This window comes from Protomyctophum parallelum (genome assembly GCF_964188405.1).
Source record: "Protomyctophum parallelum genome assembly, chromosome: 17".
NCBI classification, from domain to species: domain Eukaryota; kingdom Metazoa; phylum Chordata; class Actinopteri; order Myctophiformes; family Myctophidae; genus Protomyctophum; species Protomyctophum parallelum.
In genome coordinates this window covers 22,845,149-22,916,600 of record NC_139719.1, presented here as the reverse complement: position 1 = coordinate 22,916,600, position 71,452 = coordinate 22,845,149, and the positions used below count along the sequence as shown (strand labels likewise).

At 41.8% G+C, this 71,452-nt stretch overlaps 5 protein-coding genes across 6 annotated transcripts in view; 2 read left to right on the top strand and 3 right to left on the bottom strand.

Moving 5' to 3' along the window:
* The window catches only part of LOC310874655 (interferon a3-like), a gene marked incomplete at both ends in the record, with an annotated part of 3,141 nt that extends 764 nt beyond the window's left edge, over positions 1-2,377 (bottom strand). The window contains 3 exons of the mRNA XM_083787516.1: positions 476-553; positions 1,282-1,431; positions 2,321-2,377. Of these exons, the coding sequence (XP_083643642.1) occupies positions 476-553; positions 1,282-1,431; positions 2,321-2,377 (285 nt within the window). The remainder of the gene's footprint in view (positions 1-475; positions 554-1,281; positions 1,432-2,320) is intronic.
* A 1,406-nt stretch (positions 2,378-3,783) lies between these two features.
* Positions 3,784-15,381, bottom strand: LOC310874388 (protein regulator of cytokinesis 1-like). The gene is made up of 14 exons (XM_083787165.1): positions 15,281-15,381; positions 12,484-12,616; positions 12,273-12,395; positions 11,939-12,172; positions 11,227-11,397; positions 9,856-10,005; positions 9,578-9,725; positions 8,530-8,666; positions 8,325-8,420; positions 7,499-7,645; positions 7,285-7,416; positions 7,022-7,129; positions 4,920-5,039; positions 3,784-4,274 (listed from the first exon to the last, which is right to left on the bottom strand). Exons 1-14 carry the CDS (start codon positions 15,295-15,297, stop codon positions 4,221-4,223), a joined length of 1,770 nt encoding a protein of 589 aa, XP_083643291.1. The 5' UTR covers positions 15,298-15,381; the 3' UTR covers positions 3,784-4,220.
* Positions 15,382-28,260: 12,879 nt separating this feature from the next.
* On the top strand, positions 28,261-45,278 carry plekhm1 (pleckstrin homology domain containing, family M (with RUN domain) member 1). Its single transcript, XM_083788242.1, has 12 exons — positions 28,261-28,458; positions 30,650-30,738; positions 32,324-32,568; positions 33,172-33,816; positions 34,158-34,668; positions 35,475-35,637; positions 37,479-38,471; positions 40,250-40,395; positions 41,143-41,336; positions 42,759-42,822; positions 43,250-43,407; positions 43,660-45,278. The coding sequence occupies exons 2-12, from the start codon at positions 30,685-30,687 to the stop codon at positions 43,763-43,765; spliced, it is 3,279 nt and encodes a 1,092-aa protein (XP_083644368.1). The 5' UTR covers positions 28,261-28,458; positions 30,650-30,684; the 3' UTR covers positions 43,766-45,278.
* A 1,169-nt stretch (positions 45,279-46,447) lies between these two features.
* Positions 46,448-56,151, top strand: LOC310874238 (kelch domain-containing protein 1-like). Of its 2 annotated transcripts, none has more exons than XM_083786963.1 (14): positions 46,448-46,582; positions 47,365-47,435; positions 47,670-47,787; positions 49,425-49,537; positions 50,048-50,138; positions 50,695-50,793; positions 51,395-51,469; positions 51,618-51,676; positions 51,830-51,942; positions 52,019-52,091; positions 52,838-52,922; positions 53,790-53,869; positions 55,019-55,778; positions 55,899-56,151. In XM_083786963.1, the coding sequence occupies exons 1-13, from the start codon at positions 46,478-46,480 to the stop codon at positions 55,152-55,154; spliced, it is 1,218 nt and encodes a 405-aa protein (XP_083643089.1). In that variant the 5' UTR covers positions 46,448-46,477; the 3' UTR covers positions 55,155-55,778; positions 55,899-56,151. The 2 variants fall into 2 exon arrangements, with proteins under 2 accessions (XP_083643089.1, XP_083643088.1); XM_083786962.1 differs by having other exon boundaries at positions 52,007-52,091.
* A 732-nt stretch (positions 56,152-56,883) lies between these two features.
* LOC310875056 (LIM and SH3 domain protein 1-like) lies at positions 56,884-69,513 on the bottom strand. The gene is made up of 7 exons (XM_083788097.1): positions 69,363-69,513; positions 68,290-68,384; positions 64,941-65,025; positions 61,830-61,937; positions 59,265-59,334; positions 58,849-58,940; positions 56,884-57,522 (listed from the first exon to the last, which is right to left on the bottom strand). The coding sequence occupies exons 1-7, from the start codon at positions 69,429-69,431 to the stop codon at positions 57,349-57,351; spliced, it is 693 nt and encodes a 230-aa protein (XP_083644223.1). The 5' UTR covers positions 69,432-69,513; the 3' UTR covers positions 56,884-57,348.
* Between the last annotated feature and the right edge of the window lie 1,939 nt (positions 69,514-71,452).

Here is a 71,452-nt window from a genome sequence, read left to right as displayed (position 1 = left end):
TAAGTGACTATGTGTGTGGGTGGGTAGGTGTGTGGGTGGGTGCGTCTGAGCACGAAAACAGCATGGTTGTTTTTCACCACCTTACGCAACATAAAACACACACACACACACACACACACACAAACACACACGCACATATTAACTGTATATATGGTGATTTTGGGTGTGACAGTACAGTACAGTGACAGTACAGTACAGTAGAGGGACCCCCACACGGTAACTGTCATTTCTCAAACGTTTCGGACGCGGGGCGGCTCGCCGGAATCGGGCCGGCACCCTGGGTGCGTTCCACCCCCCGGGACCCCCACACGGAGTTGCACCACTTCCTTCACATGGGTGTGATTTTTTTATATAAAGTAAATAAAGTTTTTGGGGAGCTTTCAAAACAGTGTGCAGACTTATTCTTTCTTTTGCAAGGCCTATGTGAAACCTCAATAAAGAGCCCAAATGGAGGTTATTCTTAGATTATTCTCACCATCTGCTCCAGGACATGGTGTGACAGCCTCTTGAAGTACAAGTGCACCTTCCTGCTCTTTTTCATCCGATTCACCATCTACAACAGAATACCATAATTGGTTATCGCATTAATCCAACCAACGTGTAATTAGATATTCAGTTCATTCAAATAATAATACACTTAAGGACTGAGTTATTGGCATGATGTAGTCTTTGGCAGGAAGTCAGAGGCTATATATATATATATATATATATATAAAGAGAAAAACCTTCCAAGGAAGGGACTGCACACTCCAGGGAACAGAGACGGACAACTTACTGCATCAAACTTATTTATTAGCACTAAAAGTGCTAATAAATTCTCGATTCAAAATACTATTTAAGCATATCCTTTTGGCTAAATACAGTGTATCATAGAATGATTTGTATATGATATATATAGTATATAATATAATATGTGGTATGTAATATATAGTATAATATGATATAACATATTTGACCTATGAGAATGATGATTGGTATTTAATTTATAGGGATCCTGGTGGATCTCTATGGTGACACGGGGGTGGGTGGAGTATCGGGTTGGTTCTCGCCAATTGGTTGTGAATCTTCTTGATGATATTAAATTGTTTGTATTGTTTATTGTAAAAAGAATATTTTGATGTTTGTAGGATAGGCATTTATAAGCTTTCAGCTTCAGCCTATTCCTTTTGATCACCTCCAGTTCCTTTTTTGTTATTTAACCGTGTGTTAACAAATAAACTGTGAAGATGATCAAATAAACTTAACTAAACTAAAGTATAAAACAGGTCAAATAATGCTTACACAGGAGCGTAGGCCCTCGCCCTGCTGGACTAAGACATTAACAAAGTCCTCCACCCTGCTGTCGTCCCAAGACACAGAGTCCAGGTCCTCCTCAAATAGCTCAGCCATCTCCTCTATAGTCTGCACAATGAAGGCAAGCTTGTCCTCACGCTGTGAACAGAAAGAAACTGCTGATAAACCACTACAGTAGAAGTAGGCCTATGTTATTACATTATGCATACTGAGAACATAACAATATTTTGTCTTCAGGTTCTATAGCAGGTGACAATGCAGTTGCAGTGGCAACATAACACTTACTTTGTAGATTTTATTTATTAAATGATAAACATAGCCTAACGCCTACTATACTGGTTTCATTTATCAATTTATTTAGTAGTGGTGAGTTATTCATAGGTGATAGCACTATTAACTAATAAATATATAATGAATACAGACAGAGAAATAATAACTATGTACTTTATAACATTTACTACTGAACTATAGCCTACATCAGCATACTGTATACGGTAGGTCTTAGGCATTTAGGCAGCCCCAGAAGAATAATTGTTCATCCAATCAATAATTAAATGGATCTAAATGACAACATACCTCCTCAGCAGGTATGTTGTCATTTAGATCAGTAAACCTTGAATGTGAGGTTGATGCTTTATAATGGTATAGCAGTTATGCCGGCCAAATTGATAAGCTACTGTAGTAGTAGCCTACTAATTAATTAAAGTACTAATTAAAACTGCTGCTGCTGTCCATTATAAAAGTGTTATCAACCTTACATAGCCATAGTCTCAGAATGAAAAGGATGGAGATTATATAGGTTACCCCACGTTTCCCATGTTTAAGAATTTAAGACATTTTATGACTCAGAACTTACTGATGCTTTAAATGCATGAGTGTACAGGCCATGTGGGAAGGGAACTGCAGCAGAATCCTCCTCTGTAAAAGCTCCACCCTACGTTTGACACAAACATTAGCATATTAGACAACTAGTGCAAGATGTCAAGATAGTTTTCAGTCATCCTGTGAGTAACCAAAGGCCACTTACCAGTTTAGCCAGCAAAAGCAACGAGTTTTCACTGTACTGCCTGAATTTATGATCCATCCATCTGCAACTTAGCGACATCCCATGGCTGCATAAATTTAAACACAAGCAAAAAAATAATATCTTGGTGAACATTTTGAATGTTATGTTTATCCTTTTCAATAAACAAATAAATGTGGTTTTCGAAGACCAGTTTACCATTAGCCATGTCTCTCAGTTCCATTTATACTTGAACAAATCGAATAAGGCTCACCTGTTTCACTTTCCGGACTTGACAGGTTATAAACTGTTCAGAAAGCGGTCCACTGGTCTTGGAAAGTACAGTTGATAATTCTTATTTCGATGACCCTTACCAAATTAGTTATCTAAATGGAGAATTAACTTAGCTGTCAAACTCTGTTCTCCATGTGCCGCAACAAACTTTCAAGTGAGCTTCATAGAGACATTTCCCAAGTTTGTAGCCTACCAGTTGTTTGCTTTAGTAAAGATTAGCCTACTCAGTGCCCTAATGGGCTGTGCCAATGATTAAACTTCAGATATGCCCATGTTGTAAAACAGGTGGTCAACATTTCAGGCCCTTTAGCTGAGACAAGGGACCCTTAATACATGAAATTGTGTTGCAGATTAAACCTTTTCATAATAGACTTGACACAAGTTGAGAGCACGATCAGTGTTGTGTAAATCAAGGGTTCCAAAACTTCAGGACAAGATCCCTTAAAGAACTTTGAACTGGGTACCCCCACCCTGACAAGCACTTGTAGGCATTATATTTAGTTTTGACTGTTCCTCACTGCTCACACCGCCTCGCAGTGAGACGACGCCCCCCCCCCCCCAAACTACACCAAAGCTGGCCGATCTACAAGCTCACAGCACTGCAGCAAGCCTGTAGATCTATTTTGTCTATTCGAATTTGGCAGACCACCTGTTGAAGACCGTTGTAAACCACAGAACACAGGCTGCTTGAGTGTGTTGTTAGTGTTTATATAAATACAGTACTTTTTGATCTGTGAAATTTTAGCAGTTTAACTCACATTGAGCTACAGTAATGATAGCAAGTGCCAATAATCTGGCAATACCATTCACTATCAGTAAACTCCTTAAACTCAGATGATGAAACCCGTGTGTGAATGTAGACTTCAGACCCAATGACATAATTTCAAATCAAGTGAAAACGAAAAGTAGCTACGCAGTATGAGCAGCACATATAGGCTGCAGTACGTGGGAAATAAATGACAACCAAACACCGATATAGAAAAGGACATTGTTCTGCTTTCAACTGAGGACCATAGTTTTAAATGTGGAGTTCAGGGTAAGAAAAATACGATTCATGCATTCTTTAAAATAGACACAAAGTACACGTGTGAAAATATAACATTTTATTTCAAATTCTATTTAAAACAAATTATACAACAACAGTCTAAAACTTTTAATCAAACCACCCTCAAACATTCCTCCTAACTGTCCATATCCATAACCTCATCAGATATACCTAACTGCATGTAAAAAAAAAACATTCTGGATATCTATAATTGATTTAGTACTTAGAGAAAATACAATTCTTACAAGGACAAACTAGTAAACTACCATTTCAGATATACTAAATTACATTTGCACTAGTCATAATATGAATTGTGGATATCCATAATTAGATTTCTACTAGTCACAATGCATTTATGGATGTACAAAATGAAATTATGGATGCAAGGAATGTTTTTTTATTTTGAATATCTGAAATGGTAGTTTCCCCAAGTAAGACTTGCATTGTAGATATATTTAATGGTAGTTTCTCCTAAGTAAGAATATTGTTGATATGCAGAATGTGGATTTTAGATATTCAGGTCTGGATATTATGGATATCTGAAACTAAAAGCCTAATACTGCAATTAGATGCTCCTGGTTGCAGTTACTGGTGATGCGAGACTGTTGAGTTCAACCGCCCTTCCATGGTTAATTCTCGCTGCAAGGAAAGGAAAAGCATCATTCCAGCAACTGTTCACATACAAGAGGCACTGCTAGTCTTTAGACTAGGCATTTCTGTAAATTAAAAATGTCAAGATTTGAATACTGATACAAACAATATACATTTAACCTGTGAAATAACCAGAGAAACATGATGGCCAATACTAAGGTACCTCTGAAGGACGTTATGGCATGCAAACCAGCATACAAACCAGTCATATACTGTATATTACAGAGAAGATAAAACACCCAACATGTTGCTCTTCTAAGAGGAAATTCCTTCTGATGTTTTGAGTTCAACCAAAGAAAATCCATCTGTAGTTTGGAGGTGGTCTCCTCATTCCATTGAGGCATTTTTAACTATGGTCTTGTGTAGAAAGTTTAAGCTGACAGTGGAGAGTCAGACATAAACCTGTACAATGTCTGTCAACAAACTAACATTAAGCATCACATCTGAAATGATGAAACTCATTACAAATGAAACTACTACATATCCAAAGACAACCCACCAATTCAGGTTGGTCATGTGCCATAGACCATGTAAGATTCCACATTTGAGCAGACGCTTACTTTTGCAGGATATTCTGAGGCCTGGTCAATTAACAGCCGTGTAGACCGGGAGGGTGTACAGTCAAAGACTTACCGCAAATTCTGAGTAGCTTCTGACAGATAAGCTTGGGCTTAAGGAGCCTTGGGGGTTGCTGTTCTCATTGGTTTTTTCCAGTGCACGCGGAGGCTTCCCCAGTCCAGGGGTTCTCTCGCCCTGGGGAACCAAGAGTTACCATTTGCTTTCAAATAAAACTGAGCTAGGTGTGATGATATTTATGGCCCAATGATTAATGTAAGCACTGAGAAAACTGTTGCGCCTTTCTTCGTCCTTAACTACGGTAGCGGTGGTCTCAAAAACATAAGGAAAACTTTGACTGGAAAAGACTCGCTCACCGTATAGAAAAAGAAGTAAAACTCCTTAGACTGAGAAAAATATATTTTCTTTTATTTTATCATGCTGTGCTCATGGTGCTCTGTGCTCATGGTGCAATTAAAAAGCAAACGTTTCGGTCCTCAGACCTTCGTCAGTGCTATGGTTTGTCACAGACAAAGAACTTACTTTTACACAACTCCAAAACAATACAGCTCAGGTGCTGAGAATTACTAATTGGTGACATCACCTGATTGTGGGCGTGGACATTACAGAAAGGATATACAAAATCACAGTTATATAGGAAACAAGAATATTACATACATCACATGTTGACAGACTTATATAATCACTTTTTGAATATAACTTTTTACTTTATAGGTAGCACTGGAGGGAGAGATCTTCATTTAAGCCACCTGGATTGACAGACTTTAAATAAAAAAATCCAGATTCAGTTTGGAGGAGTTTAGTGTCTAAATCACCCCCTCTTCTAGATTTCTTAATTTGATCAATGACTGTAAAACAGATCTGCTGTGGAGTGACCGGCTTCCATGAAGTGTCTGGCGACAGGAGATTTGATGTCCTTGATGTACACACATCATAGAACACATGAGTGCCATCAGACGCAAGGACATCAAATCTCCTGTCGCCAGACACTTCATGGAAGCCGGACACTAAACTCCTCCAAACTGAATCTAGATGGATTTTTTATTTAAAGTCTGTCAATCCAGGTGGCTTAAATGAAGATCTCTCCCTCCAGTGCTACCTATAAAGTAAAAAGTTATATTCAAAAAGTGATTATATAAGTCTGTCAACATGTGATGTATGTAATATTCTTGTTTCCTATATAACTGTGATTTTGTATATCTTTTCTGTAATGTCCACGCCCACAATCAGGTGATGTCACCAATTAGTAATTCTCAGCACCTGAGCTGTATTGTTTTGGAGTTGTGTAAAAGTTAGTTCTTTGTCTGTGAAAAACCATAGAACTGACGAAGGTCTGAGGACCGAAACGTTTGCTTTTTAATTGCACCATGAGCACAGCATGATAAAATAAAATAAAATATATTTTTCTAAGTCTCAGTCTAAGGAGTTTTACTTCTTTTTCTATACGGTGAGAGAGTCTTTTCCAGTCAAAGTTTTCCCAATGATTAATGTACCCATAATGTTTAAACCTCCTTAAAAGAACAATTCAACCTTTTCTATATAGGGGACCTCACCAATACTAATACAGGATGGTCTGTCGATACTCAGGTGGACTTACTTGCGGTTTGCATTTCTAAACACCCAGGTTAAAACGTTTATATATAGTAGTGTAAATATTTCCCAACATGTCATGACTTCATTTTTTTAAGTGTGTTGCCCAGTGACTACAGTGATGTCATTGTAGTTTATTTTCCTTGGGACTTTGCTCGCCTGAATGTAGGTTAATTGTACCACTATGAACTACTCTCAGTCTGAACTGATGAGGAAAGAAAAGAGCCTTATACTGCATCCACACTGCCAGTGATGAAATCTCATTGAATACATGTTTTTCAACTTTCCTGACGAGCGTGCCTGACGAAGCTCACGGCAAAACACGTCGTGCAAAAAAAAAAGTTGATGATGCAGTAAGTTGCCAGTCTCTATTCCCTGGAGTGTGCAGTCCCTTCCTTGGAAGGTTTATTTCTCTTTTTCATATATATTCCACATGCAGATATAAGGGGGCCGGGCCGGTTTCTCATACAGGCACGCAGGCACCCACCCAGCCACCCACATAACTCCGTAAGGGAGTGGTTGCACCACTCAAAAAGGCAAACCATGGCAGGAGATTAGTGTGAACATACCTGGCTAGAAGACAGTATAGTCTTGTGGAGTGCCATCTTAGAGCTAGCTGTTCCAAAGCCTGAAGTGTGGGCAGCGTTGGATGTGGAGAGTGTTGGGGAGCTGGTGGACTGGAATGAAGGTAGTGTACCGTGCAGAATGATTTTATAATGAACTAGGGCAACAATTTTCTTAATTATTATAACATATACATTTAAATGGGTTAGATTTTTTTTTGTATTAATTCAATTGCTATGAACCACAACAACTCTTCACAGCATCTTACCTTTGACATTTTGGCAGGCGTGGAGCCGACCTTTGGCAAGGTGGGAGTGGCTACCAGCCGCCTCTTGGCTGGGGTCAGTCTTGGAGTGCCGAAGCGGATCTCCTCTTCCTTTAGCTTGAGCTTCTTCTGTTGCTGTTAAAAAGAACATGTTTTGAAAAAAACTTTCACAAATGAGAGGACTTGATTTATTGATTATTAGTACAGTGTGGTTTACCCTCTCCATCTTTTCCAGCTCCTTCTCTGCCTGGAGGTTGTTCCACTTCGTTGCCATGTAGTTGATAAACTGCTGACCGTTAACAAAGAACTCCTTGTCGTGCACTTGTTGCCACGCCTCAACCTGTGCCTTGAGGGTCTTCTCTAGCTGGAGACGCAACAGGACATTGACACCAAACCGGGTCATTTTTTTTTAAACACTGAGGATTTTGCTGTGTGCTGTAAAAGTTAAAAGCACCATCAATGCTGTAAAAGTAACACATGCATGTAAACAAATATTTAAAAAATAAAGTACCCGATACTGATCACTTTTGTCTCATCAAAATGTCTGTTATTGAAATGACTCATCCCTGTATTTAGTTAAGACAAAATGGTCAATCTACAAGCTCACAATTGGTTAGATGAGCTTTTAAACTGCCATTTGTCATCTAAAATGACATGCTCTAAATAGAGTTGCCAGGGTTAAGCTTGCAGTTCAACTGCAAGCCATGACCATATGCATTGGCCTGTTGAACTAAGATCATACAGTACATGCTTAAAGAGCACCACCTACTGGCCAGTGTTGACTATGCACCAACCATGCAGTAAGCAGTAACTTCCCAAACCTTCCGTTTGTTGTGGGAGAGGCAGGGCAGGGAGTTTCTTTTTTGGCTTGTCTAGGGCTCTAGCATAATCGACACATGCAATTACAATTACAAAACCAAAACAAGTGGGCCTCTATGGGTAGCATTTGAACAGTTATCGGTGATTATTTTGTCAACAGGCAAGCGTGCAGACAAATGTATCTTGTGCTTATAGTCATAGAAACCATTTAAAGATCTGCTCACCTTGGACAGACCTTTCTGTATATCAGACCTGTGCTTCTGTTCTTTAAGAAGGTTCCCTCCTCGATTGTTAAATCTGGAGGGATCATTGGCCTTTTTCTGAGGTGGAAGAATATGCATACAATGAGTTGTTACTAAAAGTAAAAGATAACACCCACCTGGCCTAAATACAGGCATAAGATGTGCACACAATCATCCGAGTACTCACATCAAGCTCCACAAAGAGTTCCCAGTTTTCTTGCCACCGTGTGACTCCCTCAAACAGTACTCTGTGGTCCTCATAGTACTTGTTGAGAATCACCACCTCCTGTTCGTGCAGGCTGAGAAGCTCCTCTGTGAAGTTGTCTTGAGAAAGATGCAATCATGTACACATTTGTGGAAAAGGCTGAATTGTGGATATTACAGAGCATGCGCCTTTGTCCAACAATTTCATTAACCATGTGAACGATTAACATTTGGTGAACACAGCAGATCTACAAGCTTATAGATCTGCCATTTTCAACTAAGCTTTTCTGAAGAGGAAAATAGGAGTTGGTTTAAGTGGTTGATGTATGCACAGATCAGTCATAGCAAACAACTCCAATTTAGGCATTTAGCAGACGCCCTTTATCCAGCGACTTGCATTAAGCAAGATAAACACACGCATAGTACCTCAGTCATCTAGGATTATATAGGTAAACCAAGAACCTAGCATCAATCTATTCTAAACAGTATGATATAAAAATTGGACATTTAAACCCCAGGTCAACAAATGAGCCTGGCAGCCGTCTAAATACCATGCCATCAGATCTAAATTACATACTAACCTCTGCATTAATACTGTATGGTCGTTTAGGTTAGGGCAGAAATTTAGGAGCGAGTCTGCAGTTCTAAATGTAATGGGGAGTTTGCCCAACCTTTTATTCTACTAAAGCAAAAGCATTTGTACATATTTTATACAAGGATTTCCTAGAGAGCCATGAATATTGATGAATTTAAGAGGGACCAATTGTCTGATTATCAATTATGCATATAGGGGTGATCAGGTACAGATGCCGGGCAAAGGCATCTGGACAACCGTGGGTCCGACCGACTCGACACCGGGCACTGCACTCCCTGTTGGGGTGAAACGCATGTGTTGAATTTGAAGTCGGTGGGGCGAACGGTTCTCGAGTTACGTACACACACACAGACTGTTTTTTTACAGAGAGATTTTCTTTATAATAGATTTATAATAGCATTACCAAATTAGATCGGGTGTCAGGTCAGCCACTCACCATCGTAATAGGCAGTGAAGGCTTGTCGCAGCTCCTGGCTATAGAAACACTTGTCCCACAACAGTACAACCTCAGCTCTGATGACCTCAGTGAAAGATTTCATGTTCCTCAACTTCTGCACCTCCATGCGCTGGAGCTCATCTTGGAGCTGGTCAGACAGAACACACACACACACACACAGCCAATGACGTTTCAATTTCTCTCAATTTGCAGTACACCTTGTTAGCGATCTTGATCAGTATACTGACAATGAGAAATGGTCAACAACAATGTCTTACCGCCTCTCGATTCCTCTTCTTGGAATTGAGCATGTGGTCAGACATGACCTCCCTCTCCTCCTGAGGAATGTGCAGTCTCTCCCACAGGTCCAGGATCTTGGAGCGAATTGTAGAACAATACTGCTCATTTTGCAGCTTTGCTTCTTCCATCTGGTGGAAGAAACAAACAAAAGAAATTCATGATTGGCAAGTCTTTCTATGACCGTTTTTCCCTATCACAGGATCACCATAGTTAACTTGTCAAACATTTGAGTGGTGCAACCACTCCTATAGACAGCTGTGTGTGGCTGTGTCCAAGCACGAAAATAGCGTTTGTTCACCACCAAGTGTCACTGTTGCACAGCCTAAAACACAGGCCAGGAAGGAGGGCTTTTACAGTACATAGAGAAAATTTACGTGTGGCAAATCTGCAAAAGAAATGCTTACCACTAGCTTTCTTCACAAATTTGTTCATAAAAGGTGGCTACTATAACATACATTTTTACCAGACCAACTCCCTTGGGAAACTTTTTTCAAAATGTCATTATGCTTTAAGTAGCATGTGACTCGGGGGGGGTTTCATGATGCTGAATCCATTCCAAGCATTAGTTTTGCATGAAAACACTCCTTGGGCAAAATTCGGCCATAGCCACCAAATGTGCCAAAATGAGCTGATCTCATTTGTGATGACGGCTATGGCCATTGTTAGGCGAAGGAGTGTTTGGGTTGGAACAAATTTATATGTGATTGTGATCTGTGAAGAAAGCTAGTGGCAAGCATTTTTTTTGCAGATTTGCCACACATTTCGCTAATTTTTCCGGGTTAAAGGTATATTCAGTGATTTCACTTAATTCAAATATCACTTATTTTTTTGTTTTGTTGTGATAATCCTCCCTACTATAGAGTGTGCTGACCATATAAGGAGTTCCTCCCTGTCCCCAGTTAACCCCTGGGGGTCAAAAAACCTTAGGTTTCGTTTTTGACTCTCTATCCTGATTGGACGAAAGGCTGGGTCCCACAGCCAAAAACGAAACCTAAGGTTTTTTGAGTGAAATCACTGAATATACCTTTAACAGTACCTTAGAGTATATATTAATAGAGACGGCACCGGATTTCTCCTCCCTTGCATTAAATTGCTCAAAAGCGCATGAGGCGATTTCACTCCTCCTTCCGGGTAAGAACAGAGTGCATTCTGGGATTGATTGGGCCAAACACATGAATGCGCTGGCCGTTGACCATCATTGCACACGTTCAGCGTTCACGAGTCATGAACGTGCGCAATAATAGTCAACAGACCAGCACGTTCATGCGTTTGTCCCAGTGCTGCAATACCGAGAAAAGAAAGTGGGGACACCAGTCAACTGGTGGTTAAAGTGTATCTGAAGGATTTACCTGACCGAGGTGGAGTTTGAGGCCATCAAGGTTGTTGATGGACAGGCAGAAATACGCCTCATCGTCACATAGCACCTGCTTCTCAAAACTGGTTTCAGGGACCAACTCCAAATCATCCATTAAAGAAATTACCAGTTTCTTTATGCTGCTGAACTCCTCAAGTCTACACTCCTGAAAAAGCAGACAGAAAGCAGGAATGCCATTTAGTTTTTGTGATTAAAATGTATAGGGTTGAGTACTCTTGAGTAAGGAGGGGCATGTCTACAACATGAACCCAGGAGAAGTCCAAAAGAAAAGGTTCAGATTGTTAGCCATTTCATAGAAAACACAACTAGACCCAAACTGTTACGATATCCATGCTAAGACCTAAAGCTTGACTCTTAATGTAGAGTAAAACCATGACTCAACACAAGATAGTTGAACAGGATAACAATAGTCAAACCTAAAGGGTTTAATGATTAGTTCTCCAGCGTAAGTGCAATAGTTGAGTTTAAGACTTGACACTCATACATTACAATTTGGACAGCACTACTAAAGTATACAAGCACACACACTAAAGAGTATTTCGGTTGATTTGGATTTGATATGACAAGCTCTTGTCAATTAATTAAGTAAAATCTGCACTAAGGTCAGTGACCCCAGGACTTCAGAAAAGTAGCCATAAAATGTCAAAAACTGGGAGATTGCAATAAATAAACACCAAGCATTAAACCTTCTCTTTGGCCAGGTTGTCCAGGTAGGAGCGGTAGTCCTGTAGCTGCTCCAGGGATGGTACATCATCATGGCTGATGACGTAGGGGGAACAACACATCAAGTTACACAGCTCACGGTCTTTAGACACGAGACCACAGAGCACTTCCATTCTGTGACTCTTCTGTCTCCGCAAATCCTCCACACATGTTCGAGTTGCCTTCTCCAGCTCAAGCATGGTACCTCCCCTTTCTGCCTATAAAAGTCACATGGTGACAAAGTTGTACCAAGGATTTTAATGGACAAAACATATGAATGACGTACTAAAAATAAAAAATGAGTCTGTGGGAACGTACCTCAAAGGGGGGCAGATTAAGTTTTTTGCCCAGCATGTCAATTTCCTGCTGAAACAGTGCTATGTTTGCCGCCATTCTTGTCTTCATAGTCTGTTCCTCCTCAATCATTTTGTCCAGCAATTCCTTAAATACAAGTTAACAGGTGTTTATCAGCCATCCAGTTACCAAGGCCAACCGATTGCTGACCTTTGCCAGATAATGTGGAACTCACTTTAATGTGTTTAGACACAATGTGTGTTCTCTCTATACGTTGTTCTTCTAGAATGCCTACATCCTCCCAAATGTCCCCCAGTCTATGCAAAGCCCTGCTGAGGTAGGTCACTGCCTCCTCTGCATGAACTATGCTGCAATGAAAGAAGATGAGGTCAAGTTAGAGATCAGATGCTCAAGTGTAACAAGTATAGTTGGATATACCAACATATGAACTGAAAGTTAAGCTGAAAGCCTGAAACCAAATGTATCATCTCAAAAAGTAAAATAAATTAGTCCCACAATGTTAATTAAGTAGTTGACAGTTTAAATCTTGATTTGAGTTTTGTCTTCCATGTTCAAATAGGTTTAGGTTTATTTATTTAGCATGTAGTACAAAAAATAAACAGAACAAAAATACAATGCAAGGAAGGGAAGAAGCCAGAAGGCTTATTTTGAATCCTTTCCTGTAGGAAGAAGTCATTGGTTTAAAAGATTAAAAGTTCATAAAGAACAGTACATAAGTCTACAAGTTGGCAAAGGGGGGCAGCTGTGCAGTAAAGAAATAAAAACACAGACTGCACAAAAAACTGAAATAAACAATACAACAAACACACAAAAGAAAATATAACACATCAAGGTAAAACATGTAATCTACAGAGGAAGAAACAAGATATTTCTTTAGATGTTTTTTGAATATTGGCAAGGATACTGAGGATTTAAGTGAAGCATCTAGGGAGTTCCATAGACGAGGGTACGTCGTACGACAATAGGGTAATTCAAAATGATCTTTGCCTTGTGGGGTAGGAGTGAATGTCAGAAGTAACACAGAAGAAATTGTGAAAAGAAGACGGAATGTCTTGTATGCCTTTTTTGAATTTAAACATAAATAAACAAGTCTGAAAAACGTTTACTTTGTCAATGGGTAATAGTGAATATTTAATAAAGAGCGGGGCAGACGGCTCAAACCGATTTGAATGTGAAATCATTCTCAGAAACCTTTTTTGAATGATCAGTAATTTAGTGAGATGTGTTGAATATGTAGCAGCCCAGACAATATTACAGTAATTAATATGAGGGAAAATTAAGCTATAGTGTTAAATGACATGAAGGAAGAACAAAAGGGCAGATTTTTCTCAATATACCAAGCATCTTCATAGACTTCATACAATACAGCATCAATATGTTATTTCCAATTTAAATGTTCGTCTATAACAAGTAAATAATGTACTGTATACTGTACTATCCCAGGCCAACTTAAAGTATCCTAGTTAAGTAGGCAAAGTTGTGGTAGAAGAGAGATTAGATAACACAAGTTAACGCTCATCTAGCACCTGAGCCGATGTTTAAATCAAATGACATCACTGTGTGCTTGCAAACTGGCACAAGCCACCTATACCCTTAGCCCCAATACGTTCCCTCAATCCCCATGCTCATGCTGTGTAGAATGAGCATAGGGAGTCTACTGAGGGAACGTATTGGGGGCTACTATAGCCTATAACAGTTTACAAGTTAAAGGCAGATTGAATGTCCATACATACACTGTACACTACAAGATAATCTGTTAAGATTATCTGATCAAATATTCTTTTAATTTATAAGATCATCCTGTAGCGTGCGATTCTAACAGATTTCAAAATCATTTAAGATTGAAAAAGTCTTGGAAGTATGACCACCAGGTTCTGGTGGTCATCTTCCAAGTCTTTTTCAATCTTAAATGACTAGCAATGACTACACTAGCAAGAATGCTTTAACCTTTTAAACAAAAGTATTCTGGTGACCAGGATACTTTTGTTTAAAAGGTTAAAGCATTTTTGCTAGTGTAGTCATTGCTGTCAGTAACAGCCTGGGTCACCCATAGAGTTAGGGGGGGGGGTCACCTAGCCCAAACATTTAGATTCTCGTAGAGGGTTTTTTTTCGATTCTGGCGAATCTCTGTCTGAATCGAAAAAAACCTCTACGAGAATCTAAATGTTTGGGCTAGGGGTCACCCACTCACCCCATCTCTGTCACGGTTCAGGACAGGCAGGTGTTGGACCCAAGCGCAGAAAAAGGCAGACAGGCAGGTCGAATACAAGTGGGTTTATTAACCAAAAATCAGGAACAAACACAGGAAACACGGGGAAACTATAGGGATAACTAGGAGCAAGACAAATAACACTAGGACTAGGAAAATACAATGAATCACGAGGAGCTAGAAATACACTGACAACAATTTACGAACGAAGGAACTGAACACACAAGGGCAAACTTATAGACATGGGATAACTAGACACAGATGAACACCACTGACAATCAACACTGGGATAGGCTGGGGAATTAAGGGGACACAGGTGGAAACATTGGCAATCACAGGACTAGTGAGACAAGACAGGAACAGAACTACAGGGGCAGGCAGGAAAGCACAAAACATGACTACAAAATAAAGGTTCACAGTGTAAGGCAAAACTGCAACTAAGAAACGAGGAAAATACAAAACATCAATTCACAGAAGGTAAAACAATAACAAAAGCCAAGAACAGGGTACACAAGAAAACATAACACGTCACAGAACGTGACAATCTCTGCAATAAACAAATGTGTCATTTGTCAATTTCAGTAACCTCGCTTTTCCACCTCGGAGGAACGTGTAGCTTCGTAGCCAACTCATGACTCGGCTGACTGGATAAAATTGCTAGTTTTAAAAACAAGGAGCGGTTGGGTATGCACACTGGCTAATGTTTCTACCAGGATTAGGATGAGGATGAGGACCACGCAACGGCAACAGAACAATTTAATCTCACTTTTCACATACAAATAGCCTACCTACTATTACTAACCTTCTCCTTGTGCTCATGATGATACTTGATGCTTATGGTAAAAAAAAAAACACTGGCTTTTCCACTTTACACCTCAGGGCTCAGGTGCGTGTGTGAAGAGAAGAGTATATATTTTAGGTGTGAACCTTTTAAATGTTGCGGGGGGTCCTCCGAGGTGGAAAGCATGGTGACGCGTGGTTAGTATGACTATGAGCTGCCTTGGATGCAGGGGGAAAATATTTGTTTTACTTATAAAAATAAATACATGAATGTCTCTTTGTCTATCTGTGTTGATTTATTCTGTTATTAAATTACATGATTCAATTAATTAACCCATTTCAACAAAATGATCGTTTTCACAAGCCAGGTATTACAACCTGTATTCCCCCTATCTCCACAAATTGGTATATTCCAAGAGCCAGGTTCAGCAGGTGCAAAAAATACATTGTTAATTAGTGTGGTTGCCCGAATGGGCAACCAGACTCTTGTAACTGTGACACTTTATTATTTCACTGGAGTAGTCTTTATTTTGACGCTTTATACCTCCCACACTGTACGCTGTACGCACTTGAGCCATATGTCAAATTGACCGGGAATCGTGTGCTTGTATTTTGTTAAGAGAAATGTTGTATAGTTTAATTGATATGAATTTATTAGTGAATTAAATTTTCCCATTGACATGAATGGGAAAAGGCAAAAATTCACATTCAAGTATTTGTTCCTCGGAGACTGTAATCACTATAGTTACAAAACTTTTAGGGATAATTCAACATTATCCCTAAAATTATTTAACCCTAAAATTTTATCGGTCGGCCTCATGGTGGCGCTATAACAGCCCACTTTACCTTTTGGCTTATAACTCTTGAACCGTAGGTCGTAAAATCAAAATTATTTTTTCCCTGGATTCCTTTGGTCATGACGCATCTCCCCACGCCCATTTCCGCCATGATAGATTTTCCGCCATTTTGAATTTTGTCCAAAACACACTTTTTGCTTTTCCTCCTACAGATTTTGTCCAAATCTCACAGAAATCGGCACACGTGATCTCTGGACCCATCCAATTAAAACTGAACTGCAGATTTTTTAAAGTGCGTATCGTTCGGCCGTAATCGTCTTCCGAAGTTAGTAGGAGGGGCCTATATCACAAAAAATGCCATAAATCACGAACGGAATGTCCAATCCATCCCACATTTCAATCACATGTCCGGGGTGGTTCAATCAACCAAGTTCTAAAAGCATCATCCATAGGGGGCGCCGCAAATGCGAGAAATGTAACCGTTTGTCGCAAAAACATGAATTTCGGGGGTTAAATCCCCTCCGAATTACTTACGCATGATCTAAGGCGTGACTTGAAATTGTAATTGGCTGGCAATACTAGTGGGAGGGGCATATGTAAGCCACTGCGGCAACCACACTCTGCAATTTTTTTAAATTGCGAATTTTCTAGTTTGTGACGCCTTTGACAGATGTTTGTAGAAGTCGTTCAGTTATTGTTACATCATTTTGTAATTAACCTCTTAAGTCCTACATAATATATACACTTAGTCGCACAACAATGTTCAATTGTAAAAATGGCTGATCTACAATCTCACAACACAGCATTGTGAGGCTGTTTTTGAACATTTGTAATTTCACATGTTTCAAGTGAAGGATGGATGGCTTTGCCGGCATTTAATGTGAATCACCACCAGCCCAGGTGAAATGTATGCATAGTTCTTGTGAGGCTGGAATCTATTTTACAGTATGGCTCTAGATGCGGAACATAGAAATGTTATGTCAGACGTTCACATTCAGAACCGTGTTAATCAGACCAGTGTGTGTCCATGTGGAAACCTCGTATGAATCTGATCTCAGGTCAGAATGGGTTAATCAGACCAGTGTGTGTCCATGTGGAAACCTCGTATGAATCTGATCTCAGGTCAGAATGGGTTAAATACTACTGAAGTTTCACTTGTAAGTTTGGGTAAGAAACTGTTTTTTTTTTTTTTTTTTTTTATCAGCTTGCAGAGACTTTTTGTCTAATCACGTGGTCTGGTTCTTTATTTTCTTTACTTTATACGATAAAGCGTCCAGTACAGGAGTTATGTACAATTTGTCAATTTGCAGGTATTTAGAACAAAATTATAGACTCAAAATCTATGCTGCAAGTGCTCCGTCTTCCAATAAATAAGGTTTATCAAGTAGAAATACATGTTTGGTTATGGTGACATACATTTTGTGCGTTGTACATTTACATGACATTGGCAGTTATAAATAAAATTGATATCAATTAACATGTTTTGAGTACTGAGTTATTTCACCGAGCTGGTTCAGTTCAGGTGAAGAAGTTTAAATGGTTTAATGTTTGAAATTATGTTAATAAATTTATTATTAGCCAAATTTGTTTGATACATATCAAGTAGTGTCTAATGGGGGTCTAATGGGGGCTCAACAAATGTGGATTTGGGAACAACTGCAGACTGCAGTACAGTATTAAGTTATTAACAGATCCCTGATTGATCTAAAAACGAATCCACAAATCACCAACAACACAGCAATAAGGCATTGAAACGTTTCCTTTGGAAAGTCAGAAAGTGACGTGCAAAATAAAAAATAAAATCTGCCAATTTATACACACTATGTTACACGTATACCGACGGTAGGATACCGTGTCTTTTAGGGGCGTTTCTGTGGTCAAGATAGGGCTTTTTTTGGGTAGGCTACTGTAGCCTACCTGTCAGTTCTGCTGCTGGAGTCGGGTCTTCATGTAGGCTATAGCCTATGTGGTCTTCAATGTATAGCCTATGTGGCGTGAACACTAAATCCAGGCTAAAATCGCGAGATAGTCAGCAAGTCATTAATTACAGAAGTATTTCACACACCTTTGATTCGCTGTAATAAAGGAACTAAAAGGTGATGAAGCAGAGGGAAACACAAAAGTCAGTTGGCAGCGCCACAGCCCAGCGACACCCACGTTGTGGCCAGAAATGTCACTCCGTTTGTAAGCTAAAGGATCCCACATAATGTAGGTTTGTAATAATGTAGTTTTTTGATGAATTGAACAATGTGGACTTTTGATGAATTGAACAATGTGGACCCTCTTAAACAAGTGTAATGCTTAATTGGGTCGTCCACTCACAGTTAACAGTCTTTGTATTGAGTTTGTGCTTGAAATGTACTGTAATTCTACAAACTATTAATACAATATTTAAATCAATCAATCAAACCAGAGCTAGACTACACCATGATATATTATTAGGAGTACAATAACTTGGCATTGTGAATAAAAAGGTATTAGCCACAGTGGGGTTGCAGTGTAATGTAATGCTGAAGGTTTAATCACAGGGCTGTCTGCTTTATGTATTATGATTAAACGTGCATTCTGGTATATTGTGAATCAATGATTGAGAAAAACATCAGAGGGGTTTGAACCCGTGAAGTTACATAAAGTTGTATTCAAAGTCGGGTGTCTAAACAGCTAGACCACTGAGGACGCTGCCAGGAAGGGGACTCATGTCTGTATTGACTATTTATAAGCCGTGACGTAACCCGCTTCCGGGTCTTACTCAAGAAAGCTCCACGTCCTCGCGGGCGTGGCCTCACGTCACACCCGGAAGGAAGTGCCGCCCCCCCTCAAATACGGAAGAGACGCGTGGAGGGGGTTTTGCTCAGTGTTGTTTTGCCACGTCACCATGTCGGTCGTCGTCGTGTCCGCAGCAAGCAGGTACGTTCAATGTTATTTAATACTTAACGTTGTTGTTGTTCAAACATCTGTGATCACTTTATGATAACTTTGTTGTGATGTTTATATATTATGTTCGTGCCACTCTGTAAAACCGTGTTCGAGTAGCCAAATGGTTACCGTCGGCGCCTAGTAGACTACGGCCAGGGCCCGGGTTCGAGTCCCCATCGAGGACTGAGAGTTTAGCTTCATTTCTTACCAAACTAACACAATTGTCTTAGCTTTTCTCGTCGAGGTCCATTACTCATTCAGTATTTGAGCCTAAAAATGGTGGTCCCGTGGCTCAGATACCGAATGAATAAAGGACCACGACTTGATGCAAACAAACAGTTGTGTTTGTTAAGAAGAAAATAAACTCGGTCATCGACTGGGAAGTGAACCCGGGCCCGGTTGTTCACATTATTACCATCGACGGTATCCATTGGGCTACTGGATCATGGTTTTATAATGTAGTTAGTAACATATATGAACACAACACAGTAGGAACAGAGCATTCTGGTTCACGACGGCAGCACGCTAGCTAGCTAACGAACTAGCGTGTTCGTTAGCTAGCTAGCGTGCTGCCGTCGTGAACGTGCACAATGATAGTCAACGGACCAGCGCGTTCATGTGTTTGGGGCCAGGCTGCAATACCTTCATTCGGCCACTATGTCAATTTGGCCTCAGGGTTTCCTCTGGGTGCCTTTTCTCTATTCATAATATACTCTATGCTCACAATGGTGGTCAGTGGCTCAAATGGGTCTGAGAGGCTAAATGGCCTCAAATGGTGGTCCGTGGCTGAATAAATAATCGACTAGAGGTGAACAGAGTAGTGTTTAGATGGTTCTGTTATGACTGCATGCTGTAGTGTTTAGATGGTTCTGTTATGACTGCATGTTGTAGTATTTAGATGGTTCTGTTATGACTTCTCCTCTGCATGTTGTAGTGTTTAGATGGTTCTGTTATGACTTCCCCTCTGCATGCTGTAGTGTTTAGATGGTTCTGTTATGACTTCTCCTCTGCATGCTGTAGTGTTTAGATGGTTCTGTTATGACTTCTCCTCTGCATGCTGTAGTGTTTAGATAGTTCTGTTATGACTTCCCCTCTTCATGCTGTAGTGATTAGATGGTTCTGTTATGACTTCTCCTCTGCATGCTGTAGTGTTTAGATGGTTCTGTTATGACTTCTCCTCTGCATGCTGTAGTGTTTAGATGGTTCTGTTATGACTTCTCCTCTGCATGCTGTAGTGTTTAGATGGTTCTGTTATGACTTCTCCTCTGCATGTTGTAGTGTTTAGATGGTTCTGTTATGACTTCTCTTCTGCATGCTGTAGTGTTTAGATGGTTCTGTTATGGTTCTGTGATGGTTCTGTTATGACTTCTCCTCTGCATGTAGTGTTTAGATGGTTCTGTTATGACTTCTCCTCTGCATGCTGTAGTGTTTAGATGGTTCTGTTATGACTTCTCCTCTGCATGCTGTAGTGTTTAGATGGTTCTGTTATGACTTCTCCTCTGCATGCTGTAGTGTTTAGATGGTTCTGTTATGACTGCATGTTGTAGTATTTAGATGGTTCTGTTATGACTTCCCCTCTGCATGTTGTATTGTTTAGATGGTTCTGTTATGACTTCTCCTCTGCATGCTGTAGTGTTTAGATGGTTCTGTTATGACTTCTCCTCTGCATGCTGTAGTGTTTAGATGGTTCTGTTATGACTGCATGTTGTAGTATTTAGATGGTTCTGTTATGACTTCCCCTCTGCATGTTGTATTGTTTAGATGGTTCTGTTATGACTTCTCCTCTGCATGCTGTAGTGTTTAGATGGTTCTGTTATGACTGCATGTCGTAGTATTTAGATGGTTCTGTTATGACTTCCCCTCTGCATGTTGTAGTGTTTAGATGGTTCTGTTATGACTTCTCCTCTGCATGCTGTAGTATTTAGATGGTTCTGTTATGACTTCCCCTCTGCATGCTGTAGTGTTTAGATGGTTCTGTTATGACTTCTCCTCTGCATGCTGTAGTATTTTGATGGTTCTGTTATGACTTCTCCTCTGCATGTTGTAGTATTTAGATGGTTCTGTTATGACTTCTCCTCTGCATGTTGTAGTGTTTAGAATGGGGGTGGGCAACTTTGACGATGGAGACTATATTTCCACTATATTTCCACTCTCACTCCAGAGGGCCACGTTGCATATTGCTGTTGTAGCAAAAATAGCCGATGTACAAGCTCAAAACGGGTCACAGTGCAACGCGTTTGGGGCTTATTGATCAGCTATTTTTTTCCCCCCAAGACGGTGGATTGTGGCCCATGCCTTCCTGCTGTTATTTGTCATGTTGGTGTTCTCTATATCTTTTCGTCCTGGGCATGACGTTAAACTGTTCCGTTCGAGAGGACCGGCGACCCTCGAATGTAAACAGCCACGAAAGGAAACTATGTGTGTGTGAGGTGTTCTATCATTTCATTCCAGTACTACTACTTTGGGTAGTGGCTGGACGTTTGTGTAGATATTGAAAAGGAGGGGACGAGCAGGCTACCTTGTGGTAGGCCGTTCTTTTGGGCTTTCCATTTACTCCTCTGGTCATTTAACTGGACATAGAAGCGCCTGTTGTTGAGGAGGCTTTTCCCGACCATTGTGCGGTGTTGGACAGTGTCGTAGGCAGCAGAGAGATCTCTGAATGCTGCTTCAGTTATTTGTTTTCCCTCAAACCCATCCTCCATGTGTTGGGTGAGGTTGAGCTCTGTCCAGCACAGGAGCGGCCAGGACGGAAACCAGCTTGGTCTTTAGTCAGCTTGGTGTCTGTGAGTGGTATGAGGCGTTGGAGTAGCAGCCTCTCTTGTAGGTGATGCAGAGGAGGGAAATGGGTCGGTAGCTCTTTGGGGGTGATGGGTCTTTGCCAGGTTTGGGGATTGCAACCACTTTGGCCTTTCTCCAGACAGAAGGGATGGTTTTCTGTGCCATGCATTTATTCAGTATCCCCACGAGCCAGGTCTTTGCGTTAGGTCCCAGGTGCTGTATCATTTCTGCCAGTATGTCATCAATCCCTGCTGCTTTTCCGGGTTTCAACTTTCCCATTGCAGTTTCGAGTTCTTCTAGGTCGAAGGGTTTGGTTTGAGGGCTGGCTGATTGAGGTTGGTCTGATACCACTGTGTGATGGTATTCTCCTGTGGGTCGGTGGCGGTGTTGGTCACAACTGGTGGCCAACAGTCGTAACCAACACCGCCACCGACCCACATAGAATACCATCGCACAGTGGTATCAGACCAACCACAATCAGCCAGTCCTCAAACCAAACCCTTCGACCTAGAAGAACTTGAAACTGCAATGGGAAAGTTGAAACCCGGAAAAGCAGCAGGGATTGATGACATGCTGGAAGAAATGATACAGCACCTGGGACCTAGCGCAAAGACCTGGCTTGTGGGGATGCTGAACACGTGCATGGCACAGAAAACCATCCCTTCTGTCTGGAGAAAGGCCAAAGTGGTTGCAATCCCTAAACCTGGCAAAGACCCATTATCCCCGAAGAGCTACCGACCCATTTCCTTCCTCTGCATCACCTACAAGCTCTATGAGAGGCACTAACATTTCTGAACAGACTATATTTACATCAATATGTCTGGGTCCCCACATACTCACTCAGGGTTGACGTGTCACACCTGCAGTGATGGGAGGGGCACCAAAATGTGGTGTTTTGATTGGTTGATGGGGGCACTCCCTTAGTATAAAAGTGTATGTTTTGTGTACACATGACCTGATGAAGATCAAATAGATCGAAACGTTGTCAGTATTTCAATACAGAACGTTTTTTTTACACCTGTGATGTGCGGGCTCCATCCAATACCTACACCAGTTGTGATGCAACAGAGTTTGCTGTGACCGTTGTGAATTATGGGTGGTGTGGTCTTTGCCAAGACGGTGGATTGTGGCTCATGCCTTCCTGCTGTTATTTGTCATGTTGGTGTTCTCTATATCTTTTCGTCCTGGGCATGACGTTAAACTGTTCCGTTCGAGAGGACCGGCAACCCTCGAATGTAAACAGGAGTAGCAGCCTCTCTTGTAGGTGATGCAGAGGAGGGAAATTGGTCGGTAGCTCTTTGGGGATGATGGGTCAGGTTTGGGGATTGCAACCACTTTGGCCTTTCTCCAGACAGAAGGGATGGTTTTCTGTGCCATGCATGTATTCAGTATCCCCACGAGCCAGGTCTTTGCGTTAGGTCCCAGGTGCTGTATCATTTCTGCCAGTATGTCATCAATCCCTGCTGCTTTTCCGGGTTTCAACTTTCCCATTGCAGTTTCGAGTTCTTCTAGGTCGAAGGGTTTGGTTTGAGGGCTGGCTGATTGAGGTTGGTCTGATACCACTGTGCGATGGTATTCTCCTGTGGGTCGGTGGCGGTTTTTCGCGTCTCGGTTCCTCAGGTGCAAGCTGCATAGTTGGGTTTGTGTGTGTCTTTCTTTTTCTGTCTTTCTTTCTTAGGACGGAGATCAAGGTAGACGCCGTTGGAAGGCTCAACACAAGCCGATGCCCCTAGAGATCCATCCCAAAGCTTCCCTCAGGGAGTTCAGCAAGCCAGCTAGCCAGCAAGCCTGCCCAGTCAGCGAACGCAGCCAGTCGGCTCCGCCAGTCAGCCAGTGTAGAAAGTCAGGCTGCCAAGCCAGAGCATATCAGCCGTTGCAGTCAGCCACTGCAGCCATACCAGCCTTGCTCAGTCAGCTCAGCCAGGCCTCTCTCGAGGCCTGGCTCTCTGTCTGCCTGGCCCGGTCTGCCCTGCCCTGCCTTGCAGCAACAGAACCAGCCTTTCTGGCAAGCCAGCCAGCTCAGAATGCGAGCTGAGCAAGCCAGTGCAGCAGCAAGCCCAGACTAGGTTACCGCAGCCTTACTGTGCAGCCACAGCCACTCAGCCAAGACCAGCAGGAGCTGGCCAGGCTCCAACCCTTGCAGCGCAGCCTTAGGCCGGATAGTCCCCCTGCCTGCACTTTGTTGCCTTCCTGGCCTGTCTGCCTGCCTAGGCGCCTCGGTCTTCCTGTCTGTCTGCCTTGGCCTGCCTGTCTGAAACTGGTTTAGACTAACTGCGTGCTTGCCAGCTGCGTTGGCTTGCTGAGCTCGTATTCTGAGCTGGCTGGCTTGCTAGCAAGGCTGGTTCTGTTGCTGCAAGGCAGGGCAGGGCAGACCGGGCCAGGCAGACAGAGAGCCAGGCCTCGAGAGAGGCCTGGCTGAGCTGACTGAGCAAGGCTGGTATGGCTGCAATGGCGGACTGCAAGGGCTGATATGCTCTGGCTTGTCAGCCTGACTTTCTACACTGGCTGACTGGCGGAGCTGGCTGGCTGCGTTGGCTGACTGGGCGGGCTTGCTGGCTAGCTGGCTTGCTGGGCTCCCTGAGGGAAGCTTTGGGATGGATCTCTAGGGGCATCGGCTTGTGTTGAGCCTTCCAACGGCGTCTACCTTGATCTTCATCCTAAGAAAGACAGACAGAAAAAGAAAGACACACACAAAGTCAACTATGCAGTTTCCACATGAGGAAGGCAGGCAGGAAGGCAGGCAGGCACGCAGGCAGGCACAAGCTGCCTGCGTGCTTGCTTCACCCTCCAGTTGCTGCTCCAGTTATTTGTTTTCCCTCAAACCCATCCTCAATGTGTTGGGTGAGGTTGAGCTCTGTCCAGCACAGGACGGGACGGAAACCAGCTTGGTCTTTAGTCAGCTTGGTGTCTGAGTGGTATGAGGCGTTGGAGTAGCAGCCTCTCTTGTAGGTGATGCAGAGGAGGGAAATGGGTCGGTAGCTCTTTGAGGATGATGGGTCTTTGCCAGGTTTGGGGATTGCAACCACTTTGGCCTTTCTCCAGACAGAAGGGATGGTTTTCTGTGCCATGCATGTGTTCAGCATCCCCACGAGCCAGGTCTTTGCGTTAGGTTCCAGGTGCTGTATAATTTCTGCCAGTATGTCATCAATCCCTGCTGCTTTTCCGGGTTTCGAGTTCTTCTAGGTCGAATGGTTTGGTTTGAGGGCTGGCTGATTGTGGTTGGTCTGATAACACTGTGCGATGGTATTCTCCTGTGGGTCGGCGGCGGTGTTGGTTATGACTGTTGGCCACCAGTTGTGACGCAACAGAGTTCGCTGTGATCGTTGTGAATTATGGGTGGCTCCCTGAGGTCCTTGATCCCCATGGGGTCCAACAGTGGTCATTGAAGCGTGCACACACGCACGCACACACACATGCACCTACACACGCACGGGCGCACATGTGCATGCACACGATAACCAAATGTAACTCTGAGAGTGTAACACATGTAACCAAATGGACCCTTACAGCTCTAACTCTGAGAGTATATATGGTGGCCGACGGGCACGTACAGGTCTAGTGTAACCAAATGGACCATTTGGTCCATGTCTGTAAGTCTGAGAGTGTAACACATGTAACCAAATGGACCCTTACAGGTCTGTCATTCTGAGAGTGTAACACATGTAACCAAATAGACCCTTACAGGTCTTTAACTCTGAGAGTGTAACACATGTAACCAAATTGACCCTTACAGGTCCAACACTGGTTATCGAAGCATGTACACACGCACACACGTGTAACCAAATGGATCCTTACAGATCCAACACTGTTTTTTGTTAATCATCGAATGAAATGTGGGAGGTCGGCAAAAGAGAAAGTTTAAAAAATCAAAGCAAAGGTAATTCGAAAATGTTATTTTTGTGCTTTTGTGTTTCTCTTCTTTATACATTACTTTACTGTTTGAAATGTAAAATTTACATTTCAACGAAAGGACCTGTAAAGGACAACACAAAACCTAAGGCACTGGTGTCGTACTTCTGGTTTACCGGAACGGGGTTCAACTCCCTGCAGTGCCCTGCTCAATGTGTTGTATTTACATGGTTCATTGAACGGGGTTCAACTCCCTGCAGTGCCCTGCTCAATGTGTTGTATTTACATGGTTCATTGAACGGGGTTCAACTCCCTGCAGTGCCCTGCTCAATGTGTTGTATTTACATGGTTCATTGAACGGGGTTCAACTCCCTGCAGTGCCCTGCTCAATGTGTTGTATTTACATGGTTCATTGGTCCATGGTCTCAGAGGTCATTAGAGCGGCGCGCTATAGTGCGCGATTCTTCATCATTGTTGAGGATTTTAAAAAAGGTGAAAATCGCGGAAAAGTGAAGGGCTATAGTCTATGGTGTCGGACTGCATACTGGTCAAGGTAATTTATACTGGTCAAGGTAATTTACACTGATCAAGGTCATTTATACTGGTCAAGGTCATTTATACTGATCAAGGTCATTTATACTGGTGAAGGTCATTTATACTGATCAAGGTCATTTATACTGGTGAAGGTCATTTATACATGTCAAGGTCATTAATCCATGGTCTCGGAGGTCATACAATAGTATGTCGTTTTTTTTCGATTTCGGAGGATTTGAAAAAAAAAGGTGAAAATCGCGGAAAAGAGAAAGGCTATAGTCCATGGTCACGGACCGCATACTGGTCAAGGTCATTTATACTGGTCAAGGTCATTTATACTGGTCAAGGTCATATATACTGGTGAAGGTCATATATACTGGTGAAGGTCATTTACTAATCTTATGAAGGTCATTTATACTGCTCAAGGTCAGTGATTGATTGATTGATTGTCGAATTACAGTACATTTCAAGCACAAACTCAATACTAAAAAGTTCCAGCATGTGTCTCCACAGTAAGCTGAATAACAAAGTGTGAATGTAGTTTCTAGGTGAAAGTGATTTTTAAATTTCCCCATTGACATGAATGGGAAAAGGCAAAAATTCACATTCAAGTATTTGTTCCTCGGAGACTGTAATCACTATAGTTACAAAACTTTTAGGGATAATTCAACATTATACCTAAAATTATTTAACCCTAAAATTTTATCGGTCGGCCTCATGGTGGCGCTATAACAGCCCACTTTACATTTTGGCTTATAACTCTTGAACCGTAGGTCGTAAAACAAAAAATATTTTTTCCCTGGATTCCTTGGGTCATGACGCATCTCCCCATATAGGCCACGCCCATTTCCGCCATGATAGATTTTCCGCCATTTTGAATTTTGTCCAAAACACACTTTTTGCTTTTCCTCCTACAGATTTTGTCCAAATCTCACAGAATTCGGCACACGTGATCTCTGGACCCATCCAATTAAAACTGCAGAATTTTGAAAGTGCGTATCGTTCGGCCGTAATCGTCTTCCGAAGTTAGTAGGAGGGGCCTATATCACAAAAAATGCCATAAATCACGAACGGAATGTCCAATCCATCCCAAATTTGAATCACATGTCCGGGGTGGTTCAATCAACCAAGTTCTAAAAGCATTCCATTTTCATCCATAGGGGGCGCCGCAAATGCGAGAAATGTAACCGTTTGTCGCAAAAACATGAATTTCGGGGGTTAAATCCCCTCCGAATTACTTACGCATGATCTAAGGCGTGACTTGAAATTGTAATTGGCTGGCAATACTAGTGGGAGGGGCATATGTAAGCCACTGCGGCAACCACACTCTGCAATTTTTTTAAATTGCGAATTTTCTAGTTAGCAAGTTGCAGTGGTGTGCAAATTTGGCACTGTGGCAGAGAGCGCAGCAGAGACATTTTGTGTGTGCTTGTTGCTTGTACAACTGTAGTAGGCTAGTAAAAATGAAAAGGAAGCAACCCGCCCTACATGCATTAAAAAAAACAAAAAAAAAACTGCCCCAGCAGCAGCAGCAGCAGCAGCAAAAGAGAGTGACAGTGTATATTAATATTCTTGCACACCAACCAACACACAGGTCATTGCAGCATTGGTCAGTCAAACAGGCGAGGGAACACGGAGTCCCAGCAAAGGAACATCGTCACGTCACAGGAGCAGAGGGTACATTTTGGCCGTGTACGACGAATCCAACACAAACCAAATGCAAACCGTAAATGCAGCAGCATAAAGAAAGATTCCCCGGCCCAACCTAAAGTGCATTTATAATTTAGATAAAAAATTGCTTCTGAAATTGCATTCAATCAATGGCACGCTTTTTGTCTATTCCCTGTGGTGGAAGTAACTGATCACAATAGCCATTACCATTATTTGGCTATTGTTGGACGTTCTGCAGTTATTTTTACTTGTAGATGGAAAAAAGATTATAAATATTTAATTATTTTGCTATTACGTATTAACCCCTAGAAGTAGAACCCCCTCCTCGGGTGAGAACCAGGATCTGGACCAGGTTGGACTGGACTCATTTTACAATAATAGGCAAAAACGTACCATTACATGAGTTGGTATCACTTCCCGTCATGCATTTGTGTTTGGCTAGCTTTGCTAAATTGCTGCTCTCAGGCGACTCACTCAATAACAACAAAACAACAGCATATTCTTCTCACTTTGGCGTCTTGTACAGACGTGGTCTTAACACAGTCACGATGGAAAAGCAACACTCGAATTGATTCAACATTTGCGAAATCGTTTCTGGGACGTCCCTGGCCTGTACAGTCGCTGCCCTGCGTGTTTTGGGACCCTAACAACCGAGGTAAAGTAGTGTTATTATAGCAGCAGCAGTGTGTGTCAGCTGATGTTGCCATCAGAATTAGAATACACACCTACACTGTGATGATCTGTGGGTCTTTCTGTCCATTTCACACGTATGAATTGCCGGCGTACAAGTGTGACAAATCGTACGACTTTGACTTTTTTGACTTTGACTTTAGCTGGTTTGCTAAAGTTAGCAGAAATGTAGCCCTGGCACCATGGCTAGCAGAAATGAAGATAATGTAGTATATAGCTATAAGTTTGTCAATAGTCACACTGTTTGATTGGTGGAATAACATTTTGCAAATAGTACAGTAGTACGATTATACAATGATGCAAAAAGGATTGGAGGTCCTGTCCTGTCTCCTGTGTATTCAATTAATCAAGACATTACAATACATACAACAACATAAATGGGGATAGTAGCTCTACATGGGGAGGTCATTTATGTCAAACTTAGAAGACGTTACTTTATGGCGGTTATGAAGGTGGGTACGGAGTCACACTTTGTGATGGTTGTTGGTTGGGCAATGTCATTCCACATTTTGGTGGCATAGCAGCAGAACGAATCTGGGTTGAAGACTTGGAATATGGATATGGACTGAGCGTCATGTGAACCATGGCTAGGGTTGAACGAGATCAGTGGATCTCGATCCCTCTGATTGTGTGTGTGTGTGTGTGTGTGTGTGTGTGTGTGTGTGTGTGTGTGTGTGTGTGTGTGTGTGTGTGAGAGACGTTATTGAAGTCGTTCACTGGTATAAGCAGGGGTGAGTCCTAGGGCTGTGGGTGTGCGTGAGCCAGCTTAAGTAGTAACCTGATCAGTTTGTTTTGAGAGGTCTGAAGTTTTGTTTTAATGCCTTTAGTGGTGCTATAGACTGAGTACCATCAGGTGCATGCACAGTCAAAATTACATTGGATGAGTGCTCCAGCAGCAGCTAGTGTGCTAAGTGTATTCCTAGTACTAGTGATCAACAATGAGATCCTGCCCAAAAATCTTGTTCTTTCTTGATTTTATTTGTTGTAAAATCTTATGTATTTAACACTGACAGACTAAAGACCTAAAAATGTAACAAGTGGACATTCATTTTGACATATTTAATTGCGTTAGCTGGAATTGAAGCCATCATTTTGTACTTTGATTAGGTGTGTTTTCGAGCATTGATGTTCTGTGTTACTTTAGAACAGTCGAATGAGCCTTTGATCTTATCACACAGTCATTGATCATGCTGCTATGACAATGCTGTGATTTACATTCACTGCCACTTTACTGGTAACCAATGAGTAGTTACCAGTATGGGTAATTTCTTTGGGAGCTTTAAAAAGTATAAAAACGGTGTGCGGGTCTCCTCTTTCCTTTAGTTAGTTACCACTTACCAGTAGGGAACACTCTTTTTTTTCAATGCTGGCTTTGGTCAAGAATAGACTGGTGTCCTCCATGGATCAGAACAGAATGAAGCTGATCATAGCCAAGTGCTGTCCTGCAAATAATTGGGTTTGGGAAGGAAATGAACCCTTTAAAGGTAGTACGTTCTATTTATTTTACTGTTTAAAAATGCTGTCTGTCTGTGTCTATCTATGCATTGGGCCTTGTTATAATAGAGCAAAGCAGTTTGTCATTGATGCATGCAGTTGATATGAAAGTATGAAGATTAAGTTATTTCTGTATCATATGTGTGTGACTCTGTGGCTGCTTCCCTGCAGCCAAAAAGAGAGATCACTGTCATATGACTTGAATACAGAAGTGGCTTTTAACTCTGATTTGTACTGTGTGTGTGCAACTGTGCCTGACTCAGAAGTCTGAAATGTATACGCTGCTACAGTGCAGATTAGACATTCATAGTGATGTTATCAGATGTGCATTGGCAATCTGGCTACAAACACACCCACAGTCCGTTTATACCCATCTATCATCATGTCAGATAATGTTTCAACAGGGAAGTAAGTTATGAATACAATGGGAAGGAAGAGATGTTTTGACAGTTTACAATGAGCCAGCTGGTTTCTCTGGGTTTCTCTTTGGGTTGACCGGCCTTCCTCCAGCCTCCGGTCTTCCTGACATTTCTTTATGCCTGTAGGTTTAAGTCCTGTCTGGTCGTTTTGGAGAGTGGTTTGGTTTCCTCCGATTTGCCCAATGCGGCCCCAGCCTCCTTGTGCTCATTCCTAAAGGAATATATTTTGTTTTTGCGTTTCAGCGTGCCATGTTGGAATAAACCTTCTCCGGAGTGCCATGCTTGCCACACAGACACCAGACCCATCACCAGAGGTCAAAGATGTCACACAGGTAAAGCAACAGCTCCATGTTGTTTAAGCTCTTGTAACTTTAGAAGATTACATCCTTACAGTTTTGCATTTGTGGCATTTCATGGCCAACTATTATAGGTTTTGTTTTTTGCCCCACCCTTGATGTGTTCAAAGCCTCCCAATCAAGACCCACCTCTTCAGACTTGCTTTACCTGCCTAACACTAATCACATCTGCCTTAGCTTAATGTTTTTTTCTTTGCAACATTTTTAGCCTTTTAACTATTTTCTCTAAAGCATCTGATGACTAGACAAATGGTGTTTATAGATTTTAGTTGATAGAATGATAAAGTATCTGGTAGTGATGTACTCTGTGTACTCTCTGGTCTGTACTCTGCTGCTTGTCTTGATTCTTTCAATGGCCCTGGCTAGAGGGCCTTAATCAAGTCTAATATTTTCAGACAAACAAAGCTAAAGAGTGAATCAAAGACAAAAGTTCAGCCTTGTCCTCACATCAAAGCAATGTGGGGTTAAATGCAGTGGGGTTTAAATTGAATGCCAGATATACGATTTTCATGGGAAACTGTGACTGGCTGTTGTTGTTCATAATTATTGCCAATTATTGTTGGTTTTGGGGGGATTTTAGGCAGAGTACATGGTAAAATCCTATGCGTTCATTTCTGGATTTTATTGTGTAGCCTAGTAATGCATTTGTAGAACGGCTCTGCTGACACCAGCACAGCTGCTACAGTACCCAATGTACAGAACACAGACAATGGCATTCTCAGTCTGATATATGTTGATGGCCTATAGTGTATTGCATAATGTAGGCCTGTTGATGTTCACTAGTCTGTGCCTGTCAGCTGACTGGAGGTGACTCAATAGGTAATCGTTTGAAAGTCACATGGTCAATGAGCCATCTTTCCTCTTCTCTTAATGGAACAATGACAAATGTTTTCCTCAAGCTTTATCTTTCTATTGTTCCTAGTTCCCTCATTCAAAATAAGATCCATTCTATATTTGAATGCTTGTATTTATTTGTTTGTGCTATCTCTGTAACATGAAAAGCAGTCCCTTTATGTCAAGGCCTTAATTATCGATATCGATTTTAAATGAAGTTTATAGGTTTAAGTTTAGAGATCCTCACCTTAAAGGAAACGAGGCTAACATGTTTATTATCCTCAACCAGGCCAAAGGTGGGATGGGGGGTGGTATGTTTTCTGTCTGCCCGTGAATGTGAAACTCCCAGTAGATCAAGGAAGAGCCTCCAGCCCCAATGTTTCTAATCGGCCTGTTATAGCGTCACCATATATGTTTTGAGGGGTGCTAGCCCCTCCCTATGCCCAGCTTTGTCTGTTTATCTGAACACAAATACGATTATTTGATTGGCTGATCACCCCATAGCGATGATTTGATTGGCTGAGCAAAGTACAACTACATATTGAGGATAAAAAGTGAAGGCAGAAAATTGAAGACGCCAAAAGTGATTGGCCGGTGATTTGTGATAATTTGATTGGCTGAGCACGGAATGTGATGTATGATGATATGAGCGCCCCTCACTTCACACAAGTGTGATTTTTTTTAAATTAATTAATTTCTAATTTCCACAATGATCATCTTGTTTCAGCTTCTCAAGGAGAAGCTGGTGCTGTCACTGAAGGCCCTGCAGAAGCGCTATGTGACGTCTGATGCGGTGGTGACCAGCGAGGACGGGGATGCCAACCTGCTCTGCTGTACCCTGGAGGCCATCTTCATCCACGGCATCAAGAGCAAGCACATCCGCGCCGTGGCCGCTGGCCGTAAGAAGAAGGGGGCGAGGGGATCCCTCCCCCAGCCTGTCTTCTGGAGCCTGCTCAAAAGTGTCACCCACCGGTTAGTGAAGAGCTCAACAAGGAACACATTCCACAACATGATGTTGTTAACCACACAAACCCTCTAGATTTGTGACCTGAGTTAAAACTGTACATTTCCCATCTACAGTACACCAAATCTCTTTGCCAAACATAGTCGATCTACAAGCTCTAAATCTGAGCTATTTAGATTGCTGCTTACTCTCTGCTGTGTACTGCTTAACAGTACCTGGTTTACTCGTATAAAGATATTGTTTGCCATCAGAACAAGCTTTGTATTCATCAGTTTTCATTCAGGTGAAATGCATGGCTCATTCAAGAAAAGTTAAACATAATCATCAACATCATTCTGAACTAAAAAAAACAAACAAAACAGTGCCTATAATGACGTTCCCAAAATATGTTCATTTTGGTTAAGAAAGAGAAGGAGGAAGTCTACACACCATTTTACCAAAATAATGTATTACCAAACAGCGGTCAAAACAAACATAGGCCTTCCTCCGTGTGTGTGTGTGTGTGTGTGTGTGTGTGTGTGTGTGTGTGTGTGTGTGTGTGTGTGAACTGTGAAAGATGCTACCCAAAAAGAAGTAAATTCTTATTAATACCGTTACTGTTACCTGTCCAGTGATGTGATCGCGGAACTGGAGAAGCTGAGCTTCGTGAGCACAGACGTGGGCCGGTGCCGGGCGTGGCTGCGGCTGGCGCTCAACCACGGCCTGCTGGAGTGTTACCTGGTATCCCTGTTCAGGGAGGGCTCCAAGCTGCAGGCCCACTATCAGCCCGCCGCGCTGCTCCTGAACCCAGAGGAGCGCGAGGTGCTGATCAGCTACCTGCAGGGCCTGGCCTCACTCACGTTCAACCTCTCCTACAAGTCGGCCGTCCTCAACGAGTGGACCACCACCCCGCTGGCCCTAGCGGGGCTCTGCCCCGCTGCCCAGGCGGACGGGCTCGAACCGCCCACTGCTGTCAACGGCGCAGCCTCCCAGCCGAAGGAGTCATCGTGGGATACGGCGTCTCAGTCGTCGGGATCTTCGGACACGGTGGAGGTGCACAGGGGGGGCCCAGGGGCAGTGCCGGTGGGAAAGGGAGCGGGGGCGTTACCGGCGAGCAGGACCGCCATGAACTCGTCCAATTTGAGCCTGGACACAACGGGCTCCTCTCAGCTGTCGTCCAGCCTGAGCTCTGACAGCTTCCTGCAGGGCCAGGACCCCCGCAGTGACCTGGATCTGTCCCCCAATGGTGACGGCAGCACTAAGAGGCCACCCAAAGAGTACGTTTCTGTTTGTGGGATTGCATGTAAATGCATATGTAAATATTATAAGATGAATGATATGAAAAGCTATTAAGTTCTGGTAACCAGTGGACATTTTCCCTAATTCAGAGTAAATGAAACAGACATCACTGTACTAACCTATATGGAGAAATGTGTCCAGGCTTCTTTAATAACAACATTAGTGAATATTTACCATTGTCTGTTAGCCTCATAAAGTCAACAATGTTTGATTTCCATGTATTTACTTCTTGCTCTTTGATCAAATGCATGCACCTTCATTTACAATCAAATGTTGTCCTCCTGCCTTGCACTGGTTGAAACTTGTCGTGTCTCTGCAGTGTTCTGTCAGACGTTCGTAGTTGCGGACACTCCAGCCAGGACTCCATGCGTGAGGAAGACTCCTTTGTCTCCAGTGTGTGTCCCGACCACATATCCGATGCCACTGCTTACAGCGGCTCCGACAGCGAGATCCACAGCCCGCCCACGCCCTTCCCCGAACGTGCAGACCGGACAACAAGTTCCTCGCCTCCGGGCTCAGAACCGGCATCATGTTCTGAACCGGCACCCGAATTAGTCCTCGTTTCTTCTGAATCGCGGCTTGATGCCTCCTCTGAGTCGCGCTCGGACACAAAGGTGGCCGCCAGCAAGCCTGTGGAGGAGGAACACGCAATCTGTTATCGGAAGGAGACTGAGATTTTCCAGAAGGACACTGAAGTAGAGGTGATGAAAAACCCTGCAGAGTGCAGCTCTGAGCCTTCAGCAAACAGCCTCAGAACTGTTTGCCCTGATCCTGCCTTCTCTCACCCTGCCAGTATCCTCGGCAGACAAATGTCAGTGGAATCGCTCTCGGTAAGTGTCGGAAAGTGACATGCACACACACACATATAATATTTTGATGAAGTAACAGCCGTTGTGGGCTTGTAAATCAGCTATTTGTCGGTGCAAGACACTGGCTCTAGTGCTGCACAATTAATTGAAAAAAGATCGAGATCTAGATTCAGACACCTATGCAATCTTATTTCTAAATTTGATCAAATCATACAGTTGGCGGTCCAACTCTTTTTAGTTACTATTATGTTTTTGCTACAAGAGAGACTTTAAGAGAGGTTAAGTCAAGCACTTTAATGTTGTCTGTTTAAAGTCACAGTAGTTGGCTCCAGGTGCCACATTTTGAATGTTCTACATTCTAAAGACAATAAAAATTCTCATCAAAAATGAGTATCGTGTGGAGGAAAATCGAGATTCACATTTGAGCAAGAATCATGCAGCACTAAATGGCGCACATTCCGTCCAACTAAGTATAAAACGGGCATAAGTCCAATGCAACCCATAAACCAACCCCTAAATGCCCAATCCAATGGTCATCATAATGTACATTGTCTATTGTCTGTACTACGTCTATTTCTCAAATTTGGGGTGACATTTGGCACTCACAAGTATAGGAATACAAGTACACACACACATTTTTCCTCTGACATCCAAAGTCCTTGTTATAACCTACTGTAACTGTGATTCAGGTAGGATGCGTAAATGACGTGAGACTTTGGTCCTCTATTAAAGCCACAAGGAAATTCATGTATTCTTACTATAAGTTAGTAAATTACACATAACTGTACACAGCAGAGAGAATGACTTTGTTGTACTGTCATCTGCAGTATACCCACTCCTGGATCTCAGACGACGACATCTACAAGCCCCACCTTGAGGAAGTGCCGGACCTAGAGGAGTCCCCAGCCAGTGTTAATGGGCTGATCTCCCCCTGTTCTGAGCCCGAGGGCCCTCAGCCACCTCCCAGCGTGATTCACCGCAGACAAATAGGTATTTGGTCAAAACACACTGGTCAATGGCGTGTAGGTGTAGATGATCCCATTAAGACCATTCTACAATGTACTTTTTAAACAAAATAGCAGATTTACAAGCTTTACAAATGCATTGTTTCAACAACTGCAGAACATAACTATAAATGGTCTTGAGAAGATGTCATTGAAGAACAATAGATAGAATTTTAAGCTAAATGTTGAGAGTAGTTGTTGGTGGAGAGGGGTGTTTTCATGATTTTTCTTTAGGATAAATCTTATTACAAATAGTAGTCTATTTGCTCCACACCAAATTTCACCCTAATGTCTTCCTTCCAATTCAGTGAGTCATAAAGCAGATGCACCTATGTCAACCAACAACAATATATATACAAACTTTTTCATGTCCACAAATTAAAATGTATTTGCCTATGGATCACCATTGGAAAATATTTTGTGCCAGGGACGTACAAGATTTGTGTTAAAAGAGATCCCTTTCTTTTAATACATTTTGCTGGGGACCACCTGGAACTTCCTCAAGGACACATTTTGAAAACCATCAAAAAATAAAATGAAACTTTTTTTCATAAATAAAAATGTTCCAACTTTCTTCAGACTCTAAGGAACATCAGAATTGACGATGTTTGAAGAGATCCTTTTCCTAATAGTCTGGATGGAAATTGACACATCTTTGGATGGAATGATGTGTCAATTTCCTCAGTTTCCATTCAAGAAGTCATGTATTTCTTAACTGTGTGGGGAAACATGTTTACATGTTTTGGAAACTTCACGTATTTCCTCACATCCTGTGTATAATATCCTTATTATACACAGGATGTGAGGAAATACGTGTAGTTTATAGTCGCCAATATATAGTTCAAGAAGATTTGCAGTCTCCTAAGTTATGTCCTAAGAAGACACGTGACTTGCGGCACGTGACTTGTATGGAAGGAAGTACTAGAGGCGCACACTACCGAGACAACAACAAGAAAGAAAGCACGATTTGGCATTCGGTCATTTCGGGTCCTTGGGTTTTGTACGGGTAACGGTCCTCATATTTATTATACACCTCTGGTGCTTTTCGGTTCGGAGCTAGAATTCTAATAATAGCAGTGGGTCCATTCGGTCCCGGGCCATTTTTAGCGGGTCTTTTTTTTTTTTGGACCCGTCAAGACCTCTACCATACAGTAACATATCCTTTACCTTTCCAACCCTACTCCCTTTTCATGTTTTCTTCGTCACTGCCCTTGTGACTGTAGGATCAGATGTACTGCTGAAACCGGTTTTGTGCTTTTGTCACAACGAAAATAATACTAATCTCCAAGGTGTCAGAATAAAAGCAAACCAATAGAGCACCGAAGTCTGACGTCACTTTCAGTAGAGGGCGTCAGTCCCCAGGTTCATGTATTTGTTTAGTTGCATTGAAATCCCCATTGAGGCGATTTTAGATCGCCTCATATAACAACTGTGTTTGAAAAATAAACATGTCACCCCGGCCGCTTCACTCATATGGATATGAAGAATCAACTGACTGAGAGAAAACGCTAATGTTACTGCTGCTGAATTAGTTAGATTTTCGCTAGAAGCAGACTGTATCATATATGAGTGACTGACTGTTGCAAACGATACAGAGACACCTCCCTAACAATAACGCCGAGACAGCTTGTTTATTTTTGGACCACAACGCTTATAGTAAACGATATTAAGATCACCCCATGTTATTCTCCATAGAGAAATTACTTCCGCAAACCAGGGGAATCGTCAGGATGAGCGAGTTACGTCAGGACTTTGGTGCTCTATAGTCAAATTGGTATTGTATTGTGCTAACTTTGTCTTGTCCTTGTTTCATCTTCCACCTGTCAGGGCTGTCCAACCCGTTCCGTGGCCTTCTGAAGCTTGGTCACCTGGAATACCGCGGCGTGTTGGGTAGGTGGCGAGACTACTATTGTGAGCTGTCCCCCTTTGAGTTCCGCCTTTACCTCGATGCTGAGGAGCGCACCGGCTGCGAGAACTCCTCACTGCTGCGCTGTGAGGACGCCCGTGTCACCTCAGCCGACGGGCGCTTCGAGCTGGCCTTCTCGGGTAAGCGCCTCTACCTCCGGGCAGCCAATCATGATGAGGCAGAGGACTGGGTGGACCGCATTGTGGAGGCGGTCAACAAATGTCGCCCGACTTCCCGCATGGATGAGCAGTGGGAAGTGCTGCAGCCCCTCCCCATGAACGGTCTGAATGAACCCTCGCCATCGTCTACTTCCTCCACCCCTTCCAGCCCTGAACGAGGCTCATGCTCCGCGGACGTGGAGGGCGGTGGAGGGTGTACAGCGCCTCCACCTCTTCCTCCACAGGTCCTAGACTGGACACGGTCTGCTGACTCAGAGCCAGACGCCATCAAAGAAGCAGTGTTATACTTCTCGCCAGACGCTGATGGCCGGCCATGGGTGCGTCTTGTCTTCTCCCTCTCCTTAGAGGCCTTGAAGGGCTTCTGGGTCCAGGAAGGGCGGAAGTCTCTGCGGATAGGCCACCCCATCGAAGTGATTCGCGATGTTGTTCCGGCCGTCTCGCTGGGTGGAGAGGCCTTCTTTAAACTTTTGACCTGCAAAGAGACATTGAGGCTGAGAGCGGAGAGCCCCGAGGAGGCGCGCGCCTGGAGGGCTCTGATCCGAGGAGCTCTGGACTCCTACCTGGACAGCGGGGAGGATGGGTTATCGGAGGAGCCAGCAGTAGGGGGTCAGGTCATCACAGGAAACGTCCACAGACTGGTGCAACACAGACTGAAAGGAGATGGAGTGCTGTTGGCTCATCTATACACTGTGCCGTCAGTGAAGGGGCTGGACAAGCAGAACTTCAAGTGTGCAGGTGATTTTGGGGTTTAAATATTATATATATATATATATAACAAATTAAATATTATTATATATATATTATCAATGTTTCTTAAAGGTGCCAGGACCAGTTTGTGCAGCATGAAAAGGTACAAAAAAAAAGAGGGATTAAAAAAAATGAATAATAGTATTTCACATGGTTAAAAACACGTCCGGCAGGCTTTGTTCGTCCATTGTGTCAAAGAAGAGACATCCTGTTAGTTATCCAAAACATTACTAACACTGTCATGTAATTTATAGTGAACTTTTGGAAAATGTTCAGTTGTGCAAGCAAGTCACTTAAAATATCAACCAGTTCTGTAACAGTGTAAGAAGGTTGAGTGGCCTTCTGGGAATCTGAAGGTTCCCGGTTCCTTTCCTGCCTCCTCTTGGCATTGTGTCCTTGAGCAAGACATTGCTGTTGCACCTTGCATTGGCTATAGTAAAGCAAGTAGCTTAATACAGGACACTACCAGTTAGCGTGGGGCAGCGTTTGATGTACAAGTACACCCCCTGGCCATGACACTAGTATGTCGCAGAGACTTAACCCCAATCCAACCCTTAGTGCCAGCAGTGAGGCGTTGGCTACCATTTTTACAAGCAGCAAGCTCACAACGTGTTGCAATGTGATGCCTTGTGGGCTTGCAGATTCCATGAAGAGATTTGGTGTAGAGGGAAAAAGAGACTATGCCTGTCCACTTTTTTCTCATTTATTTTTAGCCATTCTCCACATCTCTCAGTCTTTTTCTCCACATCACATGCATGCATGTCTTATAATAAGATCCAGATGCGTGGGTCCTGGGGATTCCTGACTGCAGGTCATCAGACTCTGACTATTTCTTTTTCCCAGCTTGCATCGTAGTATATAGGGCTTAAGTAGTATAATGACTTCGTAAACGAACATGCAGGCCCCTGATTTAAAATCTGCTGGATGTGTTGTTCTCTCAGTCAGAGAGATTTTGGGGTTTGCTGTTCTATATAAATAGAGAAATAGACAATAGAGAAGTAAAGAGCATCTGCTAACATGGGCCTGTAGTTTCAGGAAGTTACAGGAAATAGGCTAGTTATGCATGAAATCATGTAAAGCTTATTGCTTACCATGCCTTTGTCCAATCTCACAGAGAAAAAAAGTAGTTGGCTTTATTTCAGGGGATTTTATATAAATTAATTAACACTACAAAATCTGCAAATAATGCATGTGAGATGTAGAGGGGCTCGGTTGGTGCAGTCGTAAAGTACCTGCTCACCACCGTGGAGTCTAGGGGGGTTAAAATCTACAGAGTATGAACACAATTGCTGGCCTGGGATGGTGATCTTTGTCACTGCATGTAGTCCTACGGGCTGGGGCAGCACCTGTAGGACGGAGACTGTTAGATGAGCTTGTAGGGTACAACAGCAGTGACAACACACAAACGTGTGTGTGGACAAATTACTACTAAAAACTACTACATTGTGGAGAAAATAGTTAAAAATAATTGGCTATTCTAAATGTAATAAAAATAAAAAACAAGTGAGCTGCTACTTTGGGGTTTCACAGTTTGTAAGGCAATTAATGTAGCAAAACAGGCAGTTGAGTTCAAGCAGTTAATTCTTGAGAAATTAAAGAAACGTATTATTGTATTGTAAGAAAAGGCAGGTAGTGACACTCTCCCCAGTGTATCAAAACGAGCTAAACAATTCCAAGGTTGTGGTAAAGTCATACCACAACCTTGACGTGAAACTAGGAATATTTGTTTGCTATATTTATATCCCTTGCGTCTGTCCCTCATGCAGGTTGCCCTCGACAGATCGGCCTCTCCCTGGGACGAGTGCAGCTGTGTGAGTTTTCGGGCCAGTACTACTGTGACTCCTGCCACCTTGGTGACACCACCATCATCCCAGCTCGCATGGTGCACAATTGGGACCTCACAGCTCGAGAGGTGGGTCCAGCATTGCAGATGTGCTGTTCTATACAGGGCCAAAGGCCATAAAACGGAACCTTGAATTCTCTAAATACCTCTGGAAACAATATAGACTGCTACACTGCAATATACATTTTATTTATGCAACATTTCGCATAATGACCTCCCAAGCATTTCAAAGCAAACGATGCATATCATATGGATATGTTTTATTTTATTCCCTTATTACCAGTAAGATGCCCTGAGGGAAACAGGTCTGGGAATGCCCATATATGGACCCTTTTTTCTTTTTGAGGGGCACTAGCCCCTCCTGTATACAGCTTTTGTCCACACACGTCTCATATTTGCCATTGACAATGAAAAGAGAAATTCGGTCAAATGTCCGCCAAATATGACGTACATTTGTGGCAAGACAAACATTAAATGCCATTGACAATGAAGAGAAAATGTACGTCATTTGTAGACGATCAAATCGGCTAACCAATCACATAAATTCAGTTCAGAAGATGTATGATGATGTATAATGATAAGAGCGCCCCTCACTTCACAAGTTCACACAGGTGTGATGTTTTTAATTGGCGTTTTCGGGCCGTGTAGGGCGTAAAATGTGTGCTAATTAGTGAGGTCAGGTGGGGCCTACTGTCTTTTTTGTCTCTTTTTTTTTTATTACCAATGCTGCGGCAAAGTCTGAAGAAGCCAAACAAAAATAAATGTACTCTTGATAAGTTTTACTTAGTCTCATGCATCTTGTTCGTGACTCATCAGGTTTCCCGGAAGGCCCTGAGGTTGCTGGATGAGATCGAGCAGGAGCCCCTGTTGAACCTGGAGCAGCTGAACCCAGAGCTGATGGAGCACGCCGAACACATGGGCCAGGCACACCGCCTCCGTCAGAGCCTACGCCTGCTGGGAGACTACCTGCTCACTTGCCGCAGTGGTGCCTGTAAGAAGGTCCAAGCCAGGTATGTGGTGTGTGAAACTGTCCATGTCAGGTTAGTTCACTTCAGCCCTACTTGGTAGTTTTAGCACCGTGGGCAGGTGCCAAGTCCTGCTGGAAAAGTAAATCGGCATCTCCGTAAAACTGGTCAACAATGGAAGCACAACGTTTTCTAGAATATCCTGATGGATGGCTGTGTTGACTCTGGACTTGATAAAGCCCAGTGTGGACCAATACCAGAAGATGACATGGCACCCAAAATCATCATGCATGCATGGTCAAAGACCCATTCTTGGGGGGTAGAGAGTAAACATTTGCAATTATTTCATAATCTAAAAAAGTCAAACATTTTTCAGAACATTATTAAAAATAATTTCTGTTAAATGCCTGAAAAAACTGGTGTGGAGGTCAGTGACGGGGTCGGTGCGGGAGTGTTCGGTGGCCCCCAGGTGGTTATAGGGGAAGTGGGTGTAGACTAGAGCAGGGGTTCTCAACCCGTGGGTCGCGACCATTGCAACTGAATGGCTGGAAAGTGGAAATGAAGAGTTTACATAGTACACATAGTACATGCATACACCTTCCCTAATTATTATATCTGGTTTCAGTATTTATTTATTGTCTCTATTATTAAGGTTATTATAGCAGTCAATTTATATTGGGGGTTGGGAGGGGGCGGGGGTCCCGAGACATTGCCAAAGCATTTCCGGGGGTCCCCGGCCAAAAACGTTGAGAACCCCTTTACTAGAGCGGGAGCCCTCTCCAGATTTTGTGCATGAGCTGGACCATCAGGTGTATGGGGGAAGATGGTCTCTTCACTGGGGATACAGTGAAGAGACATGGCCCCTTACGGGCTGGGAGAGGACAGTCTAGTAGTGGAGAGGACTAGTCTCTACTAGGAGTCTTTAATACCCCTAAAAAATATCTACATGATTTTGCCAAAATTAACAACTCCAGGGTTACGATTTTTGGTAATCTGATCTAGACAATGGACACAAACAGATGGGGACAATGGCTATAACTTGTATGCATAATTGGGTGGGGCATGCATTCTCAACTTGCATCAACACAAACGGATGGGGACAATGGGTATGCAATACCGGGTGGGGCATGCATTCTCAACGTGCATCAACTTTCATCATTCCCAACTTGTGTGGTTCCTGAGTTTCGGGCACCAATCTAGTAGCAGAAATAGCCGTTTTACAAGCTCATAATGTGACATTGTGAGATTTTTTACATTTTCACAAAATTGGGATCAAAATCTAAATTATTTACATAGCACATTTAAAAACAACTCATTGTACCAAAGTGTTTCACTGGTCAGACAAAACAGCGGTAATAAAACGGCGAATATGCCGATTTGTGTTGTCATTATCGACAATGGAATGTTAGGTTGTTGCATCTTTTTGTACATTTAACAAGCATTGTTTTGTTATTGGGTTCTCCTCAGATTGCAGCAGCGGACGTACCTGTTGGAGTCGAGCCATCTTTACAGTGTGATAGACCTGCGACAGGTATGCAAATGCTATATACTGCTGCCTCCTTCCTCTATGACTGTTCAGATATATTCAGCTCACTATTCAGTTTGAGTGTCCTCCTGAGTGTCAATCTTTCTGAGAGCATACAAATCAATATTAATATACTTTTGTAATATTCAATAATCATTCTGATTTGGATATTTGTTATGGCTAGAAGAATATATGGGTAGAAGAATATAGAAGTGATACTTACATGGGGTAAACAATACTTCCAAACACTACTTTGTTGCTTTATACATGAAGCATGTGATTGCGTTCAAAAGAGTGATCTCGCCTTCACTCTCTCCTTCAACAGATCTCGCGATAATATCACTAAGCTCCATAATTTATCACTTGAGTCTTTATAGTCAAGCTTGCTACATTGAAATATGTGTATATCATTGTGTGCGTGCGTGTTTTTCAGATAGCAGCGGGTCAGTACGTGGCATACCTGAGCACGCTGGTGCAGTTCGCCTCCAGCCATGTGCACCAATGTGAACTCTGCAGCCAGCGTGGCTTCTACTGCCAGATCTGCAACTCCAACGACGTCATCTTCCCCTTCCAGGTCGACAGCACCACCCGGTAGGCAGCAGCCACACACACACAATTCAATTCAAATAACACACTCTTACACACTGTAGAACTTATCGGTGGTATATCAGTCGGGCACAACATCAGTGAACATACAGAAATCTATGGTGAGGAATTAATTGCCATTATGTCTAAATTATGCAGATAAAGGGCTACAAATAATTGGCTACACTTGTGAAAATGTATCTGTTTTGTTGTATTGAAAATGCCATTGAACACGCACGTTTTCTTTCCGTCTTCAAGGTGTAAAGACTGTAAGGCCGTGTTTCACTTGGCCTGCCATGCACAGTCACCCTCTTGCCCACGCTGCCAGCGGCGTAAGAAATACCTGGATGATCTGCAAGGCTGAGACGAGCCAGACCGCAGACCGCTGTAGCAACCCTGCCATCATACAGGGCCCCCCTTCCTATCTGTAATCCTGGAAGCTATAAGATTATTGATGGAAGGAAACCGACAAAAGGAACACAAAATGTAGCTTTTTTTTTGGGTCAACTAACCTCAAGTGCAATTATGTAGTGGTGCTCGTCTGTTCTGTCTGACCCAAAACAAACATCCATTGAAGTGGACGTGTGTGCCAGAGAGACTCAGCAAGTCCCCATCACTGACATTATGGGTGTTACTGACATGCACAGTAAATCCAACTTTTCACTATTGGAGGTTTAATTAAGACAGTCATAGCCATCAAATAAAGGTTTGAGTCCCAATGAAGGGTTCTGCTAATATGCTCACTTTTAGTGTTTTTTAATTTAATTTTGTATTGTTGGTCCAGAACCTTTTTTTTCTCTATTCTGTCATGTTTACAAGAGATGCTTGACACTATACTTATCATGGGGATTCATAGAAGTCACATGCCTACAAGCGGTATTGACGAAGAGGGGATGGATACATAATTTTAATAAATAAATACAAAACAACACTTGAAATGTTCTAATTAACTTAAGATCTTGATTATAATGTGCCTTCCTTTTTATTTAAACCGTACACATTTTTCTAATATAGTGCCAAAAAAGCTTTGCAAAAAGGATTTTAGACATTGCCTTGTTGAAGATTTTATAAATGACATCCCAGTTTAGAAGAAGCGGTGTGGGAAAAAATATATATTGTGTGAATGTGTAAATCTAATTATTAATTATGTTGGAGTTTTTTTTATTTTCTTAATGATCGAACTGAGGTTTTATGAACACACAACATGACATTTGTATGTTCACTGACATTTGTTAGCAGCAAATATTTTGATTTAGTCTGTGTTGCTATGCTGCTAGCCATAGTGAAAAGATTGGTGAAATGGCAGAAGTGCATAAATCATGATTGTGCAGTAGTGATTCTATTTGTTTTTTAATATTTGTACAAGTCTTTACTCTTTATACAGTACTTCTTGACTGGGTTCCTCAATGTTTTTGAACATTAATTTGACATTCTCATATTTTGCACATTTGCACTGAAAGGCGTGACTGTTAAAGGGATATTTCAACTAAAGATTTAGTTGCAATGTCCTTGACTATGTGAAGTTTACTTAATCTCAGATTGGGGCTAATGTTACACTTACACAAACAGTTTTTATAGTAGCCAAACCATCCCTCTGAAAAAAAATGTATTGTTGCAGAAATGTTGGTTTAATTTGATCTCAGTAACATTAGGAAATTTCACCTGCACATTGCATAAAAACAAACTTCCTGTTCGATCCCTGTTCATCTGAAATGTCTTGACAGCAAACTGCACAGTGATGTATTCTTTTAGTTTTTGTTTACTGTCTAAAGTATTGTTATGGGACATTTTACCAAATGTTGAAACATAGAACATTGCTGTATTGATTGTTTCTTGTTTCTTCATTTAGCCTATAGGCCTACTTTAATTAAAAAGATAAAACAATTTATGTCAACATTTGTATGGACTTGAAGACATTGTACTGACATCATGGGCTATATGAATAGCCTATTCACTTTGGCATAATTTATCAGCCCAGTCTATGCTTTTTGAGATGTACATAATAAAGTTCCTTCACATAGCCTATTGTCTGCAAACATTGGGTAATAGTATACTAGTATACAGAAAGTTGGTTTAGTATGTTACTGTACATGGCTGAAGGGCACCACCATGTGTCGAAATAGAGAAATGACCCAGATATAATTGTTATGGGCCATAGGCCATTGCATGTGTCACTACTTTTGTTTTAAACCACGAATATGTGACTGTCATATTAATTTTAGATTTTTAACTGGCAATATGTCATCCTAGGTCAACGCGACAAATGGTTCTGGGTCATTGAGTGGGCGGATATGCCGCCCTCTTCCTTCCAAATGTCCAAACATCCCATGTGCTATTTCCTATACTCCCTCAGCTGACAAGAGACAACTCCAAAAGACCCTCCTAGCCTAAGATTTAGATGGCTACTCATGCGGAGCAGCCATCCATCTCCATTGTAGGCCACAAATAAATATGTGAGAATAGAAATAGCCTATATTGAGTTAATAAATATTTAAATCAATCAATCAAAAGAAATAAACACATTCATAGGCCACGCACATAATTTATGATGTTACAGTTGAACGCCACTGTGTGGTGTGGTCCACACCTGGTGCGTGTATCCTTAATGAATAGGTGATTAGTGTTGCGGGCCGACGGCCTGTGCGTATTGAATGGGACGGCATCAATGCCCAAAGGTAAAGAAAGACTAAAGAGAGGATACTGACTGGACTGGTTACATTAATCATGTTATTTATGTTAACTGAAGTTTCTTCCCTAGTCGTAGTGTGTCGACTTTGAATATTCAACATGATATTCGGGCCGGGAGAGGTTAAAACCAACCTAGTCTAGTGGATAGAATTATATCAACATGATATACGGGTCGGGACGGGAGAGGTTAGAACCAAACCAGATCTCCTCCCCTGACCGGTTTTTCCTCTATCTGTTTTTTTTGTCAGAACAAGAACACTAGAACAGCCCCATTCATCCATTTGTGGTGTCCGCTGTTTCCTGTTAGCATTCTTGTGTTGTGGTGGTGGAAGTCAACAGTTGTGTCCGAGCGAAGTCTGCTTGAGTCCAGCCAGCCAGCCAGGGGAGGATGGATGCGATGAGGAGCTGTGGCGACGCGCAGGACCAGCTGGAGAGAAGCAGTCACACAGCCTTTATTGAGGACAACATACTTTACGTTTTGGGAGGTTATCGCGTAAGAGACGTTCCATTAATATTATCTCTGTGGTGTTAGATGAATAATACATGTCACTTAAATTATCATCTGCGTATCCGTCAGACAGCCTACAGACAGACACCGTCCAAATGAAAATCACAAATTAAGTTACCTTTTTATAAACATTGATATACGTTCTAAGAATTGCCCATTGTTGAATTTAATCGCAAAGGAACACCTTGTTGCCAAAATAGCACTTTTTTGTCAATCTGGAACCTTCACTGAGGCATGCAGAAGCAGAGCTGCATTGAGTGCTAGTCTTTGTAGAACAACTGAACAATGCATGACAAGATTTATTTTATTTTTGTAATGGCTGGCCAATATCCTTTGCCTCACCCAATAGCTTACAACAATGTTGATCAATAAATATTACCTATAGGCTATAGACAGAAAAAATATCCATAACTCATTGCTGTACTGTACCACAAAGCTTTATGCACAGACAGAATGTTGTCACAACTCACAACACATTAATATAGTGTTTCTATTTTGGGCATGTTACTTATTATGGACGATAATAATATAACAATTCTTTAAAAGATAAAAATTTTAATCTGAATTGTTTGAAAATGGCAGATCTAAAAATGGGCTATTTTCGAATAGTATACATGATAAATGATGATATAATGTATACTATAAGTATAAATGATGGCTTAAGTGGATAAACCTGTGTGCCAGTATGTCCTTGTACAAGAATATACAGGACAGTAAAGATTAAGAACAATAGTTCATCTTGACTTAATGCTTGGTTTCCTCAACAGGCACGTAACAAACAAGATGTATTGGTGCCGTGCAGTGAGCTGTGGCTCTGCCATCTTGACACTGGAACATGGTAAGATAATATATCATAATATTCCATTCTATCGGGTGAAATAGGCACCCTGTCATGTCAACATCACATCGGTTAGGGGTGGGGATTTAACTGGTTGTGTTACTTTGCACTGCAGTCACCTTATGAGACCTAAAAACATCAACCGCATTATGACTATATTTGCATGTGTGTTTGTTCACCCAAGCTGTTATTCTCAGTTATTTACCTTCCTCTTTTCTGTGTTTGTGCCACCAGGGAGCTCAGGGGGATCACGGGGGAGGTCCCTCCAGAGTTGTCGGGTTTCTGCAGCTCGTATCTCAACGGCACACTGTACATGTTCGCCGGGTGCGACTCGCTTGGTTACACCAACCAGGTAGGTTTTCCCTGGGCCCTTCCCGGGGGGCCTTGTGGTTTGATCCATAACCCCCCCACAGAGCTGTTATGCTAATTATCATCTTCATGCGTCACTAACAACAGGCCACAGGGAAGGATGTTGGCTGACTTGTTTTTTGTTTTCTCTTTTGCCTGACCCTGTAACTCTGATATGAAAACTATCTGTGACATGCAGAACTTGCCGCAGCCTGATTATTTGGCGAGGCTGATTAACATGCAGTCAGACAGGCAGACAGACAGGGTTTTGGAAAGTGAGTCTAATTGTAGAAGGGAATATGAGCAACAACCTCTGTCTTAATGTGAGAAGTGAAAGCAGCCCTCCACTGTATCTGTCTTTTAAAACATTATCTAGAACATCACCGTTTACTTAGGGAAAAGGTTTGTTTTTATCGCATGGATAGCTACTAGCACATTCTATCAATTTACTGATAAGATAAACTTTAATTGGGAATTCAAGTGTTTAAGATTGAAGGCTACAGTGGTAGACAACAGGCAAGTGGGCCAGAAGTGGTACGCCAGCGTTGATATTTGGCCCAGCCAATTATTTTGTAAATAATTTACAGTAAGCTATAACTAACGGTCCCACAGGGGTGTCAAACCTATTTTGTCGTGAAGGCCACATTGGACGAAAGGTGACTTGATGTGGGCCTTGACCAGTAGCTGAGGCGCATGCACACTCATGCACTTTCAGTGACAGGGACATGACGCTAGTATTTCGCAGGGACTTGCCCCCAATCCAACCCTTTTTGCTGAGTGTCAAGCAGGGAGGCACTGGGTCCCATTTTTACAGTCTTTGGTATGACCCGGCTGGGGATTGAACCCCGACCTCCCAGTCTCAGGGCGGACACTCTAACCACAAGGCCACTGAGTGAATGACAGACACATAAATCATGTTTGTTCAGCACAGTGGTGCTGAACCATCATAGTGCAATCAATACATAATATGGACAGTGAAATACACAATGGCTCTTCTTTAATGAAACTGGATAACAGGATGAACGGATAGTTCCATTTCCATTCTCTTTTTGAATGTTCTGTTTTCACTGTCAACTTCTCTCTCAAGACTTTTAGATGGGGAAAACTTATTTCACGTTTAAAAACAAAACAGTGTTTTACATGCCTTAAACCAGTGGTCGAAAATTTTAATTCTGTCTGTATTTTTAGGCCAGACCACCCCAATGCAACTATTCCCAACTCCTTGCAGCAGAACAGTTTCATGGCTCCTTGGAACTGCCATTGGGGATAATGGTTGCAAGTACTGTAGTTGCATGTTTCAAGGAGTTGCATTGGTGCGGTCTTGCCTTTTGGATAATGAAATATCCCTTGAAACGGAGTTTGACAGTTTTATGATTAACTAAATATCCTGTGCCACATTCAAGGATGGGAAGGATATTGGCAGATGTAACATTTTATTATAGATGGCACATACTGTACATATTTTTCAGTGTGCAGTAATGACTCGCAGATCTTTATTTAACTTTTATAGCAATTCTAAACATTAGCCCTTTGTGTTCTGGCTTGCCATCTAATGGCCTAGAAAAGAATTGGCCCAAGGCCAAACTTACCTGCCGACCTGTTTATGTCTGTAGAGTCAACCTGTGCTCCTATATGTATTAGTTCCACAGTGTTGACCTGAGAGAGGAGTGCTACACATGGAAGAGTGTGACAGACACCAGAGGAATGACACCCTCACCACGAAACAGACACAGCTGCTGGATACATGGAGACAGGTGTGCCTGTCATAACTTTTCTCATATTACCATTGAGTGTCTTTCAAGACACTGTCATACAAAACTTGCACACCTATAAAGACGTCTGACAATCACCCCTGGGCCCTGGCTGATCCATTGAACAACCTGATGAAGATTATTGTTCCTTCCGGCACAGGTTTTTCACATTCCTTTTCCATTTGAAAATGGATCTTCTATGTTCTCTTATGGGTTCAAACGGGGGTCCTTAACATGTTTGAGAACCACTGGTAATAAATCACCCATACCTGTATACCTGTAACAGATTTAGATAAAGCTGAGATGTTTTGAAATTGAATATTTACCTAATGTTTAGCTCTGAAGAAATTGGTGTTGGGTCTAAATTTGCCACCACTCAGAAAATCTTTCCTAGAGGACTTCGTGTTATATTAATTTCTCATAGTTTATTTTAATTTCTATTTACTCTGTGATGCTTTGTTGTGATAAAGTATCATGTTTCAAATGACACGTTTTTTGTTGTTCCTGATGTAGGCTAATCTACTTTGGAGGGTATGGATGCAAGACCCTACAGGAAATCCGTAACTCCTCCTCGTCCAGCTTTGTTGTTGAGGAGACTGCCTGGGTAATAAAACACAGAACTACACATCTTTAGATGGATGAATACAATTTGTATGAACATCAAATCTTAATATTGTTCTAGAACTGTCATGTAACACTACCAATAACTCGCAACCAATGATCTTTCATTAACCACTTGAACTCCAGCATGCATATTCTGGGTAGCTTGTAGATTGGCTATTTCTTGGCGGAAAAAGCGGTACAGAACCAACTCGGTTTCCGAATTTTAGTACTTCGAATTGATTTAGATACTCCGTTGTCCTAAAGCCCTAACCACACCAAAGGGTCACCTTGCAACTCCTTGGGTCAAAACGGTTGCAAGGAGTTAACGCTAAAACCGCCTTGACCCTTTGGTGTGGTTTGGGCCATTGAATTCCATGTGTTGAATCACTAGGGTCAACGTGGGTCAATGTGCAACAGGACATATCACACCGCAGGGACAACGCTAAAACCGCCTTGCCCCTTTGGTGTGGTTAGGGCTTTAGTTTGGCACTAAAACTGATCCCAACCCCCCAAAATGACGACTCATAAATTAAAATGTTATAATCTTTGCCCTGCAGGCAGCAATCGGAACCACATTCTACAGATGCTGGGGATGGAACAACGAGGTTCATGAATTTGACACTCGCACGGCTACATGGACCCAACCGGAGACTCAGGTAAAGTACGGGAGTGTGAGATCATCTGTTCTGTAATATTGAAAAATTCTCGGTGAGAGGACAGAGTCTCTTCTCTGTAGACAACACATAGGCTACGTTGTTGAGGTGCATTCCTGGCTGTCTACTTATAGTACATTAAGATTGAGTACAGCCTCAGGCAAATACCAACAAAGTGCATGCCAAACAACGATTGAAAAGAGCACAGATTAAATGTTGCATGATGAAGCTGGAGCAATAAGTATATTGTGCTGAAAGTGGCTGTATCTTTAGTTTTCTCCAAAGCATAGAGTCAATAACTGGTTCAATACCTGGATTCAATCTCTATCCTGTCATTCTTCTTCACTGCCCTCTACAATAAAATTGAAATGAAACTAATCCTAAACATTAAATGGTTGGTTTGTGAGGAGGCTGTGTGTAATTATGAGTTATGAAGTAGGGACTTTTGCTAAAGACAGACTAACTTGGTGTACAGGTCTGTGAGGCAGCTAGAAGCTAGTCTATATTTACTACTCCTGTTTAATCACGTCAACCTAGGCTAGGGTTCAAATGGTCACTTTACTGTCAATGACTGCATGTCCCCTCTCACTTCTGTCATCCTCAGGGACCGGCTCCAGCCCCTAGAGGCAGCCATGCCAGTGCCATTCTGGGTGGTAAAGGCTACGTCTGTGGTGGCTTGGTGAGTGGACTCATCAGTGCCGAGTGCGTCATTTAACTGCATCTCTCATGTGAATAAATACTATTCTGGAGCAGTCTATAGTCACAGTAAGTGACTATAGACTGCTATAGTCTATCTATCTATCACTTCTGTCTTTTTTTGTTTCCAGGAAACTAAAGAGTTGGACATGTACTGCTTGGATCTGAACACTTGGACCTGGACACAAATGTAAGAATGCTGTGACTCTAAAACGAAAAACAAATAATTTGTTTAGCACCTATGTAGTTCAAAGTATATAACTTGGTTCACGTCTAGTTTTTCCCCAATGTTTTCATTGACTTTATGTGCTATATTCTGCTGTTTCTTCATCTCCAATACCAGTGAGTTCCCCTCCTCGTGCGCACCCATAGGGCGTTCTATGCACACCCTCACCCCTACATCAGACCACAACCTCTTCATGTTTGGAGGTCTGGCGATAGATGGAACATCACTGAGTAAGTCATAAATATGTCAGTACAAGTCTTCTGCATGCATGCATGCCCCATACTCAGGGTTAAGCTTCTGTTCTAGGTGATGCATGGGAGTTTAATGCACTGAAGGGAGAGTGGCGACAGAGGGAGCATCCACACAAGGACAAGCCCAGGTAAGCTGTCCGCCAGCCAGCCTTGGAGCAACTTGCCTGCTTGGCATGAACCCTAACCTTATCCTGACCTCAGCTCTAACCTGAACATTACTCCTTGAAATGTGAGAACTGTTAAATATCTGTGCGTTCTGTTATTGGCCAAATATCTCTCACTCTCTCTACATTCCAGACTGACTGGACAGGACCCTGTCTTGTCTTTAATGCCACATACAGACATACTTTAGTTTCCCACCCCTGCTTCCCCAATGTGGTGGTGGAGGTACAATGAGTACGATGTAAGCGAAAAATCACAGCCATGAGACTTTGGTCAATGTTTTCATATTCAAGCATTTGGCCATCAGAATGTTTTGTGTTTAGGTGACGACGATCTAAATTCGAGTCACCATTACTATTCCTCTAGCCTGCCCCAGCCAGTGTGATCCCTGGTCTAGAGGGGCGGATTGCCTTGTGCCTTGTGAAAACAGCCGGTGGATCGTATTGGTTCACCAAGCCCCCCCCCTTCCTCCCCTCCCTGCAGAGAACACTGACGTCACTAAAATTTAGAGCGATGCAAAATACAAGGGTCATTCCCACTCCTAAGGCTTTTTTCTTTTCTTTTGAAAACAAAACGCCTGCGGTCCTCGAGGCTACTATTCCTCATGAATAGTCTGCATAAACGGTGTCTCTTAAGATTATTAACTCCAACACCTCTCTCATCCTCAAATGCACTCGCTGTATCTTTTCTGTCTCTCCTGTCTCCTCCCCAGACTGTGGCACACAGCATATCAGGGCAAGGATGACGACGTAGTTGTGTTCGGAGGAAGCCACAGCTTCGATGTCATGGGGGATTCGGTAGGTCTATATAATAAGACACCATTTACTTTCATCATGATGATCATGACACTTGACTCTGTAGAAGCTGGATGTGAGCACTGTGGTTCTTTGACAGACGCGAGAGCTGTCCTATTCAGCCTTGGAAAGTTTGGATTTAATTCCACAGAATGGTCACGATGAACGTGACACAGCGACCAAGCTTCTTGCATGTGGGATTTTACTAAATGCCATATCGAATGCATTACATAGGCGAACAAAGAAATAAACCCCCTTCCATGTAATCCCCTTTGTTGACATCAGTTGTATATAAACTCTGATTATTAAGTACAACTGTTGCATGATAATACAAATAAAAAGTTTACTGTAAGTGGGCTTTAAGTGCTTTTCTGATCCAACAGTGTGAATCGGACTCGGCATTCACATAAACAGGAAAACACTAGACTGTAGTGTTTTCCTTTTTATTCATGGGGGCCTAATAAACTAAACAGGTCTCTGTGCTTGTGAAGTGGCTCAATTGATTGATTCATACATGGATTTCCCACCCAAGACGGTCTGTGTAGTCAGACAACAGTGCATATGTATAGGCAAAAAGAAAAACTGGGACAGTTTCAATTATCAAATTGACCCTGCTTAATACTTTCTGAATATCTTAAAATTGTATATATTCTTGTGTGCACACACACACACACACACACACACACACTGTTCACTTTAGCTGACCAGTATTTTGTCTGATGCCTCACAGACCTGTACATCAAGCTAGTCTGTGTTTATTATAGTGTGGATTTGACTGTTTATTTTTTTAAAGCTGTATACGCTTATGTGAGATGGTGACACTGCTGTGTCTCAATCGTAATCTCCATGCCATCAATCGTTTCTTATCAGGTGGTTGTTTTAAGGGCTCCATGTCAGCAGCACTGCAAGGACCTGCTTTTCTTCCAGACCCAGCCGTACTCCCTCTCCAGGTAAGAACCATCTGCCAGGAACATTTTGCTTATCTCCCACACGGATGTAGCTGGATAATTCCTTTTGTGCGTTTTGCTGCGATTTAAGCGATGAAACCCCCCAATCGGGGGTTCTAAGTAACCACTTGCGTTCAAGCCAATGAAGTGATTAAACCTTACTTATAATGTGGACATTATCTACATCCAAGTCATACTAAGCATGAGTCAAATTACGTTGTAGGCACAGCAGTGTGCAGCCTCTGAACTGCAGAAGAGCTCTGTTATTTATTATGGCATTTTAGACATTAATTTGTGGTGACTTTCAGGACTAGGCCAGATCACAGCCCATATGGGCATGATCTTTACATCATTTCCAGGACGTCTTCACCAGTTTAAATAATATAGCATATTCTGCGCCAGATCTGACTAGTTATGATAAGACTTAAGTTGATCTGGCCTTGATTGGACTCTCTCTGATTCATCCAGGGATGTCCGTCTTGGTGGGCAGAATTTATGTTTGTTGAAATCAGGTGATATTCTGGGACAGATCTTGGTTTGACCCCCAATAGAGACGTCACTAATTCGTCCAGGTCCTGACCGTGCTTGCTGGGAGATGATTAGGCGAACAAAATCCACCGTTTCCACACAAACAAGGCTGTGAGCTATTTATACCTCTGCTCTGTTCCTTCTTGGACCAGTGCACATTACAGCATAATGAGCTTTACCACGTAACCAGTCTAAACCTATACTGTATGCGCAATACCTTGGATTTGACGTGTGTACAGTATGTGAAATGGGCATATACAGAAATGCTTAAAGCCCCACGCCACTGTTTGTATACATTGCAATGCTTTGTGTCTACCAGTCGAGTAGCCTTGTGTTGATCCATTCTGTTGCGCAACTACACAGAGGTGACTATGTTGGGCAATTGTATATTTTCAGGCTCGCAACTCACTTGTATGCTACAGTATGCACCATACAAACTTTATTCAAGTTTAGTTTGGATGAATACAGTTTCATATGGAGCTAAATGAGTTGCAAAACACAATAAAAGGTTTTTTTTCTAATGTGTTTTGCACCGTTTAACTCTGCACCATTATGTGCAAAATTCATCAAAAAGACTAACATACTCTTACCTGAATTTGAATGATTCTTGTCTGTCGTCTGTAGACTGTGCGAGAACAACATAGCAAAAAGTACCACACTTCTTGGAGAACAGCTGATGTGGCTTCCTCCAAGGCTGCAGGACAGAGTTTACAAGAGAATCACTTTCTTCTCCAACAGCGAGCCAACGCTCATCACTTGAGATGCCCTGCTTTTACAAATTAGATGACTAGATATTAGATAATGAGCCAGATCATGTGGAATAATCTTAATTTTTATTACTTGAGTTTATATTGTGGTTTTACTTGCCTGAAAAACATTATTTTGTATATCTCTTTAATTTGAATTTAGTATTTCAGTTTGAATTGTCAAATTAGCCATAAGAAAATACCTCATTGTAAATACTGTTTTGTTTTTGCTGTTTGTTTTTAAAAGAAATATGTTTAATAAAGTGTTTACATAAATGTTCCATAAGGGTCTATGTGCCCTCAATGTTTTTACGTTATATCTTGAATTAATTCTGAAGCAGAACAACCTACCTTACATTATACATTTACTGTAGTGTCAAACTATCAACCAACTAGTAACACCTTTCCAACATACTAGTTATATTACCTAGCATCCACTTCTGTAATCCGCTAATCACCTTGCATCTCTTTAGCATCCATCATTAATTTCCTAGTAGCATCTACAAAGAAATTAGTAGCTGGTCAACACCCATTTACTACACCTGAGGCTGATTCTAAAAATGCCTTGGATGGATGTTGCTACAGTATGCTGTACATGGCAACAACAAACCCAAAAGGGGTTCCCAGATTTTGTATGAGTTGTGTATAAAACTGGGGAAATGAACAATTGAATCATATCTAATTAACAAAAGACAAGACTGAGGGGAAATGGATAAACTTGTGGACAATTTGACACACAAGCACTGAAATATTCTAAGTTTGAATCTGTTGAATTGAAAATATTAAAACCTTACTATCATCACTAGTAGTAATAGGAGCCACAATCTCACAGGTTGTATTGTAACTGCTGTAGAATGTCACACTGTTGGAACCGAGAACAGACCTAGTCTAGGTAAATGGTACACAGGCAGTTGCTGCCCTCTACTGCTGAAGTACGATATCTGTCATTTTGACCATGTCAGTGGTTCCCAATCTGTCACCCCAGGACCCAAACTAGTGAAAGCTCACAACGTGTCGTATTGTGAGCTTGTAGATCGGCTATTTTCACTACTTCTTAAACCTTTGTTTTCTAATTTATGGCATTTCTTTGATTTCTTCATGAAATTACTGAAATAAAATCATTGAATTTGTTTTTAATTCATGAAAGATTTTGCTTTTTGGGGAGAATGATTTTCGAAAATGTTTGGAAATACAAAATGTAGGAAACACAAAAAATAAGACCCATAAAAAGTGTCCACGGCCCACATGTGGGTTCCGACCCAGCTGTGTTTGAGAAAAAGCGAATTTCATGGCCCACGGATTTCTAGCCGTTTATCAACCAGTGGATGGTTCCAAAAGGAGGCTATGAGATGTTGTAAAAGAACAGTGCTAATTTAAGTTGTTAGTTAATATGTTGGGTCCTATTTTAATTGTAAATAGAAAATTCAGGTAACAGTATAAAATCAAGTTAGAACCACTAAAGATCTATTTGACATGGTTGTCGCAGTCAGTATGCATAATACCTATACCCTTGCCAACTGGTACTTATCCATCAATGCATTTGGATTTCAACAATCAGTATTTCTGTCAAGATTTAAGACAAAGAATCTCCACACATTGATAGAATATAATATTTTATTTGGGGGGGGGGGGGGGGGGGTGCTACAATGGGAGTCTACAAATGTAACTAAAGGTCTCCACACACCGAGCGCGAATTCAGATTTTTAAGCGGCGTTTCTCCATCGGTTTCCGAAAAACACGGTTTCATTTGGTTCCATTTGTACACTTTCAGATTAAAATGAACACCACGGATTTGACTGTGAATGAATTATGAATTCATAAAGTCTTCCATAAATACTGGCCCCTCTGGAGACCTGTAAACTAGTGCCACCCTCTTCAGGTTGAAAAATCTAACTTCTGACATTTAACCACTCTAACCCATGGTGCACCTATTTTGGCCATATCATTATAGGTGAATATGTTACAAAAATAAGAAAAGAACAGGTAACCTGGCTTCATTCTATGTCAAAAACGAATAAAAACGATTCCCGAATGTCGGTGGTGTCTGTGGATCCCCAGGACAACTAATGTTGGACGTTGACGGTTGACTGCTCCTGAATTTCTACCGGGGTGTGCATACAGTATGCTAGAGAGTGAAAATCCCCGGGTTATCCCTTGATGATACATCTCTGTCTGTCTCTCTCGAGGTTTGGTGACATCTTGGTTCTTTCAGACAGCCTGAACGTAGTTGGCGGGCAGCATACCACGCTGGCCTGTGCGCTGATTGCGTCCGAATATCCAGCCCTCGTCGATGGGCTCCACGTCTGAGATGAGGTCCCCCTCCTGCAGGGACACCTCATCTGCATCTGCCGCCGTGTAGCTGTACAAGGCCTGGTAGCGCTTCTGGAAGAGACAGAGCTCCATGATTGTGTTGTGTTGTGTTGTTTTTGGCAGCAAATTTTGATTTTCGTTTTAGTCATAGTCTCTTCAATAGTTTTCATTTAGTTTCAGTTACATTTTAGTCACCTGGAATGTTTTAGTGGTCTAGTTTTAGTCGACTAAATATCATAAGCTTTAAGTCGACTAAATCTAAAATCTACTAAATCGACTAAAATGTATTTTGGTGGACGTTGATGCCATCGTAATGACTAATGACTTGCTGAAAATAGCCGATCTACAAGCTCACAGCTCAAGTTGTGAGCTTGTAGATCAGCTATTGTCAGCATGCAACCAAGTGTAAAATGACTTATACTGGATATCTCGTCCACTAGTCCCTTCCTAACACATCTAGTTTTTATTTGTTGACGAAATTGTCAGTATCAGTGAAAAAAGGTAGTTGACGAACATTTTTCGTCATAGTATCAGTCGACGAAAACAACACTGGTCCTGATTGCAGTGTTGGGCAGTTGGTTATACATTAGTATAAGGATAAACTACTGGCTTAATTACATTTCCAGTAGCTTGTGGGTAGCTTTTTTGTTTGTGTTTTGTTTTATTTTATTTTACCATGTAAGGAGGTAGTTGGACAAAAGCTACAGCACAATTACTACATTTACAGCAGCATATAAACATAAAACAGATGAGTTTTGAGTACAGTTTAAGGTTGCAACAGTTAATTTAACTAATCAATGTAATTGTTTATAAAGGATTATATATAATTTACTAAAATAATAGATTAGTAATCAATACCTATTTTAAACATTCATAGCTCTTGATTATTCTATTCCTATTTTACTGCACTCAGTGTGGCTACTGTAACTACTTATTTTGAAAGAGCTTTAGTGTATACGTATTTCTGATCACACTGTCTGATTTTGTAGACAACTCTACAAAACAAACAAAAAAATAGGAGAGTCACATTTCCATTCCAAGTTTCCAGGGGATGTTGGGGTTTCTGCTACCATCATATACCAAGGCTCCAATTTGCAATATATTGATAAAGGGGTGATTGGATGCCACTATTCATTTATTGATTATTCAACCAATCATCAATTATGAGTTATTTAGCTTTCTTCATTAATGAAAGGTCATCATATAATTTAAAGAGGATTCTTTTATGCAGTATTTTGCTTTTTCATTTAGAGCAGAGAGACGGAAAGAGAAACTAGCCAGAGAGGGCAGAAAATAGACAACAGTCTCCAGAGGGAATCTAACCAAGGATCAAGGATTATGTGGTTGAAGCACTAAACCTACGTTGCCAACCATGCCATCCCCATGTGTGTTCCTTACCCCACCACTGGGTGGTGCTACGGCAGCAGGTTGCACTGGCCCTGGCTGTTGATTGTACACCTGAGGCTGGGCTTGCTGCTTCTCTTCATCATCTACCCATGCACACACACACACACACACACACACACACACACACACACACACACACACACACACACACACACACACACACACACACACACACACACACACACACACACACACACACACACACACACACACACGTCACACACACATTCATGTGATCAATGCATCAATTAATACAGAAGCCGAAAATAGGGGGGCTAAAATCAGGGGTCCAATGTTAGCTCTTGAAACGGTCACTCAGAAAAACCTTACGGTCGCCTCTGATCAAATACGAAATATAGTAATGAATATCAATATACAGGAGGATCATAGGATGTATCATACAGTACCTTTCCTGTTTTCAGGGGGAGGAGCATCACTGCGAACCTTGCTCTTTTCGAATTCCTCGTGGTACTTGATCTGATCACAAAAACACACAAATGAATTGTCAGAACCACAAGGGGTCACCATATCCTCACCATTCCCTCTAACTCAAGTTTGACAACATGGATATGGATACCCCTACCCTACTACACACACTATCTCTCTCTCTCTCTCTCTCTCTCTCTCTCTCTCAGGACAGGCTGTGAGATGAAGCCTACCATTTTAGGTGTTTTGGATTATGGTGTTATGATGAGGAGACAGCTCAGCTTTTTTTTTTTTTTTTTTTTCTAGAGTAAACTTTGCCATCCGGTTGCAATAGAGTGTCGCAGTCCCTCCCCCTTTCAGAACGACGAGTGGCCCAGGAAATGAATCCCAATAATTTATAAGAAGAAAAACAAAACAAATGTGTTGTCTCCTGCCTTTCTTTCTAATGATTTGATCGGCCCAAAATATTGTGTTCATTGTCATGATTTGTCACGATCCGAGTTGGCTTTGTCCGCGGCGTAACCGTCTTTAAATAAATACTTTAAGAAAAGCCTATGGGAAAAATGCATTGGGATTCATTTCCTGGGCCACTCGTCGTTCTGAAAGGGGGTGGGACTGCGACGCTCTATTGAGTCATCGGATAGCAAAGGATCTACTCTGCATTCAGAAACATGCCATGCATGCTTTGAACTACATTCAAGTTTATGCTGGACAAACCATTTTGGAACAATAGTCTTAACATGGAGTCATGAATCTAGATATACCCTAAAACGAGACGTATAGGGGAGAAACTGGACCTTCATCCAGGAAGAGATGGGGGTCACTGGCCTCTTCTGACCTACTGTCCTCACAGGACCACTGGAGAAACAAGCAAAACACTCATCCAGTTGGACAGATGGAGACAGGAAACAGAAAGAAAATAACTTAAGCAGAAGATGCATCCTGCAGATAAGAAAGAAAGAATCCAACACAAAGATAGAGATAAAGCAAGATAGATAGAAAGAAAGAATGATTTGACATGAAAGAAAATAAACTAGCCTAGCATAGTAATGAAACATTTGAGACGACTTCACACATCATTCCTTTCTGCTACTGCTCCCACAGAGAGAGAGAGAGAGTGTGTGTGTGTGTGTGTGTGTGTGTGTGTGTGTGTGTGCGTGCGTGCGTGCGTGCGTGCGTGTGTGTGTGTGTGCGTGCGTAAGTGCGAGAGCGGACGTTCCCTCTGAGTCCACAGCTGAGAGACTTTGACCATATAGGGCAGCCTCTGCTTGGTGGACTTGGAGAAATGTCTGAAATGTTGCCTCTGAGTGTCTCTGAAGGATTGTATGCTGACATCCATGGCTGGCTCCCGCCTAGAGAGACCACCACAGCCCCGCAACTGGGACCCCTTCTCCTGACAGAAACTTCCAGCCTCTTGTGCTGATCGGCATTACTCCAAAAACTCTCTAAAAAAATGTCTGACAGAAAAATTTGGGAAGAATAATTTGTAGCTGCATGTTTGTGCAGTGAAATGACTGGCTTCGGTTGTACTTGTGTAAATAAAGATGATAGAACGGTTGACTGCGTTTTTTGTAATTTGTGCATGTCCTTAAGGGACAAACAGCTGTCATTTTCTTGTTTGTTTTTCTCTATATATAATTTCTGATTAGTTAGGTAGGTACAGACGTACGGTAAAAAAGCCTCAATGGTTATATAGGGGGTTTCAGCTTTAATATTTCCCTTTAAAGGGTAAGACCACTTTTGTAGAGGTTTGGGTTGTGTAGTTACCTTGCCATGATGTGGCTCTAAATTTAAAGAAATAAATAAAAATTGCTCCAGTGATTAGAAATTGATAATTCAAAATATGCTCCTCATTGACTTACATTGTACGCTGAAACAGCTCTCAAAGTCACTTTTTTAGTACGTAAACTAACACAAAGTTGATTCAGACAATATAGAGCATCACCAAAACTTATCCTGTTTTTTTTATTTTATAAAACTGTTAACTTCCTGTTGATTTCTTTAGCCATTTCTTTTGCCATTTTTATTAGGAAGAAACCCCTGACTGGATCCCTGGATCAGGATCCAGATCTTCAAATAGTAAAATCAACAGGAATTTAACATTTTTATTAAAAAGAAAAATCTGCATGAGTTTTGGTGATGCTTTCTATATTGTCTGAATCAACTTTGTTTGTGTTTGTTTACGTACTAAAAGAGTTGACCTGGCCATGGTCGTCTATATATCTCTTTCTCCATTGTTCTGTGAGAGAGGAACTAGAGCCTTTTTCTCTCTGAATTCACTATCATTTAACATTTCACATATGTTTTCCTGTCAATTTCACCTACAGCAATGGTAAATGTAGGCCTACTGCATGGTATGGTATGCCATCACTTGTGTTCTACGAACATTGGTGTTCTATGGATTTCAATGGGGCCTTTTACATTCTGGTGGAATATACTGTGCATACTTTTCTCAGGAAGTGTACAACTAGTAGGCCTACTACATTCTGGATTTGAAAGTGTGCATGGTACTGTACAAGGCTGTATTAGACATGCCCCACACTCACATTGCTTATCTGATCCTGTGTTTTCTTCACTCTTTGCATCTCTGGAGTGTCGGCCACAAAGTGGAATGCTTTCCCCTTGTTCTTCTCAAAATCCTCTTTGTACAGCGCCTGGTGCACACACAGAAACATACATTACTACTGAGATTCTAAACAGCCATAAGCTAAAATAGAGGCATGTACTAGTATTCGAGCAGCTCATGAATGCTGACAAGCGGATGAATGAATGCTTGATTTCTACTTTTGGTTGCGTGTAGATCTGCCCCAAAATAGCAGCTCTAGAAGCTCATAATGGTCTGCGTCGCAACTTGCAAGGCACTGTGAGCTTGTACAGTAGATGGGCTATTTTCATTGCGTGACACCAGCACGCAACGCAACTAAGTAGCAGCTGAGTAACAGCAGGCAACCTTGAAAATAAATTTGCTGAGAACATTATATGCCAGTTAATGAGTAAATCGGTTCCTCCAGTCCAGTGCTGTAGTCCAGGTTTTTTCAGACGGTATACCATAATTATCCCCTGTGCGCATGTAGGCCTATATAGGCTATACGCTTGTGCGTGGACAATGGATGAAATGATTAGCACTGCAGACAGTATATTACAGTATAGTACAAAACCTTGGCACGGCATCCTACGCATTCATCGTACATCATCTCTGAAAATTGTACATCAATAACTGTTTAGCGAGCGAGTTTCTATCCGTCTGTGGAGACCAATAGATAGAAGTACTGTATATACTGTAAGTATGTATATGGGTCACAGCCAGGAATAAAAGGAACAAACATCCAACCAAATGTACAGTTTGTCTCGATCCTTGTTAAGACACAGCATCGGAAGGAGCACACTTTAAGGTTTCTCACAAGGCATATAGCTGTCTGTGAGTCTGCATTCTGTCAAGTGACAGTGCCAAACCCTTATTTAACCACTATTCTTAGTAAAACAGACCTGAGTAGCAAGTGCAACTGTACTTGGACTGCCTTTTTACAGTACCTACGTATACACCCAATGTACTTGTCGATAATATATTTTTTGGCTAGTATTCGACCTACAATATGGGTGCTGGGCTTCAAGTAGTTCATCTTTTACTAATAGTCTATAAATTATGACATGGGCAGACATTTTCAGGTGAAAGGCATAATGTTCTGAGGGTGCAGTCTGTAGGTAAACATCCTACATGACCTCCCATCATGTTTAAAAAGTTGGCTCCTGTATGATACATCAACAGTAGACATGTTTTTCTTTTTAACCCACAGTTGTTTGTAGAAACATAACCCAAAATGTTTATTTCATAGAAAACAGACGCCTGTGGCACGCACGCACGCACGCGCACGCACACACACACACACACACACACACACACACACACACACACACACACACACACACACACACACACACACACACACACACACACACACACACACACACACACACACACACACACACACACACACACACACACACACACACACACACACACACACACACGGGGGTGAGTCATGTACTTGCTATGAGGAATATGCTGTCTCAGTGAGCGAGCTTGCTCGCCTTGACTTTTATGGTTATAAACAATGAACGCAGTTTAGCAGGGATGAAGGGAAAGGGAAGGGAGAAAGAAAGAAACGTCTTACAGCCTACTTGTATCAGCACTCATCATCAAAGAAGTACACAGTGCAACTTGATATATCTGAACTTCACATATTGAAGCTTCATGGACTGCATTAATTTGAATCTGTTACAAAATCATTGAAGGTATAACTCTCCCTCAATGATTTGTGTTTAACTGGGGATTTTAAACTACAGCAATGTCATTCAAATATGTTGAAATGTTTTCAGTTGCCGTAGTTTGAGCATTGTTACTTTTGGATTAATGTAGTTTTTAGGGTGAATTGCGTAGAAACAGCATCGTAAGTTTGGCACCTTGTGTAAGTTGGACAAGGGGAAGAGAGAGCTGAGGGTCTCCGTGACATTACCATCATTGGGTTCACTGACCTTTATGCTAATGCTAAACAGATGTGTGCAGGGCCACTTTACGGCATTGTCTGAAGCCTATAGGGGCCTCCACTGACTAGAGGCCACAAGGGCTCTTGATTGGCAAGGATTTATACAAGCCAAATACTCAACCCCAGTAATTGAGTAAAAGTAAAGATAATCCTTATCCTGGTCAAAGTTGCTCAGTTAAATTTGTACTACTTGATCACCAGAGTAATCTTAGGGCACTAATTGTGCTACTGTATGTCCAGTCCTAACCCTGCACATACTGTATCAGACCAATGTGTTGCATGCAACTCTTCCTCTCTGCCCTCAGTTTCCTGTCTATCCAAAATCCTATCTTAATAAAGATAAGAAGAAGAAAAAAAGAAAGCTTAAAAAATGTATAAATTAAAGGCTGCAGAGGCTGAAGGAGCACTGTGACTAGCAAACGATCAAGACAATCCCCAAGCTGCCAGGGTAATTCGACAAATCATTAAAAAACAAAAAAAAACAGTGATTTGGGATAGACCAATTTGAGGAATTAATTCTTGGCTGAGATAAAGCACACACGGGCACTTTTGCAACTCTAAGAAAGTAGCAGATTATTTTCTCAAATATTGACTTTGCTCTCAGGCTTACTGGTAACCAATGAAAGTGGGGAACACTCTTTTTCAATGCTGGCCTTGGTCAAGAATAGACTGGTGTCCTCCATGGATCAGAACAGAATGAAGCTGATCATAGCCAAGTGCTGGAAGGAACTAAACCTTTTAAAGGTAGTAAGTAATTCTATTTATTTTACTGTTTAAAAATGCTGTGTCTGTCTATGTCTATCGATGCATTGGACCTTGTTATAATCATCCATGTGATGTTAGGATGGCTACCATCAATTAATGGTTAACCCTAATTCCACCCTAGAGCAGAGCTACGAAGGCTTATTACTACGATCTCTGTGAAAACAAAACGCTGGTGGGGGCAATTTTCTGACATTAATCTCAGAGATTTCGGAGAAATATTTTGCAAATTTCTGACATTAAAAACTCACAGAATTGCTAGATTAATCTCAGAGATTTCTGAGAAGAAAAAGTAGAGGTGTGTGTGTGTGTGTGTGTGTGTGTGTGTGTGTGTGTGTGTGTGTGTCTAACCTGGCTATTGAGCATGGTCTGCTGTTTAAGTCGTAGGTTCTCTGGGGTTTCGTTCACTATGGTGAAGGACATTTTGGGGTAATGCCTGAAAGAAACCAGAAAAACAAGAGAAATTTTAAATGTATTCCACCTTCCCGCCAAACTCATTAAATAAAACATTACCATAGCTTTGGTTAGAAGACAAATGAAAATGAGCTTGACCTTCAAAATTATAACAGCTACCTTGCCCTCAATGCCCTCAGTAGTATTCGCATACCTGACTAACTACCTCAAAAACGTGAGCAACACCCACAGCTACAATACTAGAGGGAGCGAGAACAACGATCTGGTACCACCCATTTTCAAAACAAATATGGGTAAATTATCCTTCTACAGCACCGCCACCCAAGCGTGGAATGCCCTGACCCCTTCCCTAAAAAAATGCAAATCACTTGCATCTTTTAAAACCACCTTTCAGCATGCCCAAGGGAGAGGAAATGATTTTTACTGTGTTGTTATGGACTTTTTTGTTGTTTTTACTATGATGATATTGAATCTTGCTGTTATTGTTCATGTCATGAGAATTGATTGCAATCATTGCATAGGGCCTTTTTGAGTGTTTGACTGTACTCTGTTGCTGTTTATAAATTCTGTCTAATAAACTATTCAATCAATCAATCACAAACACAACAATTAAAGCTGGCAGCAACCCTAACAGCTAACATTTTTAAGTCTATCATTAAAAATAAGCTTGTGTGGCCAGTGTGGGCTACAAATTACAAATTTAAACTGTTCGAATGAGGGCACTATTAAAGTTTGTGAACTGGAGACAGGCCACAGGTGAGGTCATGAATCACGAGCTTGTCAAGCGTGCAAAATGGACCACTGCCAGTCCTAGACACTAAATGGAGCAGCTAAGCAAAAGTTAGACAGCAACATAAGCAAGCAGAAACACAAATATATATACGAAATAATGAAATAATGTAACTAAAATGAAATCATTTATATGCCAATGAAATAATAACGATGTAATGACATGATTGGATCACACCCACCAACTGGTTGTACTTAAGGGTGACTAATCAGCCAAGCTGGCAGATAGACCCTGACGAAGACCTTTTGGTCGAAACGCGTAGGTCCTGTTATTTATTTGCCTTGCTCATCATCAAATAAACTATTTAATTTTTCACCAAAGACGGAGTGCCTTGGATTCTTTTCTTTTCAAGTCTGCAATTCACACTTTGACAAGCAGTACAACTTGGAGGAAGGATACCTTTTGTCTATATGGTTTTACCTGTATCACCAAAGAGTACCCATCTATGAGCCACTAACAGATTCCTGCAGCGCTTCCATTCCTCTATTTCTAATATGTTTTTAACATTCACTTAAATGACGGTGAATAACATTAATATTGAAGCGAGGTGAGAGGGGAACAGCCAGTTAACGCTGCCACATGTGTACAGCATCAGACGTTCTACAACAGCACTATCAAGAGCATCCTGACAAGATGCATCACCCCCTGGTAGAGGAACTGGCTGCACCGGCTTCGACTGCAAAGTGCCACGGAGTGCATTGTCAGAAGTGAGCTTCCCTCCCTACAGGACGTATGTGAGAAGCAGTGCACAGCCAAGACTGAGAGGATCACCCAAGGACACTCACCACCACAGCCACTATCTGTCCATGCCGTTGTCGTCGTCAGACAGGCTAGGCAAGCAATACCTATACGACCAGACGGTTTCCACTTGTCAATCAATGAGCACTGTGACAGTCTTGGTGAGTCATAGACAATCACACAGGCACCATTTATTAATTTGTCTTAGTATACATGACTATGAAATGAATACACTCCAATGCTGTTCCACTGGCACCATACACTTCACATTTTGATATCTGCTGCTAAGTGATCTCTTGCACAAGAGACTGCCTCATTTTTCCTTTCTTTCTTTTTTCCTTTGTGTCATTCTCTATTTTTATAACTACTGTATATTTTGTACCTGCAAATCATTGGAGCTTGCGCACAGAAAATAATTTCTCCTACTCTTTTACATCTGGAAAACTTGGTGCGACAATAAACTTGAAGTTGATGCTGGAGGAGAAGATGAAGTTTACACCCGTCATAACCATCACACCCATATAGGCACAACACCACATCTGGTGAAAATATGTTTTCACTGAAGAGTAAAATGTTAGGATGGCTACCACTTGGGACATATCTGCATAGGCCTATAACTAGGCCCACAATACATTATTTCTTTCTACTTGTGGATTTGTATAATTATATTTGTATATGTATACTGTCAGTTGTATAAATGTTTCTGTTTCTGCATAGGGACTACTGTACTGATGAAAATGATCGTTCTTGCTAAACTCTAGCATGTTTACATTTACCATTGGGGTCATGGTAGGACAGAATCTGGTGATGTTCTTGTGGTCAAGGAGGATGTTTTTTTTGTGGGGTTCCTTAAGGTTGGTTGAGGGATAAACATTACACTAACATTTATGACGCTCCTTTTGAGATACATGTGATTGTATGCCTTATAGTTAATATGCTGTTGGTTTCAAGTGTGTGTATGTGCACTGTAAATCCTGTTGAGGTAAAGATGAATTATTGCGATGTTGGCTTTTACGCATCCAGGGATTTTAACACGTCCGTGCCCACGGGCCCATTGTCTCATAATGTGCCTATGCCCTATGGCAGTGGTTCCCAAACTTTTTCATGTCAAGGACCCCCAAATTGACACTAATTAGCCCACGGACCCCCAATTGAAAAGATATGTTAGTGACCTTCCATAAGAGCAGTGATTCTCAACCCGTTTAATTTCAAGGACCCCCAGGTTGACATGCATTAGTCTACGGACCCCCATTTAATGGCATTTCTATCTCTGTTGTTGATTTGTTGATTTCTTGCTTGTGTGATGTTCCATAGATTGCAGAAATTAATTTCAGTATATGAGACTTTGTGATATAAACGGTAGCGATAAACTGATGGCACAACAAATACAATGGCAGATCACATTGAGGGAAGGTCATATAATTAGAACGTCTGTCTGCTCACACTTCCTTATTTACAACAAATTTACACACATCTTTGCTGTCCATCTCTGTCTGCACAAACCACCAAGCAAATGGGTGCTTTTGTTCAGATACCAGACGTTATAAGAGAATCATCTTCCCTCTGTTTTATAGGTACTTCGCAAATAACTGATATTTCTGAGCTAATATCTCTGTTGATTTGCTTCAATTGGACATTATGTGAACTTGAGCGACATAATTGGGGTGCACTTGCACTCTACCCCTACTAGAAGAGGTTCTTTATCAAACTACAGTGATTCACAATGTACATTGTTTTTATTGTAGTGTAAACACTCACATACTGCAGTAAGGTTTCTTGTCAAAACCTTTGTAGTTGTTCATGCTCAAGGCCATCTTGCACACTTCACAGCTGAAACAGCTCTTGTGCCAATACTAGGAAAAGACAAGACATTGACAGAGAATATATGAGAGACATTTCACAGTGGAATATTGATGATCAATATAAGAAATACCTATTGGCATGAACAACATTCTAGTCTCCAGTGATGGTAAGTTTTTAAGACACAGTAAATATTACTCGCCCACATCCATGGAAAAGACCCTGCAGGGCTGCCTCATACAGTATGTCTCTATTTGGAACAGCTAGGCTAAAATGGCTATTTAAATATAATTTGAAATAACAGCATGGGAAAATGCCGTTTTCATTGAACATGAGAGCACAGCTGTTGCCTGTCAGCCTCACTGGATGGGCTTTGAGGTTGGCATGGGAAATACAACTGGAACACTGATGCTTGCAGGGCAGCATTGATGTTGATAAGTCTGTCAGTGAGATGTGTGCCATAGCAGTGGTTCCCAGACTGGGGTCTGGGGACCCCCAGGGGTCCTTGAGGGAGTTCCAGGGGTCCCTAGCTAAATGATAGTTTGGAACCAAATGGACCCTGGACCCTTATGCGTCTGTAATTCTGAGAGTGTACAAATGGGGGTCCATAGACTAATATGCATGTCAAACTGGGGGTCCTTGAAATTAAACAGGTTGAGAATTACTGCTATAGAGCCGTAAAAATCTCTAAATGGGGGTCTCTGACATGTCTTTTCAAATGGGGGTCTGCGGGCTAATTAATTAGTGTCAATTTGGGGGTTCTTTGACTTGAAAGAAGTTTGGGAACCACTGCCATAGAGAATGAGACTTTGACTAAAAAAATGTCACATGGAATGTTGTTTTACTTACTTTTACTTAGGCCTACATACTTAATTACTTTTTAATAATTGCATAATTGTAGGCCTATACCATCAGTCTCTCTAAATAAATAACCATAAATTGTAAGATTATAATTAATATTAGAAATTAACGAAAACGCACTGAAAATCGTACAGTTTTTAGTAACATTTAAATTAAAGACCATCCCTTACCTTGTCCAGGCAATTAATTTTTTCTGTGGGATAAACTGCTTTCTTGCATCTTCCACAGGGGGGATTCATGGTGATTGGATTTCTTCACCGAAACGCGCTATAATGAGAATAAAGATGTACTAGCCTAGTCCACCGACCTTATCCTCACCTCAACAAGAGACAGAGTAGAGGAGGAGTCACTGAACTTCTTCTACCGACCATGATGTTAACCAGCAAAGGGTGACCTATCGAATAATGTGACGCCTGAGGTCTTCATATTATATTTTAGTGTTGTACAACGAAAAAGTTAAATGGCTGGTCGCCCAAAAACATTTGGTAGGCTACTAATTTTTCTTTCTAGACACGTGTTTTAAGGGGAAATTACATTCGTCCACGGTCCTCGAACCTTTGGAGTTAAAGGAATTCGTCGTCACTCGTCACACATGCCGATGTAACGCAACAGAGGCAAGACGGCTCTTGGGGGCTCCTTATAAGGAGTAGCAGTCTAGCAGACACTACAGTAGAGCAAATCAAATGTTCTTCTAAACACTGACAGTCAGCTACCCTAGTAACCCTACTAGAACTAGTCACGGTAAACATGTGGAGACATTGGTCTTGTTTTAATCCGAGGTAGTTTCTACACGAGCTAGACTTTCTGGTTTGTAGAAGCGTTGTGATTGTTGGAAAAAGCCATGGAAAAAGCATGTTCAATGATTTGGCGCCCCCTGTCTTAGAAATAGGTTAAGTGCAGTCGATTCTTCCACGCCGTCACTCACAACCAATGTTAAAGAATCCTTGATCGCGCGAACTTAAAATCGCTATTTGCGGTGGATCACGGGAGTGTTTCAATCGGAAATATGTATTGACTAATAGACTCACTCGACATACCGTAATATACAGCATGTTGAATTGTAGGTCTTGGAATGTATATAAACCCATACAGACCCACATTGTCACCGTCAGGGGGTATAGCTCAGTGGTAGAGCATTTGACTGCAGATCAAGAGGTCCCCGGTTCAAATCCGGGTGCCCCCTCATTTTGATATATTTTTTGCATTGCTTGCTGATTGTTCTCTGATACAATGTCTGGAGTATAAATATTGATTGGACCACTGGACGTCTGGTTTAATAGTTATTTAGTGGATATTCTCAGTCGTACCCTCCACGATCTGCGTCATTTCATTGGTCGCTCTGGGGCAGTGGCCACAACGTAATCTAGTAAGAGAGTGGCGACACTAGCGGTTGACTCCCATTGTAACAATTGAATGCGGAAGTGCTCATTCTATCTCAATGATATAGTTCCAATGTTTGGAACTATAGCCCATAGGCACCCACTTTGCGGCGAGATCAAAGCGTGCCCCACTCTCCTACTATTCCACTCGGATTATGCATTGGTCTGGGTCTTGTCTTGAGCAACGAAATTCTGCTGTATTAAATAAAACCCTGACATTTTAGGTAAAAATCTGAGTACGGGCCAGAGAGGAGCGGTTAGCAACAAGTGGATTTCCAGGTTGGATTGGATGGATGCTATGTGTGATTTAGCCTCGGTCCCAGGCTTACTTATCTGCGAGTGTGACTGCACTACAAGGCGTGCGTTTGATAGAGTGATAATTAAGTTTACGTTACCCCTCGTCAGCCACTGGTGTCTCGACTCTCGAGGAATGTGAGTATTAATATGACTGGGACGAGACCCCTGGGTTGGGAGGAGTGGATTCAGTTCGTTAACATATTTTGATAACAGAGACCTGTCACTGAGTGTCACCTAGCTGTGGCTGTGTCCACTGTCCACATTCAATATAATATAACTTTTTCACGGCAGTCGGTAGCCATATTCATTTACATAAATAGTCACACAAATGACACCACAGATGTTCACAATTCACAGTCACACTCACAGGTTTATTGAACATTTAGTGGTTGCATTCAACTAGTCAGAGCCCAGCAACTTGTAAAATAGCAGCTGCTCTGAATGGTTGATCTCAGGATATGACAGGAACACCAACATTACTTTAATAGTTGGTTTAATTACTACAATAACACTAACACACACCTGTGCTTACTGCTTGTCCTATTGTTTCATGTAAATATGGCTGCTATAAGGCTCTATTAACT

Bases quoted from the DNA above. Each gene is read 5' to 3' on its own strand.
- LOC310874388 (XM_083787165.1), bottom strand. The intron at 7,417-7,498 runs GTAAACCACACT...TCTTTTTAACAG, and splicing joins AGCTGGAAAAGATGGAGAGG to CAACAGAAGAAGCTCAAGCT. The intron at 7,130-7,284 runs GTAAGATGCTGT...CCTTCATTCCAG, and splicing joins CGCCTGCCAAAATGTCAAAG to TCCACCAGCTCCCCAACACT.
- plekhm1 (XM_083788242.1), top strand. From the start codon at position 30,685: ATGCTTGCCACACAGACACCAGACCCATCACCAGAGGTCAAAGATGTC. The intron at 32,569-33,171 runs GTTAGTGAAGAG...TTACCTGTCCAG, and splicing joins CTCAAAAGTGTCACCCACCG to TGATGTGATCGCGGAACTGG. The intron at 41,337-42,758 runs GTATGTGGTGTG...GGTTCTCCTCAG, and splicing joins TGTAAGAAGGTCCAAGCCAG to ATTGCAGCAGCGGACGTACC.
- LOC310874238 (XM_083786962.1), top strand. From the start codon at position 46,478: ATGGATGCGATGAGGAGCTGTGGCGACGCGCAGGACCAGCTGGAGAGA. The intron at 47,788-49,424 runs GTAGGTTTTCCC...TATATGTATTAG, and splicing joins CGCTTGGTTACACCAACCAG to TTCCACAGTGTTGACCTGAG. The intron at 52,923-53,789 runs GTAGGTCTATAT...GTTTCTTATCAG, and splicing joins TCGATGTCATGGGGGATTCG to GTGGTTGTTTTAAGGGCTCC.
- LOC310875056 (XM_083788097.1), bottom strand. From the start codon at position 69,431: ATGAATCCCCCCTGTGGAAGATGCAAGAAAGCAGTTTATCCCACAGAA. The intron at 65,026-68,289 runs GTGAGTGTTTAC...GGTTTCTTTCAG, and splicing joins AAGAAACCTTACTGCAGTAT to GCATTACCCCAAAATGTCCT. The intron at 57,523-58,848 runs GTAAGGAACACA...TGTCTCTTCCAG, and splicing joins TAGCACCACCCAGTGGTGGG to AAGCGCTACCAGGCCTTGTA.